This window comes from Quercus robur, chromosome 10 (genome assembly GCF_932294415.1).
Source record: "Quercus robur chromosome 10, dhQueRobu3.1, whole genome shotgun sequence".
Classification (NCBI taxonomy): Eukaryota; Viridiplantae; Streptophyta; class Magnoliopsida; order Fagales; family Fagaceae; genus Quercus; species Quercus robur.
Genome location: NC_065543.1, coordinates 18,198,312 through 18,270,400, shown reverse-complemented (window position 1 = coordinate 18,270,400; position 72,089 = coordinate 18,198,312). Strand labels below are relative to the sequence as shown.

The 72,089-nt window shown below is 34.3% G+C and overlaps 1 protein-coding gene across 2 annotated transcripts; it reads right to left on the bottom strand.

Annotated features, from left to right (window-relative positions):
• Window positions 1-32,056: 32,056 nt before the first annotated feature.
• Window positions 32,057-51,746, bottom strand: LOC126701496 (ultraviolet-B receptor UVR8). Of its 2 annotated transcripts, none has more exons than XM_050399625.1 (12): window positions 51,357-51,746; window positions 49,073-49,259; window positions 47,392-47,538; window positions 40,546-40,627; window positions 39,231-39,401; window positions 35,349-35,522; window positions 34,036-34,107; window positions 33,655-33,726; window positions 33,338-33,456; window positions 33,055-33,140; window positions 32,869-32,921; window positions 32,057-32,349 (listed from the first exon to the last, which is right to left on the bottom strand). In XM_050399625.1, exons 1-12 carry the CDS (start codon window positions 51,445-51,447, stop codon window positions 32,284-32,286), a joined length of 1,320 nt encoding a protein of 439 aa, XP_050255582.1. In that variant the 5' UTR covers window positions 51,448-51,746; the 3' UTR covers window positions 32,057-32,283. The 2 variants fall into 2 exon arrangements, with proteins under 2 accessions (XP_050255582.1, XP_050255583.1); XM_050399626.1 differs by having other exon boundaries at window positions 39,246-39,401; window positions 51,357-51,745.
• Window positions 51,747-72,089: the final 20,343 nt, after the last annotated feature.

Sequence of the window (72,089 nt, the reverse complement as noted above, 5' to 3'; positions counted from 1 at the left end):
TATTTGTGTTGGTTTGATACACTACCAATATCTATTGATTTGGGCCTAGTTGGGCTACACAAACTTCACTGTTCTAAGTGGGTTCGGACTCGTTTGATTTTTGTGTCCTTACAATTTTATTTCTTAACTGAATTGAGATTGAACTATTTCATATCTTAACAATTAAATGAGATGTTATTTGGTTTGATTATTTGTGTTGGTTTAATGCACTACCAATATAAATTTGTTATTATTTTTATTGGTTTAAACTTTGAAGCACTAATAAAAATAGTTATTGTTAGTTTGGTGCTATGCTTATGTTTATTAGGTCTAAATTTGTTCTTATTTGTGTTGGTACGGTACTAATGCTCAATTAAAAAGAATGTTCAACCCATGGGTCCAACCAAATCTAGGTGGGTTGGATTTTTTCAACCCCACTATAGTAGGTTAGATTGAACAAACCCATCAACCTGGCCCAACTTAACGCATGCATACTCCTTAATTACATGTCATCTTAGAATAGATTACACATTAATTATTTACATGTCATCTTAGTATAGATTACACATGTCATTCTCATCCTATGATAGTTTATACATGTCATTCATTGTTTACATGTCATCCTAGTCTAGATTTCACATGTCATGCTAGGATAGATTACATGTCATGCATTCACATGTTACCTATGGTATATTATACATAATATACATTTACATGTAGAATAGATTGGTTTTCTTTTATTGCACATGTACATACATAATATCCTCAATTTTTAAAACTAAATGCCAAATATTTAGTTATTATTTAAAATGGTGAGATTAAGTTATATTAAATTTGAAACAAGGTATCATCATTTTAGATAGGTGTTGTAGGGTGCCTAGTACATTCCCCACATGTAAATGAGCTTCCAAATCCATGTCTTCTAGTTCAAGACATTCTTCTATTTTTTATTTTAGCTTAGGAGTCATTATGATTTTCTTAGTTCATTTAGGAAATAAAATCAATTGGATTTAGGTGACCAATTCACCTTAGAATTCCAATTGTTAGTGGCAACTACTAAAAATAAATATAATTAAGGAAGTTCACTTGCACACACCTCACCCTAATGTTGTACACATGTCACACATTTTTGTAGTTTATACTAAATTCACGAGGTCAAGTGAAAAACCCTCAATGGTAGAGGGGACAACGTCATGTGGCCGAAATCCAAGTACGGTAGCAAACAAATAGAAAAATTATTTCAAAATGTTAACATAAGCAAGAAGTCTTATTGAATATATTTTTGATTGATCAAGATGTTTTTGGATGACAATTGACAAAACTATGGAATTGTGTTAAAGTTAAAATTATATATCTTATAGTTCCTTCAAAATAGCCTTGTTTTTCAATGACATTATATTTAATATGGTTATGTGTTTAAGTTTAATTGATGGATAATGTGTAGTGTTGATACTGTACTTTGTTCGACTCTAAATCTTGATAGAAGTTTTAGCCCTAAAAATGAAGGATTTCATGATTTTAATAGTTAGACCCCATTTTTTGTTGATTTTCATCAATCTCTATGCAGTTGACAAAATTTAATTGAGCTTTATCCAAAATCTTACCATGTGTTTAGATTAATTTTGGAACTATAAGATCATTAAAATTCCTTTAATTTGACTGGTCATGGGCAAAAAATGAGTTTGAATCAAATGAGATATCACGTAATGAATTAAATTACCCATTTTGCATTTTAACTGTGTAAAAAGTATGTAATTCTCTATGGAATGAGTGCCAAAATTCTAGTGTAATTTTAATGAAAAATTAGTATTAAATACACCATTTGGATCTCTTTTGTTGAGCATGACATTAAGGTCTAAGAATCAAATTAATTAAGGAATTTAACTGATTTTTGTAAGTTATATGTCTTGTTTTTCTTTAGGTTCATTTACTTTGTCATGTTTGGTCCCCTTATTTTTTATCAGGTCATGCATGTGATTTTTTTTTTTTTTCTAGAAATCATGTTAATTTCTTTCAATTAATGGGCATGCCAAGTATTATTATGAATTATTAATTGTTGATTTAAAGTCCACACAGTTCCTTAAATGCACTACAGTCTAGGTTTTAATCCATTGCGCAGGTGAATTAAGGATTGTCCCAAATGCTAGAATATTCCAATGCATGTGATGTCACTGATCCTTGCATTAAGACTGTGTGACAACCCATCCTAAGGATTAGGAATCTTATATAAATACCTCTTTTTCTTCTAATCATCAACAGCAGTCATCAGCCCCATTTAAGAGGCCTAAGGAAAATCAAAGCACATTCCATTCTAACAACTAGACATTAATCTTTCTTCTTTTTTTGGGCTACATTCTTCAACATCATCCATCCATTCCACATCTACCCAAAAATCCTAACACTCCTACAACCCAAAAATATGACCACCTCAACCTCCAAATCAACCCTTCCAAAAATACTAGCAACAAAAAAGAAAAACCCTTCCTTGCATAACCCCAAAAAACACATAAAAATTCTTCATTTTTCCCATTCTCACCAACACAAAACCACATAGAAACCAACCGAAAAATTTCTACGAAAATCCAATGTAAACCCTCAAACAAAGCTCAAAAATACAAAAAGCAACGCCCTTTCTTCTACAAACCCAAAACCATAGAAAAATCCCTTCTTTCCTCATCTACCTAAGACCCCCATCTATAGCAACATTAGACTAAGCACCTATAACCAAAAGAAGTAGAGCGGCAAATCACTTCAAGACCAGTAGTAACCACGACAAGCACGATAAGAAGACTACAAAAGTGAAATATTAATAACCAACAAGCTACAACCACAAAAAATACATAGAGATTTTTGAATAAACCTTACTCTTTTCCCTCCTCTTTTATTTGTTCTTTCCTTTCCTTTTTTAATCCAGATTTCACTTGTGCTTTATGTGTTATTTATTTATTTATCTTTTTTAAGCCACACAAAACATGGAAGCACTAAAGCAAAGTAAAGAAAAAAGGATGTAGATTAAGAGTAGAGCAAAGAGAAGAAAGAATCAGAATAACCAAAATAGTCAAAATAGGGTAATATATGTTTCCCTCATATGTTGCTTGCTAATACATGCTTGTTTACATTAACACATATTTTTCTATACACATAAATGTACATATTTTCTTCTTCTTTTTTGGCTATCACAGATGCATACCAACGCACACAATAACATAAACCTAAAGCCCCCCCAAAAATCCCCAAATCAATAACATACATACAAAAGCAACCAAAATCCTAAATCAAACCCATACATATAGATCCAAGCCCATTGCTAAACAATCATATCCAAACCTAAATCAAATTCAAATTTTTGAACCCTCAAACCAAAAAATCCAATCCTCAAACCCACAAACAATGGGAAAAGAAAGAGTTTTAGGAATCTTTAACAAACAGTGGGCAAGGATTAGGAAGGAGAGTTTGAGAGTAAAGAGATAGTTTTAGGGATTTTTAATTTAATTTAAAGAAAAAGAAAAGAAAAAGAGATTTAAAATAAATAAAAGATGAGATAAGGGTGTCAAGTGTCTAAGTCTCATTGGTCCTTTAGATTTTTCCTAAGTCCTGATTGGTTGAAGGGAAATTTCATTAAGGTGAGGTGGATCGGGTTAAACCTAGTCCAACCCGTGGACTCAACCCTTTCAGTATACACTTAAGAGCATTCACATTGGTAATGCTAAAATAGCTAAAAAAAACTATTTTAGCACCAAAAAAAAAAAAAAAAAAAAAAAAAAAAAAAAAACTCCTACATCAATATTGTTGTATCTAAAATTTTCAAATCCTAATTTTTTTTAATTACTCCCAACTCTCTCTCTGTCTCTCTATCTCTCTCTCTCAGGCCTCTTTCTCTTCCCCCTCCGAAAGCCTCAAACTCATCAACCCTAACCTTGAGCTCCTCCAAACATCAATGGAAGATTGTCAACAGCTTCATCTCTTTGGGGTGTCACCATTATCAGTCATGGGTTTGCAGTGGTGGTTATGGTGGTTGTGGGTCATTATGGTGGATTTTGGGTTACTTTTGGGTTTGAATTGGTGTGGTTATGGCGATTATAGAGGTTGTTGTGAGATTGTTTGTTGTTGTAGTAAAGATCAACGTTTGTTTTTTGTTGTGGCTTGTGAGATTAGCACTGATTGGTGTTTTTGGCTCCATTGTGATTGGTTGGTGAGATCGATTTGGGATTAGTTTTTGTGATGGTTGTTGGGTGTTTAAGGGGATTAGTTTTGATATTTGGGTTTGGCAAATTTTTCCAGTGGTTGTGGCGGTGGTTATTGGTTGTTATTGTGGTTGTTAGGGCTATCTACGGGTCGATTCAGGTTAGGTTTGTGCCCAACTTGGACTCGACCCAACAACATCGGGTGGGGAAAATCTTAACCCGTAACTAACCCAAATGGAGTTTTGGATCAGCCGAATCGGGTCTTATCGGTTTCGTTTTGCAAATCTTGCTAGATTTTGGCCGAAATCTTGCTGGATCTCGTTAGATTTGACTGAATCTAACAAGATATAGCCAATATTCCTTCGGATCTATTAAGATTTAGACGAGATCTCTTTGGATATGTCAAGATCTGGCCGAGATCTCATTATATCGATGGAGTTAGAGTTCAGGCTTATCGAATTTTTGCCAAAAGTCACAATTTTAGACAAGGAGAGAACAAGTCATCGAGCGGGTCGGGTTTGTCAGTTTCTCAGACAACCAAACCACCACTCGAATCGATAGTTTTGAGTCCTGGCGCCAACGACCCATGACTGACTGAACCACCACTTGGATTGGTCGGTTATTGGGTGAAGAGCTTTGGGTTTAGGCGGTTCTTCGGGTCTAGGCAGATGGTGGACATAGTGGGCATGTATTTTATGCATTGGTTCAAAGATTTTTATTAGGTTATTTATATTGTTTTAATAAATTGTATGTTAAAAATAGGAGATGAGATAAAGAGTGTATTGTAAAGTGAAAAGTAAAAAATGATAAAGTAACTTTTTGAGTTGATAAAGCTTGAAAGAAATGATAAACTCCCCACACCTCTTGAGCCGAGGTCATTTAAGCCCAAGTCCACATCCCCCAATTCCCTTCAATCCAACCCAAAAATAAAAGCCACCGAAGCCCAACCCGAAAATAAGCCTAACCCAAAATCATAAGCCCACAAATAAAAACAAGCATCAGCCTCCCTAAATAATCGAAAGTCCAAACCCAACCTTCCGCCCATATCTGATACAACCCAACTGAAACTTTCTCAAGCTCAAAACTTATTCCTAATCTCAAATACAAACCTCATTTAAACTCAAACATCAGCCCACTTTTATCTTTTATCACCAAAAATCAAAAACACAAAAAATCAGCCCACTTCATTTAAAATCCCAAGCGCAAACTTTTAATCCATCTTTCCCCATCCAGGCCCAATCGGAAAATAAAATACACTCAACCCCAAGATGAACCCAACATGCTCCAGCCCATTCACTTAAACTCTTCTAGCCCAAACTGTGAAACAAATTAAGGCTAACCCATGATAACATCAGCCCAATCCGATACCCAGCATCTACTTGGACCCATCAGCCACCAAATCCATACAAAATCACGAAAATGACAACCTCTCAAAATTACAAGTCAACCACAAAACTTTTTAAATTGTATTTATGACCTCAAAATTTCAAAAAATTATATTTTTGACCCAAAACTTTTCCAAAATACAATTGTCCCACCCTAAAACTTCCTAAAATTATATTATAGCCCTAACTTTCAGAAATTGCAAAATGACCCCAAACTTCAAAAAATTGCTCAAAGGCCCTTTTTTAGGCCAAGAAATCCCTTTTCAATCTCATATTGTGCCAAAATAAAAAAAAATTTCCTCCAAAAATAATAAGATTGTTAAATGACATTTTCGTATCTTTATTGGGATATAACTTTTCTAATGTCCCTTCTTATTTCATTCATTGTGCTTTTGCATGAGATACAATACTTCAGGAAAAAAAATTGACGTGGTATGATATCTTTGATTATTCCTTTTTTTCCCCTTGAATTTTGTACCTTTTTAATAATGTTTTTTCATACTCATGTAGTGACGGCTCTAAGAATTGTTTTTAGAGTGGTCATTAAGAAATTTAAATTATACAAAATCTAATAAAGCGAGAACTTAAATATTTGTTACAATTGTGAATTAAGTCACTAAGGAGAGCAAAATTGTTGCGATTGCAAAGCCAAAAAGAGTATAACTATCGTCACCATAAAAAAGAACTCACAACCACAATATTCTTCTTAGTATCGTTTTTTAAGGAAAAATGAAATTAGAGATTATTTTATTAAATAGGTTGAATGATCTACAAATTTAAATGATTAGCGATTTTTATCTTTTTATTTTATAATAGGCTTTTTTTTATAGGATTTATAATAGGCTTTTTGTTGAACAAAATGTTCACTTGTTGTTGTTTGGTCTTGTCTTGTTTTTGTTTGGTTTATATTTGTTGTTATTTAGGCTAATATTTATTGTTGTTATTTAAGATTTTTTTTTTTAAAAAAAAAAATTTATAAAAGGGATTAAGGATTATATTTGGGGTCATAATTAATTTTAGAGTAATGCTACATTCACAACATTTTTACAATAAATTTTATACAAAAAATTGTTATTGGCGAGTAAAAAAATAATATTGTTATTTGGGTCAAATTAGAATTACTAACAATTTACTACATTGAATTTGTTGTGAAATTATTGTAAAAATGTTGTGAATGTAACATTACTCTTATTTTTGTTGAATCCAAATTTTTGTAACTCTCAAGTTAGGGTGTTCAATATTTTTATTATAGTAGTTACAATAGGTTTTTTTTTTTTTTGATAATGAAGACTATTATTTTATTAAAATTCAGTCGGGATCAGCAAAGAGTACATCATGGAGGTGAGGTGAAATATCCTCCACCCACATCGACAAACCTCTAACATGTCTCGCATGTTTAGCTAGGTTGTGTGCTACTCTATTACCAATTCTACGAATATGTGTAAAAGCAATACATTTACTGGTAACAAGAGTGGATTTGGCAGATTCTAGGAGATGACCATAAGTTGTCAGTGAGGGTTCGGTGCTTCGGAGGGTGTTGATTACTGCTTCTGAATCTCCTTCAAGCATAAACTCATGAAGGCCAAGTTCCTGTGCGAAGCTTATCGCTCTTACGGTAGCCATGGCTTCCACTATGACTGGTGCAAACGGTAAGGGAGCTTGTTCGATAGTGAAGCAACTGCATTCCCATGACAGTTGTGGGCCACAACACCCAAACAAGCCTTGCCCAACTCCGGAAAAACAGCGCCATCGAAATTCAGTTTGACACAGTTCGCTGGAGGAGGACGCCACTGTACACGGTTCTGGAGTCTCGTTATTGTTGCATTGTTGATGATGGTTTGTTGACTTTGCTGGAACGTTGCAAGGGCCTACGTTGCTTGTTAAAGGAACTGGGTTTTGGGATAGGCAGTTATGCTCACTCAGAGTTGATTTCGCCGGTGCCAGATTGTCCATATCACCATAGCCATGAGGTCCACGTTTTTTCTTCTTTCGTGAATCGGCTTGATCAAGTCCGTGATGCTTGGTGCACCAAGTTGGCTCCGGTCTTCAAATCCTGGAGTACTATCCCATATTTCGTCCAATGTGGAGCAATTCCAAAGTGCATGGGTAGTTGTTTCGGCCTCCACTCCACAATGTTCACACCTATCCTTATTCAGAATTTTCCTTCTCGTCAGATTGTGCTTAGCTGGAATGACTTCTTTGCAAACCCGCCACATGAAGTTCCGCACTTTATTAGGAACATTGAGCCCCTAAATCAGATTCCACACCTCATTTTGCTACTGCGGATTACCTGCAGAATCAAACATAGAGTTTAGTTTATTTAGGAACTTAGAGCCCGAGTTTACCGTATAGTTACCTGAGGGGGTGAAGGGCCAAATTATTTTGTCCCCCACCAGAGTACGGCTCAATGGGATACTAAGGACCATTGCAGCTTCTCTAGGTGAAAACAGGCCTTGTACTAAATCTGCCTCCCATTTTCTTGTACTTGGATTGATGAGGTCAGAGACTCTACCATCTTCAAAACCTGGAACAATATCTGAAAGAATCCGTGGATGCTCCTATGATGGTAGCCATGCATCATTCTAGATACTAATATCCTCCCCACACCCAACCCTCCATCTTGCACCCTTTAATAGGACGTATCTTCCCTTCAGAATGCTATGCCAAGCGTGTGAACCAGAGCTAGAATCTTGAGCTTCCCATATACTATAGTTTGGAAAGAACTTCGTTTTAAAGACTCTATAAAATAGGGAATCCTTATTCTGAAGTAATCTCCATGCTTGCTTAGTCAAGAGAGCATCATTGAATTGGTTAGATCCTTGAAACCCATTCCGCCTTCTTTTTTTGGAAGGCAAAGTGTGTCCAATTTCACCCAGTGGACTTTCCTTCGTTCTCCTTTCTGTCCCCACCAAAACCTTCTAATTAGACTCTTAATTTCTGAACAGAGCCCTATTGGGAGTTTAAAGCAGCTCATGGTGTAAGTTGGAATGGCCTGAACAACTGCTTTAATTAATATCTCTCTCCCAGCTTGTGAAAGGAGTTTTTCCTTCCACCCTTGCAATTTTTTCCAAACCCGTTCTTTTATGTAATTAAAGCTTGCTTTTTTGTTTCTACCCACCAGCAAAGGTAACCCTAAGTATTCTTCATACTGAATAATTTCTGGAACTCCCAAAGCCAACTTAATTTGGTTTCTAGACTCAACCTTTGTGGATTTACTGAAAAAGATTGTCGTCTTACTACGGTTAATCTGTTGACCTTAGCACTTTCCATACACATCCAGTATGTCCAGAACTCTTTGGCACTCCTCGATGGTGGCCCTGCAAAACAGCAAGCTATTATCTGCAAACAAAAAGTGGGTTAGAAGTGGACTATTTCTACAAAGAGGGTAATCGTTAATATGTCCTTGGTAGGCTGCTTTGTTGAGAAGCCCATTGAAACCTTCAGTACAAAGTAAGAAAAGAAAAGGGGAAAGGGGGTCGCCTTGTTTGATGCCTCTTGTTGGTGTGATCATGCCTTTGGGTTCCCCATTCACCAATATTGAATAGGTCACCATCTTGACACATAACATCATGAGTCTGATCCAGTGATCTGTGAACCCCATTTTTTCCATGACTGATTGTAGGTATGCCCATTCTACTCTGTCGTATGCTTTGCTCATATCCAGCTTAATGGCCATGTATCCTTCCTTCCCTGTGTGTCTCTGCATACTGTGTAAAGACTCAAAAGTGTCTGGCCCCGGGGCCTTAAGTGGGGCCATTTGATTAATGGCTTGCTTTACCTCCAATTAAGTGAACTCAGAAGACAGCTTCGCGTTCATCTCCTCAATAATCACTGTCTGGATAGAATTAGTAGCCGAGGCACAAAATTGCTGGTTTTCTGAACTGAGAAGGGTCTGATAATATTACACTAGACATTCAGCTATCCCTTCATTATCCTCAACCACACAGCCAATGGAGTCCTTCAGCTTCCGGATTAGATTTTTCCTCTTCCTTTGTGAAGCTTGGTTGTGAAAGAACTTTGAATTTCTGTCCCCAAATTTTGCCCACATGACTTTGGATCTCTGAAACCAGAGTCTATTTTCCTTGTCCACCAACTCGGCTATTTCCTTCTTCAATTCTCTGACCTGTTGATTATTTCCAGATCTCATGGCTACCTTTTCAGCCTTTTTTAACTCCTTTCTCTTTTGACTTAACACCATTCTGACATTGCCAAAACAATTCCGGTTCCAAACTCTTAATTCTTTACCACATTTTTCTATTTTGCGAATGACATGATCATGAACCTCTCCATCTTCCCTTGATAACCACACCGCTTCTACAATATCTGAGCACCCACGATCCGAGAGCCACATTTCTTCAAACCTGAATGGTTTAGAGAAAGAAGGAATATCCAAACCATCCAAAGTAATCCACAGTGGCGAGTGATCTGAGGAGTCCGAATGCAAGTGATGAATTTTGGACCCTGAAAATTTCATGAACCACTCATGGTTGGCCAACCCTCGGTCTAATCTCTCCCACAGTGAGTGACTATCAACAAAATGTTTTCTCCATGTGAATTGATCACCCACGTACCCTAGGTTTAGAAAACCACACTCATCTATGACATCCCTAAAAAGTTGCATCTGATTTTGGCTTCAATTATTACCTCCTAATTTTTCTGAATGTCTTGTGATTTCATTGAAGTTGCCAGCGCAAAACCGAGGGAGTTTGTGTTTAGTATTGAGTAACCGAAATTTATTCCATGCTTCAATTCTCTTATGAGTTACCAGCTCTCCATAAAAACCTGTAAACCTCCATACTTCATTGCTGCCTTTATCGATTATAGAATCTATGTGATACTTAGAAAAAGAATCGACATGTACATTAATGGAGTTCTTCCAGTATAGGGCCAAACCCCCACCACCTCGGAGATTTCTTTCCACGTAGAACAGATTATCAAACTTGATATTTCTTTGAACTTCTTTTAGCCTAGCTTCATCCGCCCATGTTTCAGCTAAAAACATGACGGAGGGATCTTTTGCCTGAATCACTACTTCAAGCTCCTTTCTAGTACGCAGGTTCCCAAGCCCGCGACAGTTCCATACTAAGAGACTCATTATGCTTAGTGGGGCTGCTGTGCAGCCTCCACCATTGTATTTTGTTGACAATCTTCCGTTGAAACCTGTAACTTCTTAGAAGGTAACTTAGGAAGAAATTCCATCTCCTCTTCTCTGTTTCTTTTTGTGATCGTAGGTCCTTGATTAGTTTCAGCTTCCATATTGTTATCACGAGCCAACCTTTTCCAAGTGTGCAGGGTTCTGTTTGCTGGAAGGGGTGAAATATCTGCCACGTGAGTTGCATGCTCTTGAGTTATTTGATTATGAGTTGGCTGGGAGGAAGTTAACGTGGCTGCATTTGTGGCTGAGTCATGAGAGGTATCATTTAAGTTGGGTGCCATGTTATTTGCTGAGTCATGTGAGGTAATGTTTAAGCTAAGGGCCACGTTATTTACTAAGCCATGTGAGGTAGTAGTTAAGTTGAAGGCCAAGTTACTTGCACGGCTGTCATATTTACCAAGTGCAACGTCTATTTCCTGAACCTATACATCAAAATCAACGAGATTATTATGGCAAGTAGATAACGTTGAATTTGGAGTGATTACCTCATTTAATAGGGTGCTGTTATTGTGGGATTTTGGCGTGAATTGCGCCTTTGTTTCAACGGTTTCCAAATCTGAAACGTGCATCTGATTAGCCCCTTCCTTCTCGCTGGAATCAGATCTTGCCATTTTCATTCCCGTTGCCCTGTCCGCCGTCTCAATTGGTGTTTTAGACTGTTTTGTGGCTCCCCCCAATCCGTCACCCATACCAGAGACCATGGTGAAAAGGATTTTTCCGGGGTTGAAAGGCATTGCTCTCAACCATGGCCCGTACTTGTGAGGTTCAGTGTTTCTTGTGTCTTTCCTTACAAGCCAGATGTCGCAGTCCTTCTCGTTGTGTGTTATGAGACCGCACCAATAGCAGAAGTTGGGTAATTTTTTGTACTTAAAAGAGATCCAGATCTCTTCATCGTCATCCAGTGCGATTCTTCGACCTCGGCAAAGTGGTTTTGAGACATCAATCTCCACATGAACACGTAAAAAATCACCCCCCACCAACTCATTAGGATTCTCACATGGAGTTACTTGACCGAGAGTTTCTCCTATTTTGATTGTCGTCTCTGGATCCAACATACGTTTCGGTAAGCCGTATATTTGCACCTAGAATTTCAGTTTCATGAACCTTAGATACCTCGTTGGCGTTGACCCATTGAACCTCTGTAGGAGGACTGCGTGTTTGTCGAACTTCCAGGGTTCGTTAGCTAGAACACGCTTTGCATCTGCTTCGAGTTTGAAGACAAATAGAAGAACGTGATCTCCCGCTTCGCGCACTTTAAAATCCTTTTTGGCTCTCCATAGGGGTTTGAACGTGTGACCAATTGCTTCCACGTTAAAAGCTCTTTTGGTTAGGAACTTGGCTGCCAATATGTACTCCTTGTTTCTTAAATTTTTGGATCTTGAAAGACTAAGCTTGGCGTCTTCCTCGTCCGTCAGGGATAATTTTTTCCAGTCATATAAGATTTCTTCCATGAGGGTAAGCAGTATTGAGAGAATAAAGAGAGAAGGGATTAGACCATGCGTACAGGGGATGGAGGTCAGAGGAACCCTACTGCTATGGAGGCTTAACAGAGGGGAGGGTTTATCATTCTAGAGAAGATAAGGAAGATTCTACGCTCTAGTGTCTCAAAGAGAAGCTAGGGTGAGAAAAAATTGATCTACGTGTAAAATATCACTTTCTTTCCAATAGGTTAGTGTAGCATATAATATTTTTTTAGCAATTATATATATACATTTTTTTGTAAATCAGGTGCAAGTTAGGGAGGTCCTGTGACCTCCTTGCTTGCATGTGGAGCCGCCAGTGTACTCATACATGGATGTGACTAGAGTTCTTGTTTACGACAAAGGGTTGACACAAAGGCTAAGCTTCTGCTGTTTGTGATTAGCCATACATGCCCAATCCTAAGATCCTTAACACCAATTTCTAGCAACTCAACCATTAACAATCGTGCTGAATCATTGAGGAACACTTATCCATAATTGTGTTCCTTGCATCTTTTTTTTTGATAATCAATTGTGTTCCTTACATCAAACGTAACAAGGGATCGACAAAGCATATCACTAATATAGTAATGTGAGGTTGGTGCATATTCCTGTGTTGCAAAGTGCGTGTACCATGCAGTTTCTTGTTTAAAATCAACATACGTATATGAATCAAGGAAAAAAAATGTAAAAAAAAGAGCCCTTATAGATATATTTGCATATAGTTTGCTTTGTGATGTGAAGCTCCCAGTACAAGAATCCATTAAGATTTTTAAACTCAATTATTGAAATTCCAATGTTACTGAGACCAGCTTTTTCCTTCTTTCTTTCTTTTCTTTGTTATTTATTTTAAATTTCCTCTATAGTCTATACTTTAAAGCGACGCTACTCGTCTAATTGACCAGAAGTGAATCTTTCATGTGCCTTGATAAAAAAAGATCCCCAAAGAAACTGTTAAAAGCATCATTGAATGCTTTTTCATAGCCAAGGAATTAGAGAAACCAAACACAACTATTGCATTCAAACAAAAATGGTTTCTAAACGAGTAGAGTTCAAAGTATTTTCCCTCCGCGCATACACCGGTGTTACTTAAATCCATGAAATGATAAGAATTTACAGAAATCGTCATGTTGTTGCCTGGTTCACAAAATGATGCTTGGTGACTCAGAAGCCAGGATAGGTGACCAGACTATTTCATTGATGTCTAGAATATCACATTTGTTTGCCCTTGGAAACTTCAGTTTGCAACTATCAACCTGAATGTTATATGGACTTTTCACAGTACAAATGTGACTCAAATTCTATTGACACACACACACAATGAGAGAGAGAGAGGATGCATGCCAATTTCTTTATTTCTCTAGAGCAAAGGTATTAATAAGGTGGTGAAAACATTCATACAAGTAAATATTTTGGTAATTCTTGAAAAGAGTTTTGCTGTCAAAATTATTATTTAAGAAAAAAATAATACAAGGTCTAATTGTATATTTTTTGGGTTATTGTTTTTTGTTATGACAAACTATAGAAATGGAAGCCTTTTAATGGGAGTAATAAATTTATTTTCCTCAGTTTTAGAAACTTTCAAGCTTATGAGTCTATACTCTAGTAAAGTTGAAATTGTCATAGCTCACCACCACACACCACCGGTGTGATGGTCACTCTACAAGTATAATTGTTTGTGGCCTGTGGGGTGTGGGAGGTATGGGCTGTGGTTCAAGTCTCCAAGAGGAAGCTTCTGATGCGAGATGTGGAAGTGTCAAGAAACAGAACATGTCTATTTCTAAAAAAACAAGAAACAAAACACGTTTGCTTCCGAAAATAACTTCGAATCCACGAGGGTTCCTCGAATCCACAAGGAGAAAGAGTTTGGAATCCACCAGAAAATAGAAAGACAAAAGCCTAAATTTTATTGATTGAATAATTGTTCAAAAAACGTGTACAGATTCAGGGGCCTAATTAAGGGCTCCGTAAAACTTGATAGATAAAAAAATATATTCTAAAATAACTCCTAATTAATACCTAACTATAACGAGAACCAAATTTGACCTAAAAAACATTAAAAGCACCTAAAAACAAGGAAATAATAACCATAAACCTAAAATAACGAAAATTACAAATTAAATACCAAAATTAATAAATTACAATTGTAGGGATGATAGGCCCAGTAGTATGTATTGGGCCGGGGGCCCTGTCCGAGGACGCCTAATAGTTTGAGGACGGGTAAATGTTGTTATGGAGGTCGGCATTATTGACTAAAGAAAGGAGTTTGGTCATGATGGTCCAAGAAGATGGTCTGAGGAGGGATAATACCTTGGCTGAGTGAAGCAGAGGTCAAAAGGTGCAGTCTGCCATCTAGAAGCAACGTTCCAGGAGATTTTGTTGATAAAGATATACATCATGAAAGCATAGGACAAAAGAAAGCTATGAAATATCTAAGAGAAAACTACTACCACTATGTTGAATGCTTTCTAGCTAACTCTCTAGCCGCATTAATAAGGAAGTGATACCTGAACAGTAATTTTTAGCCTTACAATTACTCCTAGAGACTTTAGGAAGGTGCTAATGGGACAAGGATCAACACCAGCAATCCAATCTATACATGGAGGGTAGAGATGAAAGAAGGAAGATAGTATAAAATAGAAGGAAGACCCTGAGGAAAAGGGATAGAAGAATTAAGAGAAAAATATTGTAACAACAAAAACTATGCTTGTAATCAAATTCAAGAGATATATACAAGAATTGATCTCCTCGAATTGTGCCGAGGACGATTTTCTTTAGATAAAACCAGTACATCTTTACTTTATTGTCATCTGGATCCATTATAATTGTCACCCAATTCATTAGAGCCTAGTTTTCTAACTCACTCTCTACAAATTCATTGTATTGGGTTCTTTGGGCCTAGATCCTTTTACCTTTTGGGTTTAGGAACCAAATTGTGTCCTTACAACAATAATAAAATAGTAAATTGTGTCCTACGTCAAACCTCTTCACTTGAAACAAACTCATCCTTGAGTTCATTTTTGAAATCTAAAATCTTCTGCTCATAAACAAATACTTTGAATGCTTGAGGCCCTTTATCTTCTTTCCATACTTGCAACTCATTAATGGAATAAACAAATCAACTTGAATTTCTTTTTCCGTAGTCTTCATGTAATTTTTGAGATTTACCAAATAAGAACTGACAATTGAATCAAATCTATCAACCCCAATAAAATCAATAAACCTTGTTTCGGTGTCTCCCACCAAGATAATCAGAGCTTGAATGTTGCAATCATCTAACTTGACTTTATCGAGATCGTTGACAACTTCTTCTATAATTTCTTCTTTAATGGTCTCTATTATCTCAATTTCAAGATCTTTCTCTATAATAGGGTCTTCATTAATCTCCTCTACAATCTTGATTTCAGGTTCTTCTTCTATAACAAGGCCTTCATTAATTTTCTCAGAAATCTCTATATTTTCTTCTTTGACTTCTACATATTCTTCAAGAACAATATTTTCTTCAACATGCAATTCTTCCTTTAATGGTGGAATATTTTGCTCTTCAAAATAATTCAAGTATGAACTTCTTGGCCAATAATAATCTTGTATTGTATATGACAAGATTTCTTCACAATTCAAAGGATAAAATTTGATAGCAAGCATCTTTTTCATCCTTGGCCATGAACGAATTTTGTCTTTACTTTGTTGGATTCTATCAGATTGTACTCATTCCCACCAACGTAAGGTATACTTACTAAGTTTATACAAAGCATGCCTAACTTTTCTCTCATAATAAATATTCTCAAAGTCAAATAAATCTTATTGTTTCCATGCTCCAACGACAGCATCCTAGCAAAGATATTTGTGAGTGCTAGTTGTACGTCACATACTACTTAATAAGTTTTTTGTCACCGAAATTGCTACCGTCTCATACCTCAGCCACCAAACCAGGATAAGTCAAGGCTCTGATACCAACTGATGCAGGATGCAGAAGCGTTAAGAAGCAGAACACGTCTACTTCTAGAAAAACAAGAAACAAAACACGCTTGCTTCTGAAAATAACCATGAATCCACGAGGGTTCCTTGAATCCATAAGGAGAAAGGGTCTGGAATCCACCAAAAAATAGAAAGACAAAAGCCTGAATTTTATTGATTAAATAATTGTTCAAAAAACGTGTACAGAATAGGGGCCTATTTAATGGGCTCCGTAAAACTTGACAGACAAGAAAATATATTTTAAAATAACTCCTAATTAATACCTAACTATAATGGGAACCAAATTTGACCTAAAAAGTATTAAAAGCACCTAAAAACAAGGAAATAATAACCCTAAACTTAAAATAACGAAAATTACAAATTAAATGCCAAAATTAATAAATTACAATAATTAAATAGTAAATTGTGTCCTATATCAGAGCTTCACACATATATACACTTAAATTAGGTTAGAGTAGAATTTATATATTGTATAAAAAAAAGTGTCATTGCTTAAATCTTAGTGGGAATCATCATTTGTCCTGTAAAAGATACAACTATAGAGATAAAAGAAGCTTGAAAGCTAGAGAGAGTTTTGGGAATTTCTCTATATTGCATTGAATGAATGAATCTGTACAAGAATTGAGTTATATACCAAAAACAAAAAAGAAACTAACTACCTGAACTATAAGCAAAATTTGTTACAGCATGTGTGATAAGCCACATGTGTGTTTTACACGTGAGAATAAATAAACTATCTAAACTACTTGTAGTATAGCTAACAATTAACTAGACTCTATCGTTTAGCTTGTTTTCCTTCTGAACTTCTTTATTTCTCTTTTGATCTTTCTTCCTCTTCTGATCTTTAGAATCTTGACACTCCCCCTCAACATAAGAGCCAAAATTATGAATATTAACAATGCTCATCTTGGTAAGTAGAGAAACAAGCTATTGGCTACTAAGAACCTTTGTAAGCAAGTCTGCCAATTGTGAGTGTGTAGGAGTGTAAAACAATCTAATTACTTTCTCTTGTACCTTGTCTCTAACCACATGGCAATCTACTTCTATGTGTTTAGTTCTTTTATGGAATACTGGGTTCTCTTCTATATACATTGTTGCTTGATTATCACAGAAAAGTAGAGCTAGTTGTGGATGATAAACCTCAAAATCCCTCAACAATGCTAACAGCCAAGTTATCTCACACACAGTCACAGCCATAGCTCTATTCTTTGCCTTTGCAGATGATCTTGAGACTATGGACTACTTTTTAGACTTTTATGAGATTAGAGACTTTCCCAAGAACACACAGTAACCAGTAGTTGATTTTCAAGTGTCGACACATGCCACCCAATTAGCATCTGTGAAAGCCTTTAAGTGTAAATCTGATTTGGAAGATAAAAGAATGCCTTGACTAGGACACCCTTTGATGTATTGTAAAACTTTATAGGTAGCATCCAAATGCAGTTTTCTAGGCTTAGACATAAATTGGCTAAGTTTATGCACTGAATATGTTATATCAGGTCTGGTAATGGTAAGGTATAACAACCTACCAACCAATCTTTTGTATACCCCTTGATTAGGTAGTAACTCTCCATGAAATTTACTCAACTTCAGGCTTTTTTCCATTGGAACTCTGGAAGGTTTACAACTTGTCATCCTTGCATCTTTTAGCACCTCTAATGCATACTTTCTCTAACACAAGGTTATCCCTTTATCTGATCTAGCCACTTCAAGTCCAAGGAAGTATTTTAAATTCCCATGGTCTTTAAGTTTAAACAGCTGATCTGAAAAGACCTTAAGTTCTTCAACAGCCTTGACATCGTTACTTGCAATGAGGATGTCATCAACATAGACTAATAAAGCTATGAATGAATTCTGGAACTTCTTAGTGATAAATAGTAATCTAATCTAGACTGTCGAAATCCACACTTCAAAATGGTGGTTGAAAACTTGGAGTACTACTGCCTTGAAGCTTGCTTAAGTCCATATAAAGACTTGTTAAGCTTGCAAACCAACTCCCTCTTGCTGTGAAAGCCTTGAGGAAGCTGCATATAGACATCTTCAAGAAGCTCACCATGAAGAAAAGCACTATTCACATCAAGTTGAGTCAAGTGCCAACCTTTCACAATAGAAATAGCAAGTAATGTCTGGACAATACCCATCTTTGCCATAGGGGAAAAAGTTTCAATGAAGTCAAGACCTTCATGTTGAGTAAATCCCTTAGCAACCAACTTGGCTTTGTACCTCTCCATAGACCCATATGACTTATATAAAGGTAAAGGAGTGGGGGTCCAAGTATGATTAGACTCCAAGGCAGTAATTTAGCATCCATTACCTCCTGCCACTTAGGGTCCTTGTCAGCCTCATGATAAAACTTAGGCTCAGAAACATTGGTAATAAGGGAACAAAAATAGGCATAGGATGGAGATGATGTGGATGAATCAACATAATTAGATAAGGGATATTAGGAACTTGATTTAGCTGGAGAATGACTAGACTTGTTGGAAGAACTGGAATGAGAAGACTAATCACAAGCAATAGAGTTGCATTTATATGATTGCACATAAGATGGAGGCTTGGAAATCCTTTGAGATCTCCTTAGAGGTGGATTTGTATTCACAAGTTCGGCAGAATCTATTATAGGAAGAGATGCAAGTGCTGCATCATCTGTAGAAGGAATAGGAACTTAAGAAGTTGGAGGAATAGGATCAGGTGGAAGAATAGGGTTAGCTGTAGGGATAGATGGAGATGGAATAAGCTTAGTTGCAGGAATAGGTGGAGATGAAATAAGCTAAGAATCAATAGATGGAGAAACAAAAGGAAATAGAGAATCTAGAAGGGATGCCATAGATGGAAAAAGATGAGGTAAAGAAATATCTGAATGGGGAGAAGAAGAATAGGTAGAAGAAATGAAGGGAAAAATGGTTTCATGAAAAAACAATCCCTGGAAACAAAAATTTTCTCGGAAACCAGATTAAGCAGCTTGTAGCCCTTACACCAAATGGATAACCAATGAAAACACAAGGGGGTGGATCTAGGTTCAAATTTAGACCTATTATGGGCCAAAGTAGAGGCAAAGCAAAGGCATCCAAACACCCTTAAATGATCATAGGAAGGAAGTTTGTTATATAGTTTATATAGTTTCTTAAAGGGTGACTTGGTTTGCAAAATAAGTGAAGGCAACCTATTGATTATATGTACAGCAATAAGAACACAATCACCCCATAGATAAAAAAGTATATTAGACTGAAATTTAAGTACCCTAGCCATGCTGAAAATATGTTGGTGTTTCCTCTCCACTACTGAGTTCTATAGTGGAGTGGCAACACATGAGTGCTAATGGATAATACCATTAGTAGGAAAAAAATATTTGAAGAAAAATTTTGGAGCATTGTCAGTTCTAAAGACCTTGATCTTGGTGTGGAACTAAGTACATATCATATTATAAAAGGAAACTAAAAAAATCTGATCTCTGATTTAGATTTCATGAGATAGACCCATGTGGATCAAGTGGCATCATCCACAATGGTAACAAAATACTTAAATCCTTCTTGAGTAGGTTTATAAAAGGGACCCCAAACATCAAAATGTATGATATCAAAAGCATGATTAGATAAGTGATTAAAAGAAGGAAAATGAAGCCTTTTCTGCTTAGCAATAGGACAAAGAATACAATCTTTATTGCTATGAAAATTGATTACATCAGGAAGAGCATTGTGCAAGGCACTAAGCTTATTATCAAATGCATGCCTAAGTCTAAGATGCCAAATATATTGCTTAGAAACAATATGAATGTTGGAAACAGAATGAGCAAAAGAACTGAAAATTGACTGCAGAATTGAAGAAGCTTCTGAAATGGATTTGCAATTTGTTGAGTTTTGTAGCAAGTAAAGATTGTTGTGCAATTTACCCACTCTAATTGTGTTCCAACATGAAAAGTCATGTATGAAACAAAAGTTGGAAAGAAAAACAAGGCAACATGATAGGGATTTGGTCAAATTACTAACTGATATCAAGTTAAATGTGAAAGAAGGAACACACAAGACATTCTCAAGGACTAAAGTAGATGTCACTTGAATTGTTCCTATATGTGTGACAGTAACTCTTTCAACATTAGGCAACTAGACAAAGGTAGATATAGAACTAATGATATTGGTAAACAAAGTGATAGAGTGAATGATATGGTCTGTGACCCCAATGTTAAGAACCCAAGTTTCATTATCAAAGGCAGTCTTATTTGTAGGATTAACAACAAATATAGAATGTTGCATACTCAAACACATGGAATCTTGAAAAATATCACAAGAAATACCTGAGAGAGCATTGGGATTGATGGTAGAATTAGCTGAATGCATAGCAACATTAGATCGAGATGAAAAAGCATGAGAATTCAGCATGGATATCAGTTGTTGACATTATTTTGAAGTGAAAGGAAAGAAGTTGTTCTATTGTGCAGTTTTAGACTGACATTGATCACTTCAACACTGACCCGATTAGCCATTGCAAGTCTTCCTTTTTGCTTGTAACTAGAAGAATAACCAACTAGCTTATAGCATTTCTCCATGATGTAGCCAGGTTTGCCATAGTGGCTACACACAGGCCTTCTTTTCCCAGTATTCCCTTTATAATTCTTGCCATCATTGCTCGAAAAACCAAAACTTTCATTAAAACCTTGATTCTTGACAGCAAGGGCAATTGATTCAACTAAAGGACTTACATTGAATTCCAAAGATCTTTGCCTTTCTTCTTGAATCACCAATGTAAAAGCCTTATCTATCAAAGGAATAGGCTTTATCATAAGGATCTGAGTTCTAACTTGTGAATAGGAATCATTCAATCCATTAAGAAACTACATGATTGAATCTTGATGCTAAAAATTGCAAACCTTGTCATTCACACCGCAAGTGCATTTGCCACATGAACCACATGGTAAAGGCTTGAAATTTAGCAATTGATCCCATTAGGATTGGAGACCTATGAAAAAGTTTGTCACTATTGAATCTCCTTGCCTTGCATTACAGTGAAAATTTGCTTTTGAGGCTGTGAAATTCTTGGTCCATTGGCTTGAGAAAACCAATTCTTGAGAGCATTCCAAACCTCAAATGTTGTGTCTCTATAGATAACACTAGCTGTGATGTGAGGTGAAACTGAATTCAAGATCCAAGAGGAAATCTTGCACTTCGACCAAGCTTGCTTCTCGAGTGGAGTGATTGCCATTGAAGCATTGATGCTTCCATCAACGAATCTGAGCTTGCTTTTAGTATCCAAGGCCATTTTCATGGCTCTAGCCCAAGTAGGGTAATTGTCTTCAGTTAAAGGCTAAGTGACCAGAATCGCACTAGGTGTTTCATCGTGATGTAGAAAGAATGGACTCTGAGGATCCTCCATTGGTGAAAGTAAAAGTTGAGAAGAAGAAGAAGAAGAAGAAGAAGAAGAAGAAGAACTTGGATCAGAATTGGACGCCATTGAAAGCTCGTGCTCTGATACCATGTAAAAGATACAACTAGAGAGATAAAAGAAGCTTGAGAGCTAGAGAGAGTTTTGGGAATTTCTATATATTACATTGAATGAATGAATTTATACAAGAATTGAGTTATATACCAAAAATAGAAAAGAAACTAACTACCCAAACTATAAGCAAAACCAGTTATAGCACGTGTGATAAGCCACGTGTTTGTTTTACATGTGAGAATAAATAAACTATCTAAACTACTTGTGGTATAGCTAACAATTAACTAGGCTCTGTCGTTTCTCTTGTTTCCCTTTTGAACTTCTTTCTCTTCTGATCTTTCTTCCTCTTCTGATCTTTAGAATCAATCTTGACATGTCCATTACAAAAAGTCTCCAACTTTGATATTAAACTTATTAGAATAGAAACTTACAGTTTCATCAGGACCCAGGTTTTGCCTGTCCAAGGAAACATATCAAAGGAATATTAAAAAAAAAAAAAAATCCAACAATTAAGACAAAGATTCTTGAATCACTAGCCTATATATATATATATATATATATATATATATATATATATATATGTATGTATGTATTTTTGGTGAATACAACACTTGATGATGGATCGACCTTGGAGGATTCTATCTCTTGCCTACTAGATCCATAAACATTCGAGGACTCATATGATCTTTGGAATGTTCCTTAGATTACAAGAGGCCAACAACATTAATTTGAGAGTAAAAAAATAATTAAGTAAATCTATATTTGAAAACAAGAAGGAATCCGAATCATCTCATTTCCTCATGGCTCATGCAAGTCATGCATAGCTTATTACCAACTATGGTTTACAAGAAGCAAACTAAAAGTGCGAACATGAGTCTCTCTCTTAGTCTCATTGGTCTTCATTTCACACCGAATAAAAATCTTGTCATAGTTTTTCTTTTTCATTTTCCACTACAAGGAAAAATGTTTATTGAAACTAGAAAAATTGTTGCAATAACATTAGTCATTGCAATAGTTGATACGGGGTGTTGCAATAAAATTTAAGGTAATAGATTTGTGAACAAAAAGTTTTGTTGCAACAAATTCCAAATATTTTAATGACAACTTTGGTGCAATGATTTATATATTGTTGTAATAAATAATTTACAGTTTCAAATATCTTGTAGGTATAGGCTACTACTTTACGAATTTTATTGTAATTGATTGCAAATAATTGACCAAAATAAGTCGGATTAAATTATTACAATGATATCTTAATTGTAATAGATAATTACTTCACTTTTTCATTGCGATAAATTATGAAATAATTAATATCATGTTATTGAGATGATATATTAGTTGCAATTTCGTATTTGTCATTGCAATAGATTGTAAAAGAATTAATATCAAATTATTGCAATGATAACTTCATTACAATAAGCTATTAGTTCGATTTTTTTGTTGCAATAAATTGCAAAAATAATTGGTATCAATTTATTGCAACAATTTCTTTAATTTAAGTAATTGCAATAATTTTTCCTAATATATGCTTCTATTGCGACCGAAAATTGTAAAAGTTATTGCAACTTATTATTGTTGATGCAATAATTTAATACTTTTAAGTTACTATTGCAACAATTTTAACTTGTAGATGTGATATTTTTTCTAATACTATTATACATACTTTTGCTGTATTAACCCTTGACTTTTTTGTGTGTGTGTGTGTAGTGATTGTGGTAGATGTAAGCAAATATAATTGCTTCCCCAGGCATTGTGGTCTTTTAAAACCATATACATCCATTATATAGCCAGGGATTGTAGGTTTGCATTTCACATGCTACATTATTTCCATTGCCTAAAATGAGCTCTGAGAGAAAAATTGCATGGTATTAAAAACCAGAACGGTGAAAGAACCGGAAAAGTAGTGATTTTTGGTTTTTTGGTCTAACCGGGGTCGGACCGATGGTCGAACCAATGATGTCATAAATAATTTAATTAATTATTTTAAAATTATAAAATAAATAACAACTCATCAAATATATCCAAACAAATATAAAAAAAATTATAAAATGAGTTTCATATCTTATATTAGATGGTAAAGGGAAAGAAAGTATAAATAATCAAAATTAACATTACAAAAATAATAGCAATGTTATATCTTTTTTTGTTTTATTTATCATTTTTTTTTACAATGGTATTAAGAATAAGTAATTTAATTGTACTTTAAAGATCTATTCAAAATAAAAGGGTGTTTAATTAGATGATAGTAGCCTAAATGTTAAAATACAAATCCTTTTTTTAATGTTTAAAAAATATGTTTGTATTTGTATTCTTTTATTAATCAAAATTAAGTTATTAACACAGTTATTCAACAAAAAAAGAAATAACACAACCGAACAGTACACACTAAAAATAGAAAATGAAACACCTGGCTAACTTGCGTGGTTGTACATCTCCCAAAGTACACAACCCAATTCCCAAGTGCCAACTGCCAAGCATTAATACTTTAGATGCCTTTTATGCTTTTCATTGATACTTGGCTTTTGAGTTTTTTCAATAGTTCTGTGGGTTGGTTTTTCACCAGTGCGAGTACGGTACCAAGACCCAAGTATTCACAGCCTTCTTTTTCTTCCCTCAAAACTTCATTTTATTTTTTATTTTTTTTTGTTTCTCTGTATCTCTCAACTTGAAAGTTGAAACTTGAAAGCTTTGCACAAATATCTCCCAGTCAAAGACATTAGATCCGACTTCCAATTTGCTCATTTTTCTTGAGGTGGTCGGCGATGTTGGCTTGGTTTTTTTTTTTTTTTTTTTTTTTTTTTTTTTTTTTAAAGCAGTTTTGTAGCTAAGTTAGAGAACCGTTGGGAAACGGTTTGACCGTTCCGGTTCCCGGGTTTCCTGGTTGAACCACGGTTTTATAGGTTTTTTCGGTTTTTTTCATATTTTTGGTTTTTTATGCTAATGAACCGGTATGTATACCGGTTTACGGTCGGACTGGTTGAACCGGCCAGTCCGGTCCGGTTTTTAAAACTATGAAAAATTGTCCAGCCTCCTATACTAGGCAATGCCATGTGAAGGACTTGCCATTTGCTCTCAAAACTTCAAACAGCTCCGCAAGACGATAGAAATTGTGGGCATTCCTTGTATGTCCTAAATATAGTATCTATCCCCACACGCGAGACCACTCCCTACGCATTAACATTTCTCTATTGTTTTACCCAACCAGCTTTTATCTTCCTTCTCTTTATGTGCTGATCATATAACTCTAATATAAAATATACATATATTAGTTATAAAAAGTAAAAACTAAGGTCTGATTGCCCATTTTATGGTATGCTTGTCATGACAAAAAAGTGAAAAATGTTGGTACTACAATATTTTATATAACTTTTGCCATAACATGCCACATGGTGAGTTATGAGTGGTAGAGGAAAAATTGTGGAGGCACAGTGGTGAGATCAGTGAGTGCATGGGTTGGATATTTGGGTTACAATTTTGTTTTGTTAGCTAGTTGTTTTTGGTAGATGGTTGTGGTTTTGCTTTGTTTTTTTGTTTTTTTTTTCTTCCTGCAATGGGTTAGATCGGCCACTGGTGAGTGCTTGGCTAGGATGCGTTAGTGGATAGGAATGTTATTGGTGAGTGTGTGGCTGAAATTTGGTGGAAGAGGAAGGTGGCTGAGATTTTGTTTTTGCAGTGGCTGGTTGTTTTTGTGGTGGTTGGGTGGTGGTTTGTTGTGATTTTGGTGGATGGTTGTGGTTATGCCTTGGTTTTTTTCTTTTTCTTTTCTCATTGTAGTGGGTTGTGGTTGCCATGGTGGTGCCTGTGGCTTGTGGTGGTGGTGGGTTGTGGTTGCTACAATGGTGGTTATGGTAGGTGGAGTGATGGTGGAGGAGGTGGTTACTGTAGTTTTTTGTGCGCTTGTTTTTTATTATTTTAATGAGTAGTTTATATTATTTTAAATGAAGTGGTAATAAACTCAAATGCCTACCTCTTTCTATTTCATTTGTGGTAAACTAATCTCAAATAACTCATGGTTTTCTTTTGGGCAGGATGATAATGAGCAAAGTTCATCCTCGGATTGATTCGGCATTGCAAGTCTGAACCGATAAAGGGTAACTTCTTCCTACTAATTATTTCTCCCTTTACTACTTTTGTCATTTGGCTAAAATGTCAATTAATTATTTTAATTGTCTCAAAAACTCCCACCAAAGAAATTACCAGCAAATTTTATAGAGAAATTTAACAAACTTTGGCCAAACTCATGACACTGTCACCAACGGTTCTATCTGATAGGCCCACTATTTGCATCATTACTAGAATGTGTGAATGTATGGAAGATTTGTTATTTTATTTAATTTTGAGTAGGATTTTTCTTGTGTCTAAACTTAATATAATCATTGCTTCCCACTTTTAATTTGTTTTGGGTTATTATAATTTTTTTTATTTTTCTAGTTTTGGCAAGTTAAACATTATTTGTTTATGGTCACTTTGGATTTCTTTAGTAGAGGTGTGTGCTAGCTTGAGCATAGTAAGTAACTTCTTATTAAATTCTTGTAAAATTGTATATTGTAATGTTGATCACTGGTTTGTGGCAAGTTGTTGAGTTGGAATAAGCGGGTGGCTTGCATAGTGTTATAGGGTGGATTAAATTCATATTGGGAATGTTTAATTGTTTTATGTATATTTGTTTAAGTATTAAAGTCTATATAGACTTGTGCATTCATGAATGAGATAGGACTTTATCTAAGTAGATTATAACTTTAGACTTGTGCATTCATAATTTTAGCAACTTTATTGTGAATACTCTAACATATGTGTTTTAACTAACAAGTAAAAACAATTCACACTAGGAAAAATAAAAAATAAAATAAAATAAAAGCCTTAGTGAGCATTACTAGGGCAATAAATGAATCGAGTTTTGTCAAATTGTGAAGCTTGGCAATAAAAGTAAAATGTTTAAATTCAGTTTGAACTCAAACCAAGCCTAGGAACAATGTTTGAACTCGAGCTCATTAAAAAGTCTAAAAGCTTGAGTTGTCCTTAGCTTGGCTTAATTCATTGGTTAAGCAAACTTTGAGCTTAATATGAAGTTCGTGAGCACGAGATCTAGTACAAGTACATTATCAAGCCCATTTTGATTTAGATGAGTGGTCTTAATTACCAATTAATATCAAGCTCTGAGCATGTGTTGAGGTCCCCATTTTTTTTTTTGGCTAGGTAGTCTTCTCGTTGATAATCTCTTTAATGAAAATTCAGGGAACTTGTGTACATCAGTGGTTGATTGAGATGTGAACTTAAGTCCCATGTTCATAGTATCTTCCTAGTGTTAGGAAACTATGTCATTAATACATGGAATTTGCAGTTAAAAGCCAAGCCTGTCTTCTTTGTTTCATAGTACTATTTACCACCCCCAAAAAAAAAAAAAAAAAATGAGAACATATTATTTGGTTAGCTATTATGCAAATGTGTGTATTGAACTTTATAATTTTTCACAACAGATTTGCATTGATTTTTTCTTGAAATAGCATGAAAGAAGCTTAGCGATTTTGGGATTAAGATGGTTTTGTAATATCTTTTGGGGGGTTTTTCCTTTGATAAAAGGATTTGGTTGTCTAATTTACTAACGAGTATTTGAGGATTAGTTTCCTAGAGCAACTATATGGGTCTTATTGTCTCATGTATTGAGATAAATTTATTTTAAAGTGTGTTCATTTGCATTTGAGATAATTTTGACATATGTGAATGTGATTATGCTTGTTGCATGCCGAGTGTTTTGTAAATTACCTCTATGAGTTTTGAGATTGGATTACTTGACTTTTGGTTGTGATAATTGTTATATGAGGTTATGGGTTGCATTCCTAATTGTTAATATATGCTAACAAATGTAGCTTTAAGGTTTATCTATACACTATCTTATATTGAGTATTCTTCTCTAAAACACTTAAACAACTATAGTTGGAGGTATGTTTATTTTCTTCCGCAACTCTAAATTTATTTTTACATTTGGTATCAGAGTCATCTTTCATGTTATGTTTTTATTAGAATATATATATATATATATATATATATATATATATATACTAGTCGCTAATCCGTGCGATGCACGGGATAGTTAAACAAAATTTATACACATTTACTTTTATTGGTACAATCATTTGAAAATAATTCTAACTAATACCCAAATGTAAGAGACACATTGACTTACTATTTAAAGTAGCCTTCTGAAGAATTTACACATATTGTGCAACTGAGCCTTAATTTCTCATCAACAATAAAAACATGGAAAGAAAATAAAAATTACAACAATTAATTCCATTATCTTTCATGCTATACTTTGTAATTGTACGGAATTAAGTCAACTCAATTTAAGTAGTTGTAATAAAATTGGCTTCTACTATTCTCTATTCTATAGAAATATGAACATATTGGATTTCTCAAACAATTACCGGTATTGCAATAAAATGATTTATTATTGAAAATAAGAAACAAAGAAAATCTGTCTATAACTTAAGAAACACAATATAATAAAATTAAAGAGATAAAATTTTCGGAGGACAAAATATTATAGATAATTTTAGAAACAGATTATACACTTAAAAGGGTTAGTAATTTATAGCACTTACCCCCCACTATTAGTATACAGATACCAAGTGCGGTTGTCGTAATCCTTTGAAAGAACCTCCACCAATTGGACCCTATAAAAAAAAAAAAAAAAACACCCAATTAACAAAATTGATCCAAAAGGGTCTAAAAAGCACACAAAATCAATTCAAAAAACAAAAATATGAGACAAAGTAATTACTTTCCGCTGCCAATGAAATCATCTTTTGTATTGCTGTTTCAAACTGCAACACTTATCTCTCTAAAGCCTTCAATTAACGAAAACACAAACTTTTCTTGGAATACCGGAGTATTATGACCATCTATACACACACACAAAAAAAACAAAATCAGCATAACTCACTATAACTCTATAGAAGCCTCAAAGATATAAAGAGAAATTAAAGGGGTTGAATTTGATATTTACGTTTGGAGAGAGAGAGTTTGCAGAATTTTTTTTTTAATTGAGTACGTGCAATACATTATACAATGAAAATAACTGCACATATGCCATATGTATAGTTGGTCCATTACCTATCGTTGAAAAATATAGGAATGCAAAATGAAACATATATTGATTCCTAGAACACGCTTAATACGATGTAAAAGCCATGTTAAAATTGATTATTGAGCTTCATGTGCTTTTTCATTCCTGAAGATTATCCTTCGTTTATATAGAGAATATAGAAAATATAAGTGCAAAGAAAATCACCTTAACGTCTTAGAGTGATGATCTGGTGGCTATAGCTAGCTTGTCTTTGAGAATTTGGTTTTTGTTAGGGTTCTTGCTTTCGGTCACCTACTTATATAGAATAACTTGAGAGAGGGGTAAGGTTGCTAGGGTTTTGAGGTGTTATAATGTTTTTATTTTTATTTTTTATTTTTTAAATATTGTGCTGACGTGGAAAATTGTGGTGCCAGCAGAGGCTTCGGTTTTATATATATATATAGATAATGTATTCAATTGGTAATGGATGTCTTATTGTGTTATTTAGTAACGTTGTTGTTAAATATTTAGGTTGGTGATGATGCAAGTGACCACTCTCCTATAGCACAAAATCAATCATCAAGCTTGAAGTTTTTTTTTTCTTAGTTTGCAACTTTGATATAACATTCTAGATATTTGGAATGTCTTGTATTAGGCATAACAATTATTATAGCTAGAAATTGTATTATTGTATTATATTAATTTCATAGTTTGAATATGTTTGATTATTGTGGGGTTTATATTGGCGTGTCAACTAGACTTAGTCCTTTATTTAATTTTAATTTTTCTTTAGCTATAAACAGGTTGGGAAAACAAAATGTAAGGAAAATATTTCTATCCAAATTTTTTTTTTAAATGACCAATAGTGGTGCTTTTGAAACTGCCGCTATAGGCCCTTTAAGCCTAAAAAGGCCTATAGTAGCGCTTTTGAAATTGTTACTAAAGCTCATATTAAAAGAGCCTAAAAGACCTATAGCGATGCTTTTAAACCGTCACTATAGCCTTTTTTGTTTTTAAAAAATACCCTATATTAGTGGTATAAAAAGCGCCTGGATAAGGTTTCAAAACCACCGAGACCTCTACCGATGGTTTTAAAAGCGCCAGTATAGGTCATTCGAACCTATTGTCACACTCGTTGTGCAACACTACAAACCCTCGGGAAAAAAAGCGTCAGGATAGGGCATTTTGGACTATACCAGCACTTTTTGGGGCTATTCTAGCGGTTTAAAAACGCTAGGATAGTCCCAATTTTTTGTAGTGGTTGTAAATGATAAAAGAAATTGATGAGTCTATGTGAGTCCATTATACCACCACTCTCTTCACATGGACAAGTTGTGACAAAATTGTGGGAATGGTTGTGTTAAAAGACTTAGGTTACGAATGGCATTGGCCTAAAAAACCAATTTTTTTTTTACTATATAGCTTATTTTTGCTACTATTCATTAGTCTTATTGCATTTTTTGGTACTATTCATGAGTCTCACTGTACTATTTTAACGATTTAGTCTTTATCATTTGTATCTGGCTGATTGGCTGAACCCATCTGAACATATATTATTATTATTATTATTATTATTATATTGTCAATGAAATAACATTCTAGCTAGAAATTAAGATATTAAATAAAGTATGGGTTTATAATATTAAATATTGTTATTAAATTACATGGAATTTGATTAATGAAGATATAAATAAATAACTATATATATTAGCAATAATTTCAAAACGACACACTAGTTTTGACTAGTATCAAAATATTTTGTTTCCCTGACCAGATCGAAACAATCTTTGATACATTATTGACTTCATTGCGTAGTGGACATTGGTTCATGACAGTGACAATGACAAAAACCTTTTGGCTAAAGTATATATGAGATTATGAGGTAATTGCACTGAACTTACTTAGGTTTTTTTTTTTTTTTTTTTGTTATTACACATTCTTTTGCTCTAATTTTAGAATAAAACATTCACCTCCTTGCGTAGAGTATTTACACCGACATCAATAACAAAAAATAAAAAATAAACCTTTAATAAATCCCAAAAAATAAAAAGGCCTTTTAAAAATTTCATCAATTTCCTATTACAAAGATGTACAAATAATTTTTCTTCAATCTTTGGTCATCAATTGCTTATTAATTTTGATATTTTTTTCCTGAGTGAATATGTTATATTTTTAGTTTGTCAATTGATACTGTAATTATTTATTTTTATATATCAACCCTTCTGCTATATTTTTGGATTCTATAATAGCTCAAAGAAATTATATTCTATAAGGATGTATGGTAAAACATAAGTTTTACCCCTCCAATCTCAACATATCACATCATCATATTACATATTAAAGAATAGACACATTCACACTTAATCGATTCTAATACCCATTTGAAAATCCAACTTAACTGTAAATTTATTGAGATGTTATTATGTGTAGTAAGATGTATTGAGTTTCAAGTAAAAAGCTTATGTGACAATATATTATTGGATGGTATAAAACAAAGGTTTTACACCCCATCCTTACCAAATTTGGACTCTAGATCAAAAAGATTAAAGATATCTCAAAGAGCTAAGGGAATTGGAACTATTTCACAGGTAAGAATTCAAATACAAAGTAAAATAAAAGACCACATAAAGAAATGCTTTCATTGGTCTCATTAGATCTGATTGATTAAAAATAATTCGTCACTATTTTAGTGAGAAATAGTTAAGAAGAAAATTCTAATGCTGATGAAGCAAAACCTGTACTGTAATGACAGTTACACCATGTTAATTGTTAGGTGTTTATTTACCTAGATAAATACGTATTTTATTTTCTATAGTGCTTCCTACTTTCTAATTAAAATTGATTTTCCTGGTGTAAAAGATAACGAGTTTTCAGTGAAACTTCTTTATGGATATTCGTATTCGGTATTCCTACCAGTCTCCTAACATTATGGAAGTTGTGATGTACAATATTGAGATCTTTGATGGGACTTGGGCTCTTCTTGGCCTTTGTTCTCTTGCTTTTGCTTTTACAGTAAAAATTAAGACATTTTTGGACTTGGGCTCTTCTTGGACCATTACGTGGATTGCATCATAAAATTAAGCAAACATGATAGCTCTTACATTCACTACTGGCTTTTGTGTAGAATAAATGCCTAGTACATGGAATAGATGTGGCTACAGTAATTTTAGAAATTTTTGAGACAATGAATGTAACAGTATTTTGAAAACGAAAAGTGAAGAGTAGATTCGTGTAATGAGGTTGATTTATAGTTAATATAAAGTTGTATGACTTTTGTTGCAAAAGTAGAGTTTAGATTTTGCCTTTGAGCCAATTACTCGTCTAATTGACCAGAATTGAATCTTTCGTGTTCCTTGATAAAAAACAAAGATCCCCAGAGATTAGAAGAATCATTAAATGCTTTTCCATAGCCAAGGAAAGAAACAAGACACAACTATTGCATTCAAACAAAAATTATTTCTAAATGAGTAGAGTTCAAAGTATACCCTCCGCGCATAAACCAGTGTTAAATCCAAGAAATGATTAGAATTTACAGAAATCATGTAGTTGCCTAGTTCACAAAATGATGCTTGGTAACTCAGAAGCCAGGACAGGTAACTCGACTGTTTCATTGATGTCTGGAATATCACACTCGTACCCGTTTGACTTAATTTTCAGGAACACTTGCATCATTCCCATTACCACTGACTGAGACAGATGCTTGCCCTTGGACCTGCAGAAGCATACTAAGTCAATGACCGTTGTAAACTTCAGTTTGCAAGGCTATCAACCTTAATGCCATATGGACTTTCCACAATACAAATGTGACTCATTCTACCAAGCTACCAACACACACATACACAAACACAAACACAGAGAGAGAGAGAGAAAAGATGCCAATCTTTCTTTCCCTACAGCTAAAGTGCTAAAAAGGTGGTGAAAACATCAATACAATTAAATATTTTGGTAATTCTTGAAAAGAGGTATGCTGTCAAAATTAATAAATTTAAAAAATTAAAAATAAAAATTAAAAGGCACAATTGTATATTTTTGGGTCACTGTTCTTTGTTATTACAACCATAGAAGCCTTTTAATAGGAGTAATAAATTTATTTTCCTCAATTTTAGAAACTTCCAAGCTTATGAGTCTTTACTCTAGTCAATTTACAACTCAAATCTTAGTGGGAATCATCACTCGTCCATAACAGAAAGTATCCGACTTTGATATTAAACTTATTGGAACAGAAACTTACAGTTTCATCAGGAACAACTGCATATCTCTCTGACAGTGAGACCCAGGTTTTGCCTGTCCAAGGAAACATATAAAAGGAACATTAAAAAACAAAAACAAAAATCCAACAATTAAGACAAAAATTCTTGAATTACTAGCCTATACATATATATATATATATATATAATATTTTCAGTGAATACAACACCTGATGATGGATCCACATTGGAGGATTCTATATGCTGCCCACTAGATCCATCAACACTCAAGGACTCTATGATCTTTGGAATGTTCCTTGGATTACAAGAGACAAACATCATTAATTTGAGAGTAAACATATAATTAAGCAGGACCTATATTTAAAAACAAGAAGGAATCCAAATCATCTCATTTCCTCATGCATAGCTTATTATTTCTGCATACGAGCAAATAGAGTAACAATCATTAATGCATGCAAATCCAGATATTGATCCAGATCTAAATGCTATTACCGGTCAACAGATTCCCCATGCCCAAGCTGTCCATTGGTACCTCTTCCCCAAGAAAATACATTTTGCTTTTCGGTAACAGCAAGTGAGTGTCTCCACCCACAAGAGATTTGAACTACTTTCTGCCAAGTGCCAAATAAAATATGCATGAATAATTGAAAAATAAGACTACAAAAAAGAGTACTTACAAAGAAATAAGAGAATAACCGGCCCCATGGGGGGCGGGGGGGGATCTCACTAAGACAAGAAATCAAAAGAAGAAAATCTCTTTATAACTGAATATCTTAACCAATTTAGGTGCTACAGTAATAATAATGTGCCTGCTCATGGGGAAATTTAACTTGCACAGGAGAGCAATGATCAACATTGTCACCAGCTCCAACTTGTCCAAACTGTACATAAAAGAGACAAAGAAATAAAATCAACCAAAAGGTTTTACATACAAAATAAATTAGCTAGTGCAGGTGAAGTACAACTTTAGAGATGTAAAATTTCAAAGAGTGACAATTGAAGTTGTCAAATTTCCATGACAGAAAATTAGTAACAATATTATTACCACATTGAACAAACATGGCATGAGTTAGGACATGGGCATTGACACCACAAAATGGTTGAAAAAAAAATATTCATCAACAAGGGAGCTTTTTGCAAAATATTTTAAAGATAATAAAATTTTAAATAGAAGAAGGTAGATAGCTAGCCTTATTCCAGCCCCAGCCATAAAGTTTTCCATCAGATGTAATTGCCATTGTATGCCTCCAACCTCCTGATATCTGAAAATTCTCAAGCCAAGAAAAGTTCAGACAAAATGGACTTTAGCAGCACAATTAAGTCCACCATATGGAATTCAACATATATCAGGCATCAATTATTCTCATAAAAGAATCAAACATAAATTGAACATATGGTCCACGATACAATACAATAAAAGTAATCTTTTACTGAAGTAAATATGATGAACTTTAGTGATGCTTAGGAACAGAATGCACGCACGCGCGCGCATACACACACATTTACAGATCTCCCAATGCCCCTTGCTATATTTCGTTTTCTCTTTTGGGTGAAGAGAAGGATGGGTGAAGTAATCTTCTACTGAAGTAAATATGAACTTTAGTGATGCTTAGGAACAGAATGCACACACACAACTCACACACACATATGCATGTACAGAGCTCTCCCTACACCCGTTGCTATATTTCATTTTCTACTTTGGGAAGAAACAGATGGGGTCTCTTTACTATTAAAGGCACACACAGTAGTCTTTCTTGGGCCAGTTAATGCATTGAGCATGGTGCACAGACTGACACTCATCTCATTATTTGAATATTTCTTGACCCCATTTAGAACTGCACATACAGTTCTACTGCTACAGATACTGATACAGAATTTTTTCCATTTAGTTTTACCAGTTACTACTTATTCTAAACATTGAAGAGCTGGCTCAAGAGTATTTTTGACACAGTTTTCTTAGAAGGTCTAGATACAACTTTACATATAACCAAATATAGAGAGAAGTGTTCCCAATCTGTGGTAAAAAATTGTTCTGAGCAGAAGATCTCACACAATAAAATAGATGTAATTTGATAAGCATTATCCAGCTCATACCAATCACAAATTCAATTACATTTTTCAGATGCATAACATATTCTAGCATGAATGAGAATTCTATTCAATGGTATAACTGAATATACATAGGACAGCTTGACCTGTTGAAAATGGATTCTAAGTTGAGAAGCATGACATATTCTGGCATGAAAAGAGAATTCTATTCAGTGGTATAATTGAATATACATAGGACAGCTTGACTTGTTGAAAATGGATTATAAGTTGAGAATATGCCTTTGTAAAACTTCTATTGAGAATTATCAATATTATTTAATTTGTTGCCCAGGCAATGGAGGTTGCAAAACAATTTGAATCTCAAAATTATCATTCCAAACTCAAAAAGTTGTAGGATATCGAATTTCACTTCTAAACAAAAATCATTACCAAGAAAATGGGAGTAAGAGATCACCTGAGAAATATGATTGTCATGCAAGGCTTCTAGCTTGTGAGGAATAAGGTGATCCTTAAAATCCCCATGTCCAAGTTGACCATATTTGCTCCAGCCATAAGTGTATAAACCACCAGAAGCAGAAACAGATATTGTATGCCGCCATCCACAGGCTACTGTAACCATCTTCACACCCTGTAACATTATTTGATAGAAAACTGATCTTTAAAAAAGAATTAAATATATACATATATATATAAATATACATATATATCTATATATATAAATATACATATATATATATATAAATATATATATATATATATATCTATAAGGTGAAGCACGTGATGAGGGGGAAGGGGGATGAGAAACAAAGCAGAGCTGGGAGAAAATGGCAGAGTATTTTGGAGAATGAAACTTAGATATTTATCTTTCAAGATGAAAGATACTAAGTATTTCATGAGAAGAGTTGGAATTGAAAAAAAGATGTTCATGTCAAACGTAACCTACCAGGTGAAAAAATATAACACCAGTTACAGACTTCTCCCAAATTTTCATCTAAATAACAAGTGACTTATTTTTGGGCACCAGACAGTTTACAAAGCTTCTTTAAAATCCATTTAATACACATATCTCATTGGGAGTGAAGAACAATGATCAAACTAGGACACTCCAACCATATAGACAGTGTATATCAATGGAAATGACAGTTTTATAAATTTACAACTTGATATAGCTCTTGTTGTGCTGACCTTCCATTCGAGTGGCTATATCCTGATATGAGCATGAAACACCATGTGTTTAACATATTGCAATAAATCTATATATTGGATATAACGACCAAGATTTTTATTTTTTATTTTTTATGACATGGGACCTCACCAAGGTAGGGCCCTTTAGACCCAACCTTAGAGCATCCACAGTAGTGGAGCTAAAAAATAAAAATTTAGTTTTTTAGCTCCACCAAAAGTTACTTTATCTATTATATCTACACACATGCTACAGCAGTGGATCTATTTTAGCTATCAACGCAATAAAATAATATAAATATCACAATAAAATAATATATCCCCTACAATAAAATAATATATCACCTATAATAAAATAATATATCCCACTACCCAAAAAAACAACCCAGCACCATCTACAACCACCTCTACCATCAGCCACAGCCACAACCACCACCACCACCAGACACAACCAAAACCACAAATAAAATAAAAAATCAAACCACCATCATAGTCAACAATCATCAAACCCATAGAAGAAAAAAAAAAAAAATCAAACATCATTCCACCACCACAACCAAAATGCACAAACCCACTGTCAAAATCATCCACCACCACTATCATAGCCAAAATCAACCACCACCACCACAGCCACCAAACCCATATGAAAATACATTAATAAAAAAAAAAAATTAAAAAAAAAAAAAAAAAAAAAAACAAACAAACAAACAAACTCAATCACAGCAAAGAGAATAGAGAGATGGCGAGGGTCTGATCGGAGGACTGGGCGGAGGCGTGGATCAGCGGCTTGGGTCGGTGACGTTGAGGCCGGCAGAGGGGCATGGACTAGGCGATGGGGCTTGGGGAGATCAGCGATGGGGCTTGGCGTGGGTCGGTGAGCTGGGTTGGTGGAACAGGTCGGCGGTGAGGGAGTTGGCCGACGAGCTGAGGGATGAGGGAGGCCGGCGAGCTAGAGAGAAAAAAAAAATTGAGGAAGAAAGAAGAAAGAAGAGAAGCCGGAGAGAGAGAGAGAAAAGGAAATGAATATTTTAATGAGAGAGGAGAGAGAACTATAATAAAAAAAAAAAATTTAGCTTTGAGCTACAGTGCACATCTAAAGAATAGATGTGCACTGTAGCTGAGGAGTTAAATCTTTTTAGATTTAGCTCCACTGCTGCGTAATAGTTTTTTGGTGTTTGAGAGCTAAAAAATAGCATTATACTTATATAGCACCACTGTTGTGAGTGCTCTTAGTAAATAAACCATGGATACATGATCCCACCCGCCAAAACCATGTATCAGGTAATCCAAGGGAACTTCTAGTGGGGATCTAAATCAGGATGTCTAGGTCTATAGCTCATCCCAAGCCTCCAATCACTAGGTTGCACCCTGATGGGTTAAAGAATAATAAAAATTAGAATTGAAAATAATGACCAAGATTTTAGAGCAGGTAACATTCAATTCCTACAATGTTCCTACAGCTCAATTGACTTTATAGCTTATACCGGTTTGTAACAGTATATGCCTCAATCTGGTACCTGCCTAGTTTTTCATTTGGAAACAATTAAAGGGAGACCTTTATGAGCCAAACTATCTTGCTTCTTTTTTTCTTTTTTTCTTTTTTTTTTTTGTACTTGTTTTGATGTATAAAATTTTGATAATTAATTTGTATATGTTTTCCCAATTATTTTGAATTATTTGGACACAAGACAATTGCTATAACTGTAATAAATTTCATTGAAACAAAGAATATTATATACAATATGTACAAGATACCAAACAAGGATCAGAGCCAAAGCCTATGAGGAAAATCAACATAGAAAAGCCAATGGAGCACCATGAAAATTCATAAGAAATTGACCCATGAATCAAGGAAAGCAATAGCAACAAAAGGATATCCAATTGTCAACTATATTCCCCTTGCCTTAACATCCTCATATTCTATTCCTCTCTTTCCACATATACAACAAGAATGCACACAGAAAAATCTGCAACTCCCCCCAGAAGAGATCAAGCTTTCTGTCACCACTCATCTATGAACAGCCAAAGTGATGAAGTGTCACCTAATATAATCTAGATCTTCCCAATAATATGGACCAAATGCCAATATAGAAGGGACAATATGGCCCATATGAATGGATGACAGAACAAATCATATATCCCTCGCATTTAATTCACAATTCTTTGGGGTCATCCATCTGCATGCTATGAAATCATCTATGGTCAATCATATTCAGAAATATCAGGTATCTAAAAATTTTTTTCCCTTCAAAAAACCCACTTTCTATTGCATGGGAGTTATCCAAATGGAAATTTTCATGAATAATCCCTCCTGATGACCCAAGAAAGAACAGAACAAGCTTTGATAGCAAAGACTCTATAATGATCTCACACACATCTTAATCCCCACCACTGGCACCAACCTAGGACTATTAAGAGGCCTAATAGTCTGTTGAAAGACTCCATCTAAGATTTCTATGAAAAGTGTTAAGCTTTTGGGACAATCAGTAATTTAACACAATATCAAAGCAGGAGGTCCTGAATTTGATCTATGTCTTCTCCACTTTACCTCCCATTTGAAATCCCACATGTTGGGCATCACCTATTAAAAGGTAGTTTTGGCTCACACATGAGGGAGTGTTAGAATTGTGTAATTAAATGATTAAATTTACCATATCCCAATAACTCAAGCTTTGGGACAATCGGTAATTTAACAACAACAACCAAATATTTATTTTCCCTCCATAAGATTACCCAATTCCCCATTTGTGACAGCTAGAATGTACTTGATACTCAACACTCCAACCATAGTTGCAGACAACCATGCCACTTATCATCACAAAACCCTAGTACCATTGTCCATGACAACCCACTCTCAAAGAAAAACCAGCTTGAATAAATACCTTCAAAAAGATCAAAGCCATAAGGGCTAGCCCTTCAACACATCCTAAGTTTACTTCTATCAACAACATAGACAGCTGCAATAAATTTTTTGGAATTCCACTCATTCATGAACCAACGCAACCACTTCCTATTAACACCAAAGATCTAATATTTTATAACCAGAATCTTTAAGTCCAATGAATTATGCATGTATGACACTATTTTTCCAGCACTATAGCTTAAATGATCATTTACACCATTATCTTATCTTAGAAGAAGAAATAAATAATACCATATTTTCACATACATCAACAGCAGAAACTTTTTCAGGAACCAATCGATCATTTCTGTCACCTAAGCCCAAGTTTCCATATCGGCCCCAGCCCCATCCATATAGCTCCCCATCTTCTGTAACAGCTGCAGTATGTTCAGCACCAGCAGCAACCATTTTAATAGATACTCCCTAACAAGAGATACATGAGTTAGATGCATAAATCATTTCATAAAAGTGTATGCATGAAAACCTGATTAAAAATTCTGTTTGTGTATTTCACAAATTACATTGTCATTTGATACAGGAATTTGAAAAATAACATCATATTTCCGGATAATTATTTATCCTGATAAATTCGTTTGTTTCTTAGTTTTTCTCTTTCTTTGATGGAAATATTTGTGAGTTGTGACATCCACAGTTTCTATTAAAAATAAGCAACAAGTACAAAAGAATATCGATAAAGGGAAACAAGCATGTACAGTCACAATGCTTGGTGGTGAAATTTCTGTTAAATTGTAATCTTTTTTGTTTGTTTGTTTGTTTATTTTTTTAATACTTACCATTTCTTTTATGGGGGTCAATATAATGCAATTCATCTGAGGATGAACCAAATCTGAGTCAATATAGTGCAATTCATCTAAGGATGAACCAAATCTGAGTCATAGAGCTATGACACAATGATACTTAAACAAACAAAATGTGAAATTTGAATCATACCAATTTCTACTGGATTACTAATTTTTATTTGCAATTATTTCTTCAATTAAGATAAAATAGGACTGGTCTCATCCCATTTGAAAAGATATCATGACTGTTTGTGCCTTGAAAATTCATCAATTTGTTAAAGAAATACAATGATTTCTCAAACGATTGTATCCAAATATTAATTTACTCATTGGTCTACCAAAAGTGAAATTTGAAAAATGCTAAAAGGATTGCATCGATTTTGGAGATCTGTTCCCTTTTGATCTTAGACCTTTCCAATTACAAACCTCCAATATTCTTTACTTGGATACATCCCTTGTTTTTGTAAATTGAAAAACTGGATCAGAAGTCAGTAAATATCCTAACACTATCCCACATAGATATAGACAACTAATGAGAACATAACTCTTTATCAGAGAACCAAATCATAAACTACAAAAAATACACATCTTCCTAATATTTATGTTCTAAAATTATATATTAAAAAAAGGGTTAAAAGAAAAAGCAAGTTCGCTCTGTCTTCACAGGGAACGGTCTTATACCTTCAAATGTTGATGATTAAAAGTGAGGAAGGTGAAATAGAGCATATAATGAATGTCTCTTGAAAATAACTAAATGACTTAAGTACCTGAAATGCTTGAATTTTCTGTGGGACAAGAGAGTCCTCGGTGGTGCCAAGACCAAGTTGACCATTTTGGTTCCGCCCCCAACTTCATAAAAATAAAGACAGATAATTCACTAGTATATCATTTTCCTAAAATTTAGAGCTTATATGCATAAGTAATAAATGATGGCAGAAAGCAAGAATACTTAGACATAGAATCCATTGGAATAGTAGCCTAAGTTCACATGACATGATGGCTATTCTTTTTATTATGTTGGTGGTTCAGGACCAGCCCCAGATCATGCAAAATTTGCCCTACAATTATTGGGGGTATTTCCGGTGCTTTAGATTACATTAGAAGCCTAAGCCCATCATTGAAATTTCATGTATACATGTAGCCCCAAAAATAGTTGAGTAGGGTTATATAATCCTTATCACTCCATAGCCATCATAATAAAATGCAACAACTTCATGGATGTAGCCCTAGTTTTGGTGCACCATGTTAATCTAGGGTTTTTATGTGTGGATTGATCACTTCTCGTCTATTTTATGGCATTCGCATCTCATATATCCTGGGTTAGGATTCATGTTTCCTAACAACACTCAAGACAATTCTGCTTAAAATTAATTTGGTGTAAAGACATTGAAGACAGTTCCAACTGAACATAAGATAAATACCAAATTTTGGTTTTATCAATGAGCATGAGCCTGCTATGTAATTAACCAATATTATGAGGAAAGCAAGTTCATCGATCAAAGGAGATGGCCAATAGACCTATAGTTATTGCTTCCATAATGGGTCTTTGTAAAAAGAAACCTTTGAGTAATTCTACATCAGGAATTGTTACAAGTGTATTCCCATTATCCCTTAAATAGAATTTTCAATTGGCGGTGGGAAGTTCAAACTAAATATGTTGTGCAATAGCGCTCCCAGGATTGAAACTAAAAATGGTCAAGATAAGATAAATCAACAACCATACACACGGAGAACACAAGAATTTTTACGTGGTTTGACAAACTACCTACATTAACGGGTAGGGATGAGGATGAAATTTCACTAAGAAAATAGAAAGATTACAAAAATGGCATTAAGGCACTCTCAAGAAACCTAAAACCTAAATACACCCAAAGAGCTTTCTCTCACACAAATGATCAAAACTAGAGACAATCTCTTCTTTGTGCCACTCTTAGTTACACAAGATAGCTTAAAAGCTTGCCATGGCTTGGAACTCTCATGTAAAAATTAAACAAAAGACCAGGTATATAGGCACAAAAATGTTGAGTTTGGAGAAGGTGACACTTGGTTTTTCTGCACAAGCAAAGGAGCTAAAAAGATTGAAGGAACGAGGACTCCTTTTGCAACTCAAATTCAGTCATGATTAATTGACTTTTATGGGATTTTTTACTTCATCTGTTAAGAAGATGTGGTTTTGGGAGTGGTGGCGGCTTTGGATTTATTTTTGTATTTCCACTGTATATTTTTCTGTCTTAGTTACTAGTAGCTCATGTGGGCTTTCAGTAGCTTTAGAGGGCTTTGGCAGGGTAATCCCTTACCGCCCCTACTATTTGTGATAGTTATGGAGGCTTTGAGTAAGTTGTTGGATAAAGTAGTATACAGATTGTTTATTGGGGGCTTTTTTTTTTTTTTTTTGTGGCAAGCAGGGATAATTTCCCTTTGATGGTTTTGTTAGGTTCTAAAAGTTTAGAACAATTGGCAAACCGTGAGCACAAACTTGTCTAAATATAGATTCTTAGATCTATAGGTTTGATTAGACAATACTCAAGGTGTTACAAGTCAAAACACAAGAACATACAAGCCACAAAAAGAAGAATTCAAATTCTGTGAAATCCGACCGATAGAAAATCGCAAAAAATCAAATTCTGCAGAATTTTATTTAAGCCCAACAAACCATTGGCCCAATAAGTGATTAGGGTTTCAAACCTATTTCACATGGTATAAAAAGGAAACCCTAAGCCACATTTTATGGAGACTTTGGAGGTGCTTTCGTGAGATCTAAAAGGTATTGTGCCTTCCTCCATCAAAGTCACTACCGGAAATTGATCTCATATCATTAGATCCGATAGATCTAAAGTTGCTGCAACAAGATCAATAACTGCTGATGATCTAAACCTTCAAGGGTGGTCTTGGAGTCACAAACTGGAGAGTTTGTGTTGCTAAACCTTTGAGTGGGATCTCAAAATCACAAGTAAGGTTGCTTCTGTTGGTGTAAATCCGAGAAGAGAAGGAGTTCGTGGATTCGGAGCTTGTACGTGGTCGTGTTAGTAAGTTACTACTTGAGGTAGTAATAGATTTAGGGTTAAATTTGATTGTAAAAACTTCAATTCAATAGGTTTTTACCTTGAAACGGTTCTTTTCATTGGTTTTCCTGGGTTGTCATATCGTGATGTTATTTATTTTCCACTGCTTTGTATGATATGATATATTGTTGTTTAACCTAGATCTAAATAATTAATCTACGTAATCACTTGGTTAATATATTAGATTAAACAATCTGGTTTAAGGGGTCTAAACGAACAAACAGGTTTCACAACTATTGTTTGCAGACAATACCCTGATTTTTTGTGGTGCGGATCTGAATCAACTCCTTCACTTGAAATGTGTTATGTTGTGTTTTGAGGTAGTTTCAGGTCTAAGAATAAACTTGGGGAAGTCTGAATTAGTTCCAGTTGGTTCTGTTCCTAAGGGGGTGGGTTTGGCTCTTATTCTTGGATGTAGGGTCTCTAGTCTTCCAATGAAATACTTGGGACCACCTTTTGGAGCTAAATTTAAACCTATATAGAGGTTTCGGATCCTATTCTGGAAAAGATGGTGAAATGGCTTTTGCGTTGGTAGAAAATTTTTATATGTCTAAGGGGGTAGGCTTACTCTGATTAAGAGTACTCTCTTTAGTTTGTGCGCTTACATTCTCTCTATCTTCCTTCCCCCAGCTAGTATTGGAAGTCATATTGAGAATGTGCAGTGGGGTTTTCTTTGGGGCAGCTTGGGGGGATAAATTTAAGTATCACCTTGTGAACTGGAAGACAATGTGTACCCCTGATCAAACAGCGAGGGTTGGGAGTTAGGTAGATGGGGCGGTTTAAACAAGTTCTATAGTATAAGTGGTTATGGAGATTGCTACAGAAAATGAGCTCTATGGAGGCAGGTTGTGGAATGCAAATATGGTTGTGATTGGGGTGGGTGGTGTTTGAAGGAGGTTCGAGGTGGGTATGGAGTTTGCTTATGGGAGTATATTTGAGCAAGTTGGAACTAGTTTGCTAGGTTTGTATCTTTTACCGTAGGATAAGGAGCCAATGTTCGTTTTTGGCTTGATTGGTGGTGCAGAGATGGGGTTTTGAAGGATATTTTCCCTGCTTTGTTTAGCATTGCTCAGGATAAGTGGTTTGCGGATTATTTGTGTTGGCAAGATGGGTCTATTAAATTACCGATTCTCCCAAAAGCTTAAGCTGTTAGGAGATGATAAATTTAATCATTTAACCATATAATTCTAACAGGGTCCATGTTTTGAGATTTTACCTTTACAGGGTTCTTACATGAATGGGAGTTGGAGGAGATGGGAGATGATCACATTTATGGATCTTCTCTATTTAAGAACAAGAAGGATGTATAAGAGTAGTTGTGTTGGCAACCTAATAAGAGTGACATGTTTGAAGTAAATTCCTTTTATAGTGTTATATTAAAGGGGAGTGTCAATCCATTTCCTTGGAAGAGCATATGGAGAGTTAAGGTTCCTCTTAAGGCTGCCTTTTTTACCTAGACCACTGCCTTGGGTAAGATTCCCACAATTGATAATCTTTGCTGCCAAACGGTTTGTGTGGTTGAGTGGTGTTACGAATGCAATAGTATGGGGAGACCGCTGATCACTTGTTCCACCAATGTACGTATGTTAGTGAGCTATGGTCCCTAGTCTTCTGTTTATTCAGGGTACAGTGGGTTATGCCTCAGAGAGTATGATTGATATGTTGACATGTTGGAAAGGGAGTTTTGTTCTATGGGGTAATGACAATATTTGGTATGCAGTATGTTTGTGTCTGATGTGGATGGTATGGAGGAAACGGAATAGTTGAACGTTTAGAGGTTTAGAGAGGCCTTCTACAAAGCTAAAACTAGTTTTTCAGATTGTTTTATACGAGTGGATGGTTGTGTTGTCCACCCTTTCATCTCCTTTGCTTCCTTTCATTGATAGTTGTTCTTTTTCTTGATTGTTTTTTGAATTTGTTCTCTTAGTTATAGGTCTTGAATGCTAAGGATTTTTAGTAAAATATTATCATTCACCAAAAAATGACCAAGCACAAAACATCATTGTTTATTAGGAATATTAGCACCCTCTACATCTTTTTTTGCTCATTATCTGGACTGAGATCACTTCCTATTGGAGTTTCTTCCCCTTGACTTACTTCTTCCAAGAAATCCATTGGCCTGGGAATCTAACTATCCAACTTCATCTTTACATGTGATAGGAGAGCATTATGCACCTTTTTGAGTTCTAGACATCAACGTAGTCACTAGATGCTAAAAGGGGTATCGCTTTGTCTTCCTCCCCAAGCTTTACCCCAAATTCAAAAACTAAGTATTGAACATGTTAGGATTCTTAGTGTGTTGGCATAGTCTGTGCCAAATTTGCATGTAATTTTTATTTTTTTATTTCAATGTATTTTTTACTATTGTGAGTTAACTTGTAGTAGGTTGAAGAGGTCAAGAATTAAATTTTGAAGCTGTAGGCTAGGGATTTTAGTTCGAGTGAAATTTGGAGTGTCAGGCAATGTGCTAGGCAAATCAGGAGTTTGAAAAAAAGTTAACAACAAGTTTTCCTCTCTCTCCGCACATTCGCTCAAGCATACATTTCTGCAACTTGAGAGAAATCAGTTACAAAGTTCTATACAATACCAACCTATAGACCCATCCTCCATATAACCCTCATTTCTCATGAAATTTCAGAAAGAATTCTCATATTGAAGAGCTAGAAAGAATCCTAAAAGCCTAGAGCAAAAATCCATTTCTTCTCTCTACCTTCTCCCTCTCCAATTAAATCCAATACACACAAAGAAACCTTGAAAGTTCTTGGTGTTGTTTGGTGTTGGGGAATTATTGGAATAGCCCCAAAATCTCCAAGGGGCCCTGGAATGGCCAAGTAGACTTGGTCTTGCAATTGGAGGCTCAATTCACGAATCTAGTGATTCACAAGAAGAAAAGATTTGAGGAATCGAGCACTAGCAGGAGTTGGAGGCTCAAGTACATAGTCATTACTTAGCTTGGAGGGTTTTGTAAATGATTTGTACAAAACAATACAATCATTCTTGTTTAGTGGATCATTTGGTGCTATAGGGCCTGAAGAGTAATTTGCCCAGTTTTAGGTTTTTCTCTCCGTAAACAATTTGTTTTGTTTGTATTCTAGTTGGGACCTGCTGCTATGTTTTTATATCCATGCATATGTTAATTGGCTAATTACATTAACAATTGGGCTTAATTTGTTAGTTAGCTTAAAATTGTCATAAGCTGTAAAACTGGGGTCTAAATTTGTAAATCTCAATGTTAAACACACATAGATGCTCCAACAAGTCTGAGCCTTCCTTCATCTGCAAACCATAAAGCTACTTCTTTACATACAACTTATTCACCAAATTCTCTCACATAAAGACCTTCTAATTTCTTCCAAATCTACTATGTTGTCCATGCTCCTGTAATGTTGTGAAGGACCTCATCATCTAGGTTGAGAAGAATTTCACTGGCAGCCTTCTCTTCCATCTCTTCCCAGTATTCGTCACTCATATTCTCAAGCTTCCCTACTTTCCGAAGGAACACCTTATGAAGAAATTTCCTATGCCAAATGGAGAAATTTCCTATGCTACAAAACTTCTCCACCTCATAGTTGATGCTTGGCATATTTACCATAATCAAGATATCAAAACCCTTACCAAGTTCTGATACCACTTCTTATGCGATAGCACTCAAAAGATTCAAACCAAAACAATAAAAGACAATAAATCAAGAAGCATATGCATAGAGAACACAAGAAGTTACGTAGTTTAGCAAATTGCCTACATTCATGGGCGACAAAAAGGAGTAAGTTTCACTACAAAAATAGCGAGATTACATTAGTAGCACAAATGCACTCTCAAGAAACCTAAATCCAATTACATACATATAGCTCTCCCTTACAGAAACAACCAAGCCTAGGGAAAATCTCTCCTTCGTAATGAGGAATCCTTTTTCTACTCAAATTTGATCAATCATGACTGACTTTACGGCAATTCAAGCCACACTTCAACAACATAGACTGATCTAGCATAGACAACCCACTGCAGCTAGGCATCAAGGGAATAGGTAGACATAGAAAATTATCGTCTATGTTTCCAAACCTAAAGGTTTCTAAAGAGACATGTACATATTAAGCTTGAAATTACCCTTCCTAGATGGGAGCTCAAACATGATATTCATAGAGTGGAACTTTGGTCCCATTTGTGATCATATGTTTCTCGCCTTTTGTCAGAGATCAAGCATAGTGTTTGTTCTTCTTAGAGTTCTTGGGACTTGTTGGATGATGCTTACTAAGGCATTGGGTCTGTTATCCTGGGTCTGCTATCCCAGTGTCCCAAGTGAGTTGTGAATTGTGATGTACTACTACTAAGCAAAAATTTTCAGTCCCGTTCAGTTTGAAAATGATTTTTTCCATTCAAATGTAAGATGAAAAAGAAGGGAGGCTGGCCAAAGTGGACTTTTAGTAAATACTGCTAAGACATTGAAGCAACCACCTTGGATTGGACCACTACTATAGCTATATTGAAATAACTTAAAATCTAGGCATTCATTAAAACATAAATTTGGGTTAGAGTTTAGGAAAGATTTCTAACCTCTGCACCTCGCCATCCATGGTCACTGCCAAGCAATGGCTGTCCCCACAAGCAATTTGCTTTATCTTTAGACCATGCAATGCTTTGATTGGCTGAGGAGTGAACAAATCACTAGAGTTTCCATGACCCAACCTCCCAAAATCACCCCTGGAAAATAGGTAAATGCACACAAACAACATGAAAATCAAACCAAAAAAAATATCAACATACATTCGCATTTATTATTAAATATGAGTAAGAAGCCATGTTACATGAACATCCAGCCAAGAGTAGAAAAACTAATAGAGTTCTGTAAATGAGTAAAACAACATAAAGAATCTTACAATATGTCATGAAGTTTACACAATCAATGATATATGATATTTTTTATAAGAATTATATATGAAAATCAGTAAGCAAGAAACGTAACTGCAAAACTATAGAATACTTATATGTTTTTTTCTTAGGAAATATAAAAAAAATAAAATAAAACAATAAATAAAAACTAATATATATATATATACATCTCTCACCGCCTCCTAACACAAATTTAACCTCATGAACATTAACAAGCATGAATCTTTAAGCATTGCCATAATTTATGAAGGAAACCATTCAAAAAAGAGTCCATTTGAAGTTTCAAACCAAGAAGTGGACTATAAATTTAGCCATATTTCAATCAAGCAGGAAGATAAAAATAATGTGATTTAAAAAGCAAAAGGCAAGTACAAATTTGCATATGACAAAATATTAGTGTTGGCAGCCAAGTGTTATGCATTGCTGACACCCCCTCAGAGTTTATCACAACAGGTGATTTATCTAAAAGGCCCAAACAAGCCCCACACACCATGCTGACCATGGAACTGCATGGCAGCCCAGGCATGACCTACCTAATGTAAATCAGAAAGGGTTGTTTGGCCAACCTAAGGCCACTGGTGGCCCCAAAAGCCCAACTCAAGACCTACAGGTTTCCTCAAGGACTCAATTACAGCCACATACCCCTCTCAAATCTTACAAGCGGGGGAGGGCGAACAGAATAAATGGAAACCTTTCTGAAAAATAAAAGTTCCCTTCAGCAAGAGCAGGACAAGAGACCAAATTCTCTTATACCCCTTTCAACTTTTTTTTTCTTTTCTTTTCATCCATAATAGTACCACTATCAACCATCTGATCAACCACTTTCTTTCATGAAGAGTCAAATAAACGAAGAACTTTATTAAATAAGATCTTAGCTAACTTCTAAAACATGTTTAGTTTTTAAATTTAAAATCAATGCAATAATGTGGCAAAGACAACATATTTTGAGGTAAAATACCTAAATGGTGCATTTGGATAGAGGAAGTTATAAAAGAAAGATTTGGATTTCAATTTCAGGTTTAAATGGCTTGAATATAGTACAAAATGCCAGATTGTTTTCTGTTGATGAAATTTATGGATGGACTTGAGCTCTGTTAATAGTGGATTTGAAATAAGTAGAGTTAAGAATCTTAAGATGTCTTTTCAAATCCATAATATCATAATTGTTTTTATTTGGACAAAATCTTCAAAACCCACATCATCATGTGTTGTTATATTATATTATAGTTATATATATGGCAATTTATACTTGTGATGTTCTTCAAATCCCTTGATTTTAAATTTTCAAATCCAAACGCAATCAAACTGAATTTCAAAAGACCAAATTGAAAGAAGATAAACAGACCATCCCCAACTATATACTTCCACACGTGACAGAGAATATGCAGCTGTATGATCAGCTCCACATGTAACAGATACTATTTCATGCTCATCCAATGAACTCAATTGAGTAGGTAAAAGTCGATCATGAGCATCGCCATGGCCTAACTGTCCATCCTCTCCTCGTCCCCAAGAACAAACAATGTTTCCAGCTGTATAATATTAACAAAAGCACAAGAACAAATGAGTGAAATTTATAACATAGGTATGAGAATGAAGCTGAACATGTTTCCAGAAGAGAACTGGCACCAACTGAATATATACACAAAGAACTAGAAGCCAACAAAAGAGCCATCCATTAAATAAAAGAATAAAGGAAGGGAGTCCTTATATATATATATATATATATATACACACATCTATGAAGGAAGATAGTCATATTAGAAATTATGCGCACACAAGTCATTCGCAGAAGCAACAGTCAAGCCAGCAAGTTTGAAGATCAACAAAACAAACATGGCTTCACAAAATATTTCATTGCAAATAAAGCTGTAAATAGCTCTAATTAACTGGGAAAGCAAATTTGATTACCAGAGGTCCTAAAACAAGGTGCTTGATAATGTTCTTCCATTTAACTTAATACGTTTTGTGGGATAAATAAAAATTACTAGTGCTAAGCTTTTAACCTTAGCCATCCTAATAATTTATCTAAGAAGGCAACAGACACCAATTTGATATTATATTCAAAGATTAAGGATAGCTGAAGAGTGCCATGTCAATTACACCAGCTGAATTGAGCTTCCCATTGCACGGAATTTATTCATTGTACATTCTATATAATTCTAAAAATCGATCCATATAGACAGGGTTGCATTTAAATGGTAGCCAAACAGCAAAACTTTGGTATAACCACATTTCCTAAAATCCATAAATTCATCAAAATAAAATCTGCTGTGATTAAACTCTAATTTTATAGATTTAACCCTTGAGATGCTAAATGGTGTGCAACCGAGTCCTTTAATTTCAACCAACAACCAAACCTACTCTAAATCAATTTGATGTTATTTGATTGCTTCATTGTGACGCATATTATTGTAGAATTAGTTGCTTGAAACAAAAATCCTCCCCTCACATGAGCCTACCCTATTTAGTGGCAGATCAGGAATAAGAGCCCCCACAGCAAAATGAAGCAAGATATCAAAATCAATTCTGATCCAATAGCCAAATCAAGCACCAATCTATTAAAAGACAGGGTCAAATCCATGCAGGATCAGACAATGATTACTAGGAAGCACCCCATTAAGGAAACAAATAACCTAGAAATTTAATAGAATGACAGAATACTTAGAAGATGCTGATGTTGTATACAACAATCCATGACATCAACATATATACGGCAATGTTTTCTTTGGTAAATAAATCAACATTGACAGATTAAGATTATCATGGTTACTCTTCCTTGACTTTTGCCCCATTGTAGACTAAATGATAATGTAGTCTATAACAAAATGTATTAAGGTGCGTGTAGGCTCTGCACTCTAGTATAGTCATAAATGGGGTTAATCTGTTAATGTCCATCAAATGATCAAATATTAGCACATATTAATCTGTCCATAAAAATATCTGTCTTTATCAAATAAAACAAGGTAATATTTGTAAATGGATAGCAACGTGCTTTGTAAATCTACAGAGTGTTGCCAATAGAGCAGTCACTGCACCATCCCAATATTCCATGAAATTTTAAATGCTAAGGATTGGCTATCACATTTTACTTATCAAAAGAAAAGGATTTCTAAATCCAAAGTGAGATACGGGCACAAAAAAAAAAAAAAGGAAAAAATAGTTAATAGTTAATAGTTAATCAATCATAGGACTTTATGAACAAGATAAAAAATAAATAAATAAAAAAACAGTTTGAAAGTTGTTTCCATAATGACTTTTAGATATAAAGAGAAGAACCCCAAATGAGATTTGCAATGAAAAAGAAGAATTGCCCACAAAAACCACAAAATATCTCATTAAAAGATATGCCCAAAATGGTTGCAGAGATTATCTCTTGGAAAAAAAGAAAGATCACTTTTTCTTTTTTTTTTCTAGAACTTTGAATTACAGAATTTCCACTACTAGAAAAATCCAAGAAACAATAACTTCCACACAAGCCACTGAACAATCAATATTGCATTCCATTTTCCTCAGAATATTCTCAGTACCTTAGAAAGAGTGACAACAATTCAATCCACCATTCCATCAAAATCAAAATGACTTGAAAGGAAACTTGTAAATTAATTGTTAAAAGGATGGAAGCTTACAGAGAAGAGCAACAGAATGACTAGCACCAGCAGAAATGAGAAGAACCTGACGAACTGGAGTAGTAACTTCACTCATACTTTCCTCTGCCATTTCCTTCCTATGTTCCAATTTGCTTTCCTCAACTTCAGACCAAGCCTTCTTATGTAAGTTTTAGAGGAAAAGGACAAAAACACAGATGAGACAAAACAAAACAAACAAAAAAAATCTATTCAGAGCTTTAATATCTCTGTGGCTATGTGTAGAAAGTGATAAATGGTAATGGCAGTCTTAGTACAAATAAAAGAGGCACAGTTAAGAGACAGAGAGAGATCTATGGAGTTGATGGAGATAGCACCATGTGCAACTCGGTCCTTTCTTTCAACAATCATATTGACTTATACAGATACAGTACGGCCAGACTCCAAAGTCTAAACTTCACTCAGAGAGAGAAGGTGAATAGAAGAAACTAGAAATGAAATGGGGCCGGTGCCCGGTAGACTATGGGAAACAACGGTATTCAATGCTGCGGGTCCCACATTTTTTTTTTTTTTTTTTAAATTTCACTTCATGTACGTGTTACTAACGACATGTGAAACTAGAGTTTGAGTTTCGGCGCTTATTTTACGGGTCTGTTTGAATTGAACTTATTTTTATTGAAATTGAAAATTGAAACTGAAAATATTATAACGAAATAATTTTTAAATGTGTAAATAGTGTCATGAAACCCATTTTTAATGAAAAAATTACTGAAAAGTGAAGTTTGTAGGTCCTACGGGACCCACTGATGTGCTGAAAATGGCTGAAAAGTCAAAATTTTCGACAACTGTTCATGCACAGTACATGAACAGTAGCCTTTGTCTCCCATTACGCGTGCAAAAAAAAAAAAAGAAAAAAAGAAAAAAAAAAAAGGAAAACGCAAAAGAGGAAAACGCAGACGCCGAATCCGCCGAATCCAAACACTCACTACATCTGTATCAACTTTGTACAGTAATTTATAAAATAAAATTAAAATTAAATTAAAAAAAAAACTTTTTATAGTAATTCTAGCGCAAAATGCGGTACAATTTTTGTCAAAATTATTTTAGGTGTCAAACTATAATTAATTATACGTCACTTTTACATGACAGTCTGTTAGTCGAAAACACTGCTCTAGTGACTTGGCCTTCGAAGCTGCCTCCTTGGCCACCAAATTGTTGGAATGACGGTTCCAACCGCTAGAACCACTATCTCCAACAACTTGACCATCCAAACCGGAGGATCTAATGATCAAACTAATAACCTAGCCACCAGATTTAGGAGGAGGTCCACTAAGTGTTTTTCTATAAAATGTATTACCAAAATTTTACTTTTTACAAATGATTTTATAATCAACGAAAAATATGTTACAAGTTTGATCACATTTTACATGTAAACAAATACCTAAAGATGGAAAAACATTTTACAAAAAATATTCTACTTCAAATGAAATGGAGCATAAGAATAATGCAAGGTCAAATCGTCTAGGGACACAAACATTGTCATATTTTAACATAATTTGCACATGTGTCAATCAATGATTAGATTACTTTTTATCAAGTATTATTGATGATTTCATGTGTATATGATGTAATCAAATCACATACTAACAACTGTGCAAGTTGTGGTAAAGAGTGTATCCATGGAAAAACTCAAGCTACATACACAAAATTCTTCAAAACTTTTTTTTTCTTTTTTTGATAAGTAACATAAAATTCTTCAAAACTATTGAGTTGGCATATTATAATCTAATAATTTTTTGTATAAATACAGTAAAATTTCAATCTATGGCATTCGCTTCATAATGATTGCTCTTATTATTAGACTAATATACCAATCAATTTTTTATATTGGCGGGGTTCAAATCCTATATATCTTATTCAATGATTTGTCTTTACATGTTGAGCTAATTAGAACCCACTTATAATCTATTAATTAGATGAATATAATTTAGTCCATCCTCCTTTTCCATCTCTTAGTTAGTGTGGTAGAAAAGAGGGAGGATGAAAAAAGAGATGGGTGGAATTTTCAACCCTAGCCCCACCAAAAACCATCATCCAAAATTGGGTAGAATATGTTTCTTACATGTAAATTACTATTTCACCCCTTTTAATTATAATAGTAAATTTATTACTATTACATTTCTGTCATTTCACCTTTACATCCTCCCTATCAAATATAAATAAGGAAAAATTAAAATATTTTCTATCATTTCACTTTTTTATTATTTCTACTTTTTTATCTCATTTTTCTAGCTTGAGTTACCATTCCCTTTTCTATCAAATCTTTTGTCCCACATTTCCCGTTCTACTCTATATTCCACTAATAAAATTTTGACACTTGTTTATCTCTTTAATTAAATCCTAATTTTTAGCCTTTTTTCTTATTTGAGTTTCCTAAAATAAATAATAAGAAAAAAATAATACCCACCACCACAAATCCACTACCATAAATCCTCATCAACACCACTAGGAAGAAATCACCGATGCCTTCAATAACCATACACCACTGTTGGCAATTACTAAAAATAAATAAATAATAATAATAACACAGCCATCCACTGCCACCTTTTATCTTCAAATCCATAGCTAGCCACCACCACTGACCTTCTTTGACATTGATAACAACCCTTCTCCGACATTAACAATAGTCATCTATAACCACCTCTTGTCTTTAAATCCATGACTGGGAGCATCCACAACAGTGGAGCTAAAAATTTAGCTTTTTAGCTCCACCAAAAGTTACTTTATCTATTATACCTACACACATGTTGCAGCAGTGGATCTATTTTAGCTATCAACACAATAAAATAATATAAACATGACAATAAAATAATATATCACATACAATAAAATAATATATCCCACTACCCAAAAAAACAACCCAGCACTATCCACAACCACCTCTACCATCAGGCACAGCCACAACCACACCCACAACCACCACTACCACCGCCACTAGACACAACCAAACCCACAAACAAAATAAAAAATCAAACCACCATCATAGTCACCAATCCACCACCACAACCACCAAACCCACAGGAAAAAAAAAAATCAAACACCATACCACCAAACCATAGCCACAACAACCACCATCGCCACCACCACAGCCACCAAACCCACAGGAAAAAAAAAAAAAAAAAAAATCAAACACCATACCACCAAACCATAGCCACAACAACCACCATCGCCACCACCATAGCCATCAAACCCACAAAAGAAAAAAAAAATCAAACATCATTCCACCACCACAACCAAACCCATACGAAAACACATTAAAAAAAAAACAAACAAACAAACTCAATCATAGCAAAGAGAATAGAGAGATGGCGTGGGTATGATCGGAGGACTAGGCGGAGGCTTGAGTCAGAGGCGTGGATCGGCGACTTGGAACTTGGGCCGGTGACGTTGAGGCCGGCGGAGGAGCACGGACTGGGCGATGGGGCTTAGGGAGATTGGCGATGGGGCTTGGCGTGGGTCGGCGAGTTGGGTCAGCGGAACAGGTCAGCGGTGAGGGAGCTGGCCGGCGAGCTAAGGGATGAGGGAGGCCGGCGAGCTAGAGAGAAACAAAAAATTTGAGGAAGAAAGAAGAAAGAAGAGAAGCCGGAGAGAGAGAGAAAAGGAAAGAATTATTTTAACGAGAGAGGAGAGAGAGTGTAATAATTTTTTTTTTTTTTTTTTTTAGCTTTGAGCTACAGTGCACATCTAAAGATAGATGTGCACTGTAGCTGAGGAGCTAAATCATTTAGATTTAGCTTCACTGCTGTGTAATGGTTTTTTAGTGTTTGAGAGCTAAAAAATAGCATTATACCTATATAGCACCACTGCTGTGAGTGCTCTTAGTGGGTATTAGTTTTGTGATGTCTTGTTAGTGGGTACCCATGATTGACTTGTCATCCCCAAATCCATGGCTAGGTATGGCAATGCATGTTGATGACGTCGTGATCTCTTCCTAATAGCACTAGAGATAGTTAGTGATGGTGGTGACTATTTTTTATTTTTTGAGATGGTTACAAAATTGGGAGATTCTGGCATTTTACCCCTTTTTAAAAAAATTTAGCAATATGCCCCTGTTTTCAAACTATATAGGGACGTACCCCTGTTTCGATACTCAATTACCTTAAAATCGAGTTTCAATTAAATACTCGATTTGTAAAAAATCGAGTTATGCCCGATCAAACTTAAAAAAAAAATAAAATAAAAAAAAAAAAAAAAGCATGGAACTTGAGTTCCTAGAAATCGAGTTCCATGCAAAAAAAAATTTTGTGTAATCGCCCAGGAAGCCCTATAGTGGCGTTTTTAAGCCCTATAGTGGCGTTTTTCTGCAAATTTTTTTTAATAAGTGTGATTACCCCATACCAAGTTCAAGGAGCCCTATAGTGGCATTTTTAAGCCCTATAGTGATGTTTTAAAACCCTATAGCGGCATTTTCCTGCAAAGTTTTTTTCCTAAGTGTGATTGTCCCATGGCAGGTTGAGGGAGCCCTATAGTGGCGTTTTTTATCCCCTATAGTAACGTTTTAATGCCTTATAGTGGCGTTTTTCTGCAAATTTTTTTTTTCTAAATGTGATTGTCCCATGGTAGGTTGAGGGAGCCCTATAGTGGCGTTTTGGAACTTGATCCCCATAAAATCGAGTTCTATGCAAATTTTTTTTTTATTTTTTATTTATTTAAGTTTGATCAGGCATAACTCGATTTTAAGGTAATCGAGTTTCAAAACAGAGGCACACACCTATATAGTTTGCAAACTGGGGTATATTGCCAAATTTTTTGCCAAATAGGGGAAAAGGCTAGATTCTCCTACAAAATTGCAAATGTGGTGGTGGTAGTGACTAGTGGGGATGTGTTGGGATGTTTTGTTGGAAAAAGTTGCAAACTAACACCAATTCCAAAACAATTTTGTTAGTTAGCAACGTTTATAAACTATTTGGGAAACTAACATCTCGAGTTTACTGTCGCAACTCGAGCCTAGGAGACTCAAGATGATAGTGAAAATCGAGTTTTACACACTCGATTTCCTTTCTTGTTGACCCACTGTTCTTCCTTTTCTTCCTTCGTTCTTCATTCTCCACACCAAATAGACCCAAATCAAACCCAGAACAGACACGTTCGTTCTTCATTCAGTTCGAGTCTTCGCCGCTTGGGTTCAATCTAAGCCACTGCCTAGAGCCTTCTTCGTGGTTTCCATTTTCCATCTTTGTTGGGTTTATGTTTCTGTTTATCTCTTTTGCTGGGTTTGTGTTTATCTCTTTGCTTCGTTATGAACTTGTGTTTTTGATATCTTTGCTAGGTTTGTGTTTCTATTCTCTTTTGCTATCATTTCAATTTACAAAACTCGAGCCTCAGAGGCTCGATTTAGCACATCAAACTCGAGTGTCTTAGACTCGAAATGTTAGTTTCCTAAATAGTTTAGAAACGTTGCTAACTAACAAAATTGTTTGGGGATTGGTGTTAGTTTGCAATTTTTTCCTATTTTATTTATGGAATAATTACACTCTCCTTCCTTGACGTTTGGAGGAATGACACTTCACTCCAAACCTAAAGGAAAAAACACTTCCTTTCCTTGAGGTTTGAATAAATTAATACTCCCCTTTTTTGTTTATATTAGTAATGAATTATTCTAAATTTTTATAAGAATCTCTTTACAAAAGTTTAACAATAGTTAGTAAAAAATAACTAATAAATTTATAATAAAAATGCAAAATTTATCAAACACTAAAATACTTGCAATGGCAAATCTTTCCATAACCCGTTAAAAAAAGAAAAATAATAATAAGCAAAATTCACTTAATATTTTAAAATAATGAGTTTTAATTATGAAATAAGATAATTTTGGAAACTTGCTCTTAAGTAAAGGGCAAATTAGTACACAAAATTTTAATATTAATTTAATAAAGTTTGGTCAATCGTATGTCAAGGAGAAAATGTGTGTGTGTGTGTGTGTGTTTTTTTTTTTTTTTTTTTTTTTTTTTCTGTAAGTTTGGAGTAGAGTGTCATTTTTCCAAATTTCATGGGCAAGGTGTGTAATTACCCCTTTATTTATTGGTAATTGCTAGTGGTGGATGACTATTGAAGATGTTGGCAATCTCTTCTTAATGGTGCCAACGAAGGTTGACGGTGATGGACTGGCAGTGGTGGTGGTGACTAGATTTTTTTTTTTAATTATTTATTTCGGGAAAATGAGAAAAAGTTGAAAACTATGATTTAATTATGGGAAATGTTAATGAATATCCTAAGTCCATTGGTTTAGGAACCATTTTTAGAAACATTTTATGGGAAAACGATAAAGCTATTAATTATTCTAGACAACTTTTTATATTTCTTATGAAAATGGTGTTAAAACTTTCCTAATATAGTTTATTAACAATTTCCCTTAGAGCACTCGTTAATATGACCATTTAATTAAAGACATGGACAAATATCAAAGTTTTATTAATGGAGCATAGAGTAGAAAATGTTGGAAAAGAATATTTGGACTCTAGTAATAGTGAGTTAGTTAGTTACATTTAATGCAACCTTAATAAAAGCCATAATTAAAAAAAGAGGATAGGAGTTAGTTACTTAAATTTAATGCAACCTTGCCTTCAAAAAAATTTAATGCAGCCTTAACAAAATCTATGATTAAAAAGAGAGGTTTTTGATAGCTACCTTAATTTGCTCTAAAGAATATCCTTAAAAATGCAACTCACATTTTATTAACATTTCCTATTTTCTATTTAACAAATAAGAACTAAGACATTAAAATAGCCTTTTTTTTCTTGGTAAGACATTAAAAATAGTATTCCATAACTAAATAAATAAATAAAACACAATTGAAGTTCTTAATAGGCAAAAATACACTTTTCGTCCCTATATTTTGGCTAGATTCCTATTTGGTCCCTATTTTTTATTTTTACCACATTTAATCCCTACTTAGAAAAACGCCATCCATTTTAGTCCTTTTCAGTAATGCCCTAACAGCAAATTCCTTGGTGGTTAATGGGGTGTACTGTTAGCAATTAGAATGCCTATGTGGCGATTAAAATAATAATAAAAATTTTATTTTGACATTTAAATAATGCCACATCAACATTTTAATATTTAAAAAAGTCACGTCATTCTTTTTACTTTTCTTTAATTATTTTTAAATAAAATAAAATTTTAGTTATTATTTAATTATTTAAATAATAATTAAATAATTAAAATAAAATTTTCTTTTCTTTTCTTTTCATTATTTTGTTGGAAGATCATGTGTTTTTGTTCTTTGTGTTCTTCCTATGTCTGTGTTTATGTTCTTTGTGTTCTTCCTGACTTTAGTAAATTAATATATTTTCTTTTCTTTTCTTTGTCTTTCTAGTACTTTCTTTATAACCATACACCAACCAAAATCCATAAATCAACATACACCCACCAATATTCAAAACCCAAAAATCAACATACACTAATCAAAATCGAACCCAGAAACTGATTTGCATTCCCAGAAATTTGAAACCACAAACCCACTGATCTCCAATTCGAAAACCCACTAATCTCCACCATCCTCCAGATCCCACCATTTCGCCACAAACCTAAATCTCCAACTCGAAAACCCACTCATTGGAATCACAATCCACAAACTCACCAATCCACCATAAACCCAGATCATCAGAATACACGACCATCTATCTCAACCGTGATCTCCACCACCGAGCTGAGAGATGAAAGAAACCCACTGATCTAAGAGAGAGAGACACCGATCTGTGAGATAGAATCTAGAGAGAATGAGCTTGAGCCATTTGGTCTGACTTTGAGCCGTTTGGGTATGAGTTTGAGCGAATCGAGAGATGTAGAGAAGAGGATCGGTCAGAGAAAGAAAAGAAAGAACCACCGCCGATTGTGGTGGTGGCGGTAGTGATGAGTGAAGGAGGCTGGCCATGGAGTTTGAAAGATATTTGTGAGAGTTTTGGAAGAGAGAGAGAGGAAGGTTTGAGAATGTTTTGGAGGCGAAAATGGCCAAATGGGGCAAAAATGGCCAAATGGCCATAAAACTCTAACTATATAGTTAGTAGTTTCGGTTTTCAAACTATATTAGTTAATAGCATCTCGAGTCTAAGAGGCTCAATTTTGGTCTATAAATCGAGTCTCAAAGACTCGATTTTCATGTTCTGATCTGGCATTTGTTGCCCACCTAGAAATCGAGTCTCTAAGACTCGATTTACAACCCAAAAAAATTTGAAAAAATTAGAGACTCGATTTACAACCCAAAAAAATTTGAAAAAATTCTAAGTCTCACCGTCTCCGGTACAAGCCTAAATACCCAGAAAAAATTTAAGAAATCCAGAAGGAGATCGGAGGGAGAAAGAAGACTCAGATTAGAGGGAGAAAGAAGAATCAGATCAGATAGGAGTTGAAGCAGGACTGGGCCGCGCGTGACCTGGGACTCGCGCGCTGGGTCGCGCACCGTCGCAACAAGGGTCGCACACGGTGCGCGATGCAGGCCGCGCACCGTGCACGGCCGGGGTCTCGCGGCGGTGGTCTGCCTGGGTCGCGTCTGCTTGGCTCACCGACTCCAATCTCGATCTTCTCTCTTTCTGTTTCTGGTTTTTTTTTTTTTTCTTCTCTGATGTTCTGTTCTGGCTGGGCTGGGTTGCTTTAGTTATAGGTATTAAAAACTTAGAAATCGAGTCTTTAAGACTCGATTTCCACGTCATCGCCACGTGAAAAAATATGCTAGATCGGACCATAGAAATCAAGTCTTTGAGACTCGATTTATAAGCCAAAATCGAGTCTCTGAGACTCGAGATGCTAGTATATGATATAGTTTAAAAACTAAAACTTTTTATGGCCATTTGGCCATTTTGGCCATGTTTTGGATGTTTGAGAATGTTTCTGAGAGCTTTGGAAAAGAGAGAGAGAGAGAGAGAGAGAGAGAGAGAGAGAGAGAGAGGAAGGTTTGAGAAAATTTGGTAATGTAAAAAAAAAAAAAAATGCATTTTTGGTCCTTACATTTTGGACCAATTCCCATTTTGGTCCATAAATTGATTTTGCTACTAATGTAGTCCCTAAAAAAAAGAAAATCGATTCTATTTTGGTCTCTGCCGTCAACCCACTGACGGAAACTTCCTATGTGGCAGACAGAGATAATAAAAATACTACGTCAGCATCCATGTCAACATTTTAATAAATAAAATAAGCCACGTCAGAAAATTAATCAATTTTTTTTTTTTTTTTGTGGAAGAAAATTAATCAATTAAAAACACATTCCAGCACTAAAATAAGTCAAAAATCATATATATTTTTTGAAAAAGAGAGCTTTACATTAAAATTAAAGCAGATATAAAAAATGGAATTTGTTTTTCATAAATCGATTAATAAAATTAAAATTATAATGCATAGATAAATAAAAAATTAAAAAAATATGAAAACAAACGGATCAAGAGGCTTACTTTAGTTTTCATGGTATTGCTGAAGAAACTCTAGCTAGAGAGAGAGAGAGAGGACCTTGAGAATGCGGATCTCGGTGTTGAGGAGACGAGATGCACGAACGATGTTGTCGGTGTTGCCATCCTTGAATCTTCGAAGCTCGAATCTTCAACCATCGCTATTGATCATCCTTGAAGCTCGAATCTTCAACCATCGTTGTTGCAATCAGCAGGTTACTCTCTCTCCCTTTCTCTTGTTTGATAGGCGATGGTGGTAGTGGGTTTGATTGGGTTTTTATGGGTTTTCGTTGGGGTGGGTTGTGGCCGTGGAAATCGGTGTGGCCATGGGTCTTGGATTGTGGGTTTTGGATTTGTGTTTACAGGTTTCGTTGGAGGTGGCTGGGTTTTTCTGGGTTTCCATGGGGGTGGGTGGTCTGTAATGGAGGTGGAGATCGATGTGGCTGTGGAGATCGATGTGGCTATGGGGAAGATGGGTTTTTGCCATGAAGATTAGGGAAGAACAAGAAAATGTATGTTTATTGGGTTTTTTGTGTTTGTTTCCCAAGAAAATTTATAGGTTTATGGGTTTGTTGGAGATTGGTTTGTTTACCGGGTTTATGGGTTTGATTTGCTGGAGAATTCGGTGTTGATTGTGTTAGAATTTGGGGAAGAACATGAAGAATTCAATGGTCTTGATTTGTAGTAGATCTGACGGTGTTGGGTTTGATGATCTCTGAGGTGTTGAATTTGGGTTTTTTCTTCTTCTTGTCATTCATGTCCTAGTGATCTGGGTTTGAGTTGTTGGTTGTTGGGTTTGTGTTCTTGTGACAAGTTTGAGTTCTTGTTGCTGGGTTTGATTTGGGAAGAACACGAAGAACAAGTTGAAGAACATAAAGAACATGAAGAATTTTTTTTTTAATTAAATATATATGATTTTTGATTTATTTTAGTGTTGGAATGTGTTTTTAATTGATTAATTTTCTTCCATAAAAAAATTTTGATTAATTTTCTGACGTGGCTTATTTTATTTATTAAAATGCTGATATGGATGTTGACGTGGTATTTTTATTATTATTTTATTAGCCACGTCAGCATTTAACAGACCACTTATGCACTCTGTCTGCTACGTAGGAGGTTTCCGTTAGTGGGTTGACGGCAGAAACCAAAATAGAATCAATTTTCTTTTTTTAGGGACTACATTAGTAGCAAAATCAATTTAGGGACCAAAATGGGAATCGGTCCAAAATATAGGGACCAAAAGTGCATTTTCGCCTTTAAAAAATAAAAAATTTTCAATTTTGTTTTTTATGTCTAATGTGTTTTTTATTAAATAATTAAATAATAACTAAAATTTTATTTTATTTTAAAATAAGTTAAGAAAAGTAAAAAAAATTACATGGCTTTTTTAAATATTAAAATGTTGACGTGGCATTATTTAAATGCCAAATTAAAATTTTTATTATTATTTTAATGGCCACGTAGGCATTCTGAGTGCCAACAGTGCACTCTGTTAGCCACCTAGGACTTTACCATTAGGGCATCGATGAAAATGACTAAAATGGATGACGTTTTTCTAAATATGGGCTAAATGTGGTCAAAATAAAAAGTAGGGACTAAAACAGAAATTGGACCAAAATGTAAGGATGAAAAGTGCATTTCTGCCTTCACAATTCTAGTCACACTTCTCTAGTATCTATCTTTCTCACTCGTAAAAGTTAACAATAAGAGTAATTCAAATATATAATTACCTAATCTGAGAAAAGATAAAATTGAAGGCAGTTTAGAATATCTAGCATTTAGCAAACCTGATACTAGTGCTCTTACACCACTTTTTAATATTCCAAAAAAAAAAAAAAAAAAACTGAAAAATAGAAGAAGAGAGAGAATGTAGTTTACTCTCTAAAGAATTGGTTTTAAAGCACTATAAAAGTCCCAAAACACATGTGAAGAGGCTAATTTGTTGTTATTTCTACTAATATTGTATGGACGACTTGATATATTTTAGGTGTAAGAAAATAATTTTAAGGTGAGTATTTTTTTGGTTAGATGTTCACTTAATTTTTATTATTATATTTTGTTTATTACTTAAAAAAAATTTAACAATAAAATCACTTAATGGAATTCAAAAATGAAGATGAATTTACTTTAAATCAAATTAATAAATTTTTTCATATCAATTGCATATAAAGCATAATATACCCCCAAAAAAAATTTATTTAAAAAAATTGTTGAAAGAGCAAAGTAGCTCTTTTGGGTAAAAATGTTAAAATTAATAGCTGATGCATATAATAAGGTACATGAAGGAATTGTCAAAGAATGGGACACAAACATGTCTTGAACATTTATTTAATTTCTTGTTTAGATAACTGCAATATGTGAAAAGTGAGTATTTTATTATAATGATTGTTAAATGATTAACTGTTTGTTTAATTGTAAAATATTTTTTGGAAAAATATTTTTGGCATTTTCAAATGTTCGTTTCATTATTAAATTTTGGTCAAAGCTGAAAATATTTTAGGTTGACTAAAAGCACACTGAACAAATTTTTTTAAAAAAAAATTAGGATTTTTTTTTTCATAAAACATTTTCTAAATCCTCATGTGGCCCCTCCCCTCTCTTCTTTATTTCTCACAAACTGCCCCCACCACCTCTCACTTCTTCGTGGTTGATGGGGTGGTTTGTAGCTGTTGTCTTAGAGCATTCCCATTAAGGATGCTAAATGGGATATATGCTAAATTTTAACATCAAAACACCAAAAAAGCAACTCCATCAAAGCTTTCAAGTGGTAAAATATTTGGCATACTGCTACAGTGAGCTTATATTAATACAAGCTCACTGTAGCCTGAATTGTAAAAAAGAGAGTAGTTTTTTATTCTCACGTTGGTTGAGGGGGTTGGCTGATTGTTTGTGTGTAGTTGTTTTATTATTATTTTAATGAGTACTTTATATTATTTAAATGAAATGGTAAAAAATATAGAAATTTTGATGTTTGATGTATTTTAAAGTGGGATGGTATAATAAATAAAGTAAAATTTTGAAATGTTAAATGCTAAAAATTTTAGAATTCTTAATGGGAATGCTCTAAGGGCCGCAATGGTCATGTTTCTCTTTATTGCTTTATCTCACCAGAAACAATTATTTAAAAGATCTAATTCAAGAGGTTTGAACAATAACTTTAAGTATAATTGTTTGACATATAAATTTCAACAATTCATAATTGTTTTGAGTGTTAGAAGAAAAGTAGAAAAGAGATTTGCGTCATTTAAATTTATAATGGATTTAATTTTTACAAACAATTTGTACTGCTTATATTTTTTTCAAATAATTTTGAACTAAAAGTTGAAAACCCAATAATTCGAATTTCATTTCTACCCTTCATAGTTGATGACATTTGCTTTCGTAAACAGTATTCGACTGTAAATATGTCATGCAATCAATGCCACTCATCACAAATTACAAACCACTTATTTATAAGATTGGCTTGGCATGAATTTTTTTTTTTTTGATTTTTTTTTCTTATTTACTTATTTAAAATATCTTTCTTTTAAGGTATAATTTTATTTTTGTCCAAATCATTTCTAAACAAAATAAACTCTGGTTACTGTGAATAATGCTCCGTCCATATATAACACTTTTATAACAAATCTTATATAATAAATTGCTACTAATTATAATTTAGGTCTATTACTGACATCACTTTTATACCTATTATTAATAATCGATTATTTAAAAATTTGTTATAAAAATGTTATAAAAGTATCGTGTATTGTAACTTTTTTTTTTTCCAAAAAGAAAAAAAGAAAAAAAAGAAAGTATTGTACAACATTCATATGTATAGATTTGAAGTTTTAGGTTTAGGAAAAGCTTCAATTATGTAAGTAGCATGCCAAGTTACTAGACAATGGTTCCATTTCAATAAAAATCTCGTACAACATTCATACGAGTAGCTATACTATTCAGTTTAAATTTAATTGAGTAAATGTAAAGTTAAAATCACAAACCAAACAGAACTGCCGAACAATTTAGATCTGCTCTGACTTGTGTGTCAAGGTTTCAATGACCGCATCTATCACTCTCATCTACAATGGTGCTTTGAACTTATTTTGAAAGGACAATCTGTTTAATTTTGTCATCATAAATTCATAATTGAAAGGCATCCTGCAACAAAAATAAAGAAAAATTGAAAGGAGGGCCCATTGCAAGATGTTTCCACCAAAAGTCAGTTCTTTTATGTACAAATACTTATCAACCACGTGAACATTACATGCTTATTTGTCAATATATGATTGAATTACATCACTTATACACATGTTTACCACTAATATTTAGTAAAAAGTAATCGAATCATTGCTTATCACATATCTAAGTTGTGTAAAAGAGTGTGAGCAAATGTGTGGTCTTAGACTTTTTGAAAGGGCAGCAATCTGTTCGGGTTTTGTTTTATTTTGTTTATTATTATTTTTATTCCAAAATAATGAGAAACTTTTATTGATAAAAAGAGTGAAAAAAGAAGAAGACCATCTCCATCTAAGGAAAACAAGACTGAGTTAGAAGATGAGAATCCTTCCTACCATGTCACCAAAAGAAGTCATTATATTTTATGTTGTAATATTTCTTCCCTTTCCCATTTTGTTTGGAAACGGTGGAAGAGGGATTTCGGTGTAGGGCTGTTTGGATTGAAGGAGGAGGGAAGGGGAGTGGAGGCAAGTAAAGTAGAGTTGGCTTATTGACTAATTTTTTATTATTTCGACTCTACTCCCTCTCAATCCAAACCGACCTTTTAATAAAGTTTCAATTAGTCATTGGGCTACGAGTGAGCTAAAACAATTGATTGATCTCAACACATGATTCTAAAACAACCAAAATGCCGGCTATAATTGATGCTGTTGGAGCATTTTAATATTAATCAATTAAAATGAATAAATATTATAACATAAATGTAAAGATGTGAGAGTGAATATGGAAGATGAGGAGTTAGTGAAAATGTTTAATCCCACATTGAAAAGGAGAGAGACTATTTTGTTCTTTTTAATTATAGTGATTAATGGGCTAATATGAATTGACTCAGATATTGGACTAGATACGTCCCCAAGGGGGAGGTGAATGGTGGTGGCTATACAGCTATAGAGTGATGTGGTACAAAAGTAGTTCTATTATAGAAAAAAAAAAAGTGGTACAAAAGTAGTTCAGGATATTAATTGGTTTTACTTTTATAACATTCAACATGCCTAGGTAACAGGTTAGATGGGGATTAATAATTCTATCAAATTGTCGAGTTTGTTTGGTATAAATTTATTTGACTATTTGTTAATTCTTTTGTTAAAAATGGGCTAAATATTAAACATACTTTTAGGGTCCGTTTGAATACAGCTGAAAACTGAAAACTATAACTGAAAACTGAAAAACACTGTAGTAAAATAATTTTTAAATGTGTGAATAGTACCGTAGGACCCATTTTTAATGAAAAAGTTGCTGAAAAGTGAAATTTATGGGTCCGTGAATAGTGCACGGTGTGCACTGATTGGCTGAAAATTGTTTGATAAGTCAAACTTTGCGGCTACTGTTCATGAACAGTAGCCGTAACAGTAAAATTTGTCCCAAAACGCGTGAAAAAAAAAAAAAAAGAACAGAAAGACGCAACCGCAAACGCATTAGCCGGACCCAAACGCACACTTAGTTTTAAAAAGTAGAGTTTTAAAAATGTACTACGTAAAAATCAAGCGAAAAAGCTCATGCTAAAGAAGCATGGTCTAAGTTGGTTTCTTATGTAGGATTAGGGTTGTTACATATTAGAGAATTGATGTTATAGAAAAAAAAAAAAAAAAGGTGGTACAAAAGTAGTTCAGGATATTAATTGGTTTTACTTTTATAACATTCAACATGCCTAGGTAATAGGTTGGATGGGGATTAATAATTCTATCAAATTGTCGAGTTTGTTTGGTATAAGTTTATTTGACTTTTTATTAATTCTTTTGTTAAAAATAGGCTAAAGATTAAACATACTTTTAGTTTTAAAAAGTAGAGTTTTAAAAATGTACTACATAAAAATTAAGCGAAAAAGCTCATGCTAAAGAAGCATGGTCTGAGTTGGTTTCTTATGTAGGATTAGGGGGTTGTTACTTGTTAGAGAATTGAGAGAAAATTATCTTTTTGGATGACTTTGTCTTTTGATATGTTTTGAATATTAAGCCAATCTTCCCTTATAATCGGAAACTTTTGGATGACTTTTGAATTTTTATGGATGTAAATTGGGACCAATATGAGTTTTTATTTAGGTAAACTTTCCTTGATACTCGTGGGTATGTTTGGGGATCTTTTTTTCAAAGTTTTTATTTTGAAAAAAGGGTTGAAAGGAGAGAGATAGGGTAATTTTTAAAAATTACTTTTGTCTATTTATTTTAAACTGTTTACCCTAGAAAAAAAAATTGTGTTTTAATGGCGAAAATGTGAAAAACTTTTGCAAGGTCATATTGAAGTTGTAACTTGTAATACTCAAGGATGTAAATTATAAATTTTCATAGCAAAGAAACCAATTTAAAATGGACCATGCCAAGAGCCTTTGTAGCACAGTGGCATATTTGGTCTCTCATATAGTGAGAAAGCTAGCATTCGAATACCCCCCTCCACTTATGATAACAATTAGTAAAGAAATTTAATTAAAAGGGATCCCAACCTTAGTTGGTTTAAAATGCTTTAATACCTATTTTAAATAGTTAAAAATGGGTTGTATTTTTTATGCTCAATTTTTTAGTTGGACAAATTATTATTAAGGGTAAAATTTAGGTATAGTTACTTAAGTATTGTACTTAAATTCAAATGCGTAACTCTATTAAATTTTATTATTCTTGAAAAAGAAATCACTATTTGTCCTTCCTTGGTCAATACAATCATGTGTTTAAACTTAATTGGAAAATCTAATATGCGATGACTAAGAAACTAATTATAAATTTTTACTTATTTATAACCTACTAGTTTAACTAAGTTAATGGGTTTGGATCGTATATGATCATCCCGGATGAATAAAACTTTTTGCCAAAATGAAACTATACATTGGTCAACCACAAAATTATGGAACTTGCAGTTAACACTCGTCTATTAGAACACAAGTACACAACTTCTTATTTCATTTGAACTTTCATATATTTTGAAAAGAAAAGCAGAACCTCTCTCCTATATATTTGAATACTATTTCCTTGAAAAATACAACAATGTTAATGGCACAACTTCTTATTTGGACTTTCATATATTTTGGTTTGTGTATCGATTCCAAAAAGCCATCTAAGCAATTATGAAAAGCTTTGTGTTGGTTAAACTTAATGTTAAATTCATAATATGGAATTAATGAGACTATTAGGAATCTTCTCAGCAATTTAGATTCATAATATGGAATGAATGAGACAAATTTGTCGTGTTTGTGCTAGGTTTATGTTCTTTCTTTGTCAATGAGTAGATCTACATTTATGACATGACACTTCAGTCATGATTCACAGAGGTATCCAAAGTCAATTATTAGATAATCTATTTTTTCTTATTTCAAAGATTATCTATTGTAATAAAAATAAGATGATTTTTGTGGAGGACATAATAGATTTTTTTTTTTGATAATAGATTATAAATGTTGCCATAATTGGTTTATTGGTGAGCTTTAGCTTTCAATATCCATCTCTTTTGTTTCTGGTTTGTCTTTTTTTTTTTTTTTGGACATTTCCTAGACTTTAATGACCAATGGAAAAAAGTTTTGAACCTCTCTCCTTCTTGGCATGAATGAAATCATGAATGTAACACATTCAAAGCATAAAAAAAATAAATATAGAGTACAAACACCTAGCAACCAGCTCATTTTATAGAAGCAATAGTTAGAACTTAAGGTTTAAAGTTCAAACTTTAAAGCCTGAGGGCACGGCTTGGTTCATAAATCAAATGCAGAACAGAACCCCACACGCCATGTGGTGGCAATTAAGCCCTCCCGACGTGTCATGTCCGACCTTGTAGGCTATACCACTGTAAGTGCGAGGAATTCAACCCTGTCAACTTGTTCGTAGCAGTTTTCAAAAGACTAGTGACTCTAGGATACAGCTAAATGTGGGTTCCAGTTGAGCAGTTGCAGTTAGGAAACTTATGTTCAATCTCCGTCTATACATACCCAAAAAAAAAAAAAAAAAATTAATTGGTATTTTGATTCTTAACTTGGTGATAAAAGGTAATTACGTTGGAATTGATATAGTTGGTTTGGGTACAGATTTTTTCTACGTGTTTGCGTTTTGCATTTCCAAATGGTGGGACCCATGCTATAGTAGCAACGCCTTCAGTGGAATGGCATCAACTTTTTCATTAAACGCAGCAACTTTTTCATTGGAATGATTCTATTTAGTGGGTCCCATGTACTGTTCATGGGACCTACAAATTTCTTTATTTAGCAATTTTTTTTATTAAAAATTGGTCTCACGGTACTATTCATACATTTAAACATTATTTTGCTATAGTGTTTTCAATTTTTAATTTTCAACAAAATAAACAGTATCCAAATGGACCCTTAGAATATATCTTGTAAAATATTATTTCACGTACAAATCCACAATTAATGTGAGAATGTTTACATTTTAATACATAAAAATGGATATGAAAAAAGAATATGAAATAGCAGACGTGAGAGAATCAAAACCATTTTTAAAAAAATGCTAAGGGTATCCAATTACTTTACCCTCTAGTCAACTTACTTGTGTTTAACCAATGCAATGCGCATAATCATTTTATGTATTAGAAGATAATTAACTTAACATAATAATACATTAAAATTTGTTCGGGTCATGTTGTATAATTTAATTGATTGTTCAATTAAACCATCATTAGACTTTAATTACAAAAGCATTATATAGTAACAATTCTAAAATGGTTGTATAAATCAACTTAACATAAAAATTATATCATAAAAATACAAATGTTATTGTAAGGACTCAATTTGTAACGATCCCAAACTGATATTGGGTTCGTACGTTAAAGGCCCAAACAATGAAATTTGGAGAGTGTGGGTACTCAAGAACTAGGTTAACTCTAAAAGAAAAACGATTAAACCACACGTTTATAGATGGATTAACACAGCTACAACAATTAATTTTTTCTTTTTGAAACAAGTTTAGTTCTTTTGTTCCCCAGACTTTCTTCTGAGTATTCTATGTTTTATGATATTCCGGTCCCCTTTCTCAATGCTTTCTTTCATGTTATATACTGCCTTCTTCATATCATCTTCACCACACACGTGTAAGTTGGGTTCAGGGGATCTCTTTTTGTCTCATCTAACACCTTCTGGAACCTCATACTAGGAGTTGTAAGGTTGTTTCATCACTGTTCAGGCATCACCTCCACATTAATGCGGCCAAAGAGTTGGTTGAGAGGTAATTAATGCAGAGGCAGCTGTTGTTATAGATATTTGTTTGCCTTCTCCTTCTTACCCTTGGTCCCTTATCCCACTTTTAGTGGTGACGTAGCTCCGAAGTACGTTTGTAACAAGGTGGCGTTCTTGGTAGTCCTCGGACTCATATTGCCGAGAAGGATTTTGTCCTTGGACGAATACTGAACTTACCTTACGTGATATTTACTTGTCCTTTCGTTTGGCTACCCCTACAACCTGATATGGGCCTCCTCGGACAGTTTTACGTCCTCGGATGGGCCACAGGCCCAATTAACTTGTCTTTAATAATTTTAGTGACTAACCGAGGATGTAAAACTGTCCGAGGAGGCCCATATCAGGTTGTAGAAAATCAAATGGGTTATTGAACTTCTTGTGCTCATCATTTTTTTTTTCTCCCTCTCACTTTTTCACTCGCTTAACCAAATGGACCCTTAAAGTCTTTTGGAAGGATGCTCGTATTCATTGAGTCATTAAATTGTCTTGTCATTTATTAATCTATTTTTTAATAAAAATTTGATTGTCTTGAATTCTTTAGGCAACTTGATCTCTAGACTATAGTTGTCAGTATCGTAAGAGACGTATCATTTTGTGTATAATAAGTTTTGTATCATAAGGACGTATCGTTAGTGCTCATGAACCGTTTGCTACATAGGTGCATATCGTATTAATCGTATTGTATTGTATTGGTGAATCATACGTATCAGATGATACATAGACATATGAGTTAAAAATGAGTTTTTTTTTTTGGGTTAAAATTTGTGGTTTTATTTTATTTAAACAAGTTGTCAAACATTTTTTAACATATTGGGAAATTTAATTAAGTCTAATAAAATAGCTTGTGAATTCTTTTGTCCCTATCTTCTCTTTCTCCTACAAAATTTAGCTTATACGCTTGACACTTTACTTTCATATTTGAAAGTTTCTTTTTCTATGCTACGAATAATTTATTAAATGAAAATATAATTATTTTTTATTTTGTTATTATTTTTATAAGTCTAAAAAGCAAGAATGCCAAGAAAAAAAAAATTATTAGAATAAAAAAAATAAAAATAAAGGTAGTAAAAGTTGATTTTTTTTTTTTTTTTTGGTGTATACAAGATAGAAATTCTACTCTAGCCTAATATAAATGTATATGTGTGTGAAACTCACTCTTGAAGACTTGAATCTCAACCCTTACCCCCCACACCGCACACCCCACAAGTACATATACTTGTAGAGTGACCATCGCGCCAAGAGTGCACATTAATGGTAGTAAATGTTGATAATAGTGAAGAAAATGTCAATAAAAAATGATTTTGCAAGATGATGACTACGATGATAACGTTGACTTAGATGGAGTTGATTAGAAGTTTCTTTGACCTAAAGTTTGGCGGCGCTAGACTTTTTGGACCGTAGAATTCTGTTTCCTACCGTGTAGGAATTTTGTTCCCTCACGTAACAGGGTTTCGTAGAGGGCTAGGGTTTTCTTTGTTTCTGTGGGGTGGGGAAACACAAGTCTAAGATGGATACCCTAGCAGATGTGTGGACCTGATTATCTCTCTCTGAACAAGAAGGCGAAGTTTTTAACTTTGAAAACCAAGGGTGCAGGAAAGAATGTACTCTAGTTGCTAAGTTCTTCACAAAACGCGCCCTTAACATTGAAGCAGTTGCTCGCACTCTTAAACCTTTATGGCGTACTAAGCAAGATTTTGAGATTCAAGACATGGGCAACCATGTTTTGTTATTTGTTTTTGAGAACGAGGTAGACATTAACTGAGTTCTGTTGGGAGAACCATGGAGTTTCGATAAATATCTGATTGTCTTGCGTAGGTATGAGGATGATAGCTCGTTGAGGAAGCTTTTTTTTGACACGGCGAAATTTTGGGTACAAGTGCATGATTTACCAGTTCGGCAGATGGTCACAAAAATAGCAAAAAGTTTATGCAAGTCAGTTGGCTAGGTCATCCA

Coding starts and splice junctions, on each gene's coding strand:
- LOC126701496 (XM_050399625.1), bottom strand. CDS start 51,447: ATGGCAGAGGAAAGTATGAGTGAAGTTACTACTCCAGTTCGTCAGGTT. Junction 47,539..49,072: donor GAAGTATATAGTTGGGGATG/GTCTGTTTATCT, acceptor CCTATTTTCCAG/GGGTGATTTTGGGAGGTTGG. Junction 33,727..34,035: donor ATGGCTGGGGCTGGAATAAG/GCTAGCTATCTA, acceptor TTTTATGTACAG/TTTGGACAAGTTGGAGCTGG.